The sequence below is a fragment of the Falco rusticolus genome, chromosome 11 (assembly GCF_015220075.1).
Source record: "Falco rusticolus isolate bFalRus1 chromosome 11, bFalRus1.pri, whole genome shotgun sequence".
Classification (NCBI taxonomy): Eukaryota; Metazoa; Chordata; class Aves; order Falconiformes; family Falconidae; genus Falco; species Falco rusticolus.
This window is the reverse complement of record NC_051197.1, coordinates 32,890,850-32,962,938: the sequence shown is the minus strand read 5'-3', so window position 1 is coordinate 32,962,938 and position 72,089 is coordinate 32,890,850.

The following is a 72,089-nucleotide window of genomic DNA, read 5'->3' as shown; positions in this document are numbered from 1 at the left end:
TTCTGTTCCTTTAAATTTCATTTGGGTTCAAATAATTACAGTGTTATATTAAACATTTAACCTCCTTACTGTACAAAACCATCAATAATATTTTTGTGGAAATAAAATTTTCAATGAATGACCATATACTGTCAAACAATATGCATAAGTAATACCTCCAGTTTATTCTTAACCAAAAAAACCCTGTTGTGCCATGCTAGTTTTTCATTACTTCTGTCCTGGCAGTAATAACTAACTAACTAAATAACTAAATAAATAAGAAAAAGAATTTTAAAAGATCTTCCACTTGAAAAGATGTATTAGTTGGGTCTTGCATGTTATACCAAGCCTTTTTAAGAGCATTATACTTTTTAATTAGATAGAATATTCAAACTGAGACAGGAAGCAAAGAGAAAAGGAGAAAATTATGATAAACAGAGCAATGGTCAGAACAAAAAACTAACACAGACTGAACAAAGTTTATACCAGAAATTAAGAGTTTATGATTTTTGAAGAAGTGGTTTTGAAATGGTTTCTCAATAACATATCTCACTGAATTTATTCATGAAATTGTACAATGCTGTTATGTACATGGTAAGCAATTTTTATAATAATTCAGTTATATTGATGCAAAAAATAATAATAGCAAGTAGCTATCAAGGTATGATATTTGTAATATATTATGATTGTGATATTAGCATATAGAGTATGTACTAAATTCTTGCTGACCATTACATTTGTAGATTGAACTGTTCAATATGTATGTGTCACTAGTTTGTGTTAATTACAAATTGGTTTTGTTATTACAAAGAGACATCTGGAAGGACGTTGTTAAAAAAACATAGGATTGTTGCAGGGGACACTAAGAGTACAAGCATGACATAATAGCAGAGGACTTGAAAGTGCAGGTACAGGAAGATACTAAAGCCTCGAAGTATGAAAACAAATAATAGATCATAATTTTCTGGTCCTTACAGTAGCGCAAATGTGACAGCTGGATAGAACCAGCTTTACAGCATAACCTGGCAGTGTATAAAGGCATGTTTACAATCTCTTGTAGCTGCCAAGATCAATAACACAGGCAGAAAGAACTTCAGATGGTACACAGAACTGCAATGAAACTAGTTGTGCATGTCTTGAGGGCACCTGACTTCAAAACTAGGTACAGAGAACTTATCACTCTGGTACCTTGTGTTGCTCCGTAAGTATTACTTTATGATGTTCAAATTGAAATACATCTTCACTCACTGTATTTGACCTTATGTTCTAGTATTATTTTTAGTCTCTTATTCTGCTGTTGAGGATTGGCTCTAATCTGAATGTATTATCTGTGACTACATCAAAATATTCAATTCATTTAATCAAGAAGGCTTTTTGAGTCTTACAAAAATCCAGAAGAAATATTGTCTCTATATTCAGTGTTCATTCTCAGTGCTTCCTTCACTAAAACTGGCCTGGACCTTGCCAACATATATTTCACATTCTAGTCCGTTTTGGAGAGCCAGCACTTGCTATGAAAATTATCACAGAAAGATAAACAACAACAACAACAAAAAAGCTAACAAAATTATTTTCAAACTATGAACTATCTATCTTGCAATGGGTATCATGGCAGGAGAAACTACAGAGTTGACAAAGCTTCAGAAAATTACTGCCACAGATTTTAGTGCTGGAAAGCGCCATGAGGATCATATAACATATATAATTACATACTGCCACGGATTCTTGCAGCAAATCTATTACATCTCAAACAGATAATAATGTTCAATCAGTCAAAAAACTGGGAGATCAACATAACCTTGTCACCTGTTCAAATACCCTTAGACTTTGTGTTCATTCCCCCGTAGAAGTTTTCATCCAGTTCCTCCAGTGAAGTTGATGACTAATGTTAGTTTCTAGATATTCAGTTCAAATATTTTTTCCCATCTGAAATCCCTTCCCCAAGCCAGTAACTGATCAAATAGTTTCTAAGACTACTTTGGATAAAGAAAATAAGTCTATATGGTTTGTTTCAGCTTCCAATTTTTAATTTTCTTACAAGATGGGGAAATAGTCTTTAAAAATGTTGGCCATGTAGCATAACGAGTAATCAGTTTAATAATTTACAGATTGGATAACAGTTATCTGAATAATACTTCACCAAATAAAATTTCCCAAATCATAAGTATAATAAAAAAGATTAGGAGTGGGTTTGTAATGTTATTTAAACAAGATAGACTAGCTAACGTTATTTCTAAGATGACTGTTTTCATCATCTGTGCCTAGGCATTTAAGTACATGGGTAAATATTATTAATGTTAGGGTCTATGTTAAACATTAAAGTTGTATGGAAACGTCTCTTTCACACACTTCACAGAGTGCTTACTGGGCAAGAGATGTAAATTAATCTCACTCTTCAGCTCATTTTCCATTTGTTCAAAACTTGCAGAATCTTACTACTACAGGTGAGACAATATTGATCTTCTCCTTCTTGTAAACTTTAATTTATGTCCTCATACCCACAGAAATAAATTTGATTTTAAAGCCACTCAGAACATAAACACATTGTGCTTATTGCAATAAAATACTCATTTGCATAAATAAAAATAATTCCTATATCCTGGCTTATTATCCAATGTTTTCATCTGTAATCTGTTCCTGCTGTCCGAGGCTAAAATGATTTTTTATGCAGACTAGAGTGGTTTAAGTTATAATTGAATTAGAATTTGTAAATTAAGGGTTTGTATTAGAAGGAAAGGATAAAAAGCAATATTAATTCTTTTTTTAAAGCCACAAAAAGTTTAAATGGTGTGCAGTAACTAAAACAATTGTTAGTGGTGGCTGTTGACTTACAGGAAAATTGCAACAAAATTTTATCTAAATAGCATGCAAACTGTCAATGCCTTCTGGATCCTGAGAGTTTTGATTCCAAACACTGCATAATGTCAAAATTCCTCTCTCATTGACTTATCAATTGACATTATTTGCACCATTAAAAAAGAAAAAACAAAAACAAAAACAAAAAAACAATGTGGGTATAACTTGTTATTCAAATATTTTTTCTCTTTATTCTATTTATATTGAAAAAAAATCTCCTTGTTATAACAAATGCTTCCACAAAAAATGTCTTTGCAGTCCTATAGTTCCTAAGTGTTGTGTTTCACACTGTTTTCCTAAAAATGGGTTTAGACTTACGCTTCTCTTAAATGGTGCAGTCTGCATTTCTGAACTGTAACCCAACACCAAGTCTTGAAGTTGACATGCTATGAACGGTCATCATGATTCCAGCTTTTTGCAGTGGGATTGTCTTGTCCCTCGTGCTTGAAACTACTACAGAATCAGGGGAATGGTACAGTAAGAATTTCAATCAGTCATGCTTAGGTCATTATCTAAATTCTAGGTATATGACTAAAAAGACTCAAATCTGGTCAAATGCCAGCTGGCCTTCAATTTTCAGTTTATGCTTGTTCTTAGCCCTCTGAATGAGCTCACACAGAAGTCTTCTTTCCAGACTTTTAACAGAAAATGAAACCAAATCAGAAGTCATAAAATCCAGAACTCTATCCAAAATTTGACAGGTTGAAAAGTTGTGTCAAAGGGAATCTTAAAGAATAAATTTCCAACTATGCTGCTGATATCAATTGGGTTACAGGTTAACACACCCACAACTAATGTTCAGATTTCTATTTACATCTTGAAAAGAAGTGGCTTTTCAGATAATGTACTAGGCTTTTTACCAACTATTCTAACACACCAGTCGAGTGTGACTACCAACCCTGTTTCAAATAGTCTCCCTTGAACAGCTGTTAAAAGTATTGATGCAATCAGAATGCGTTTTGTATTTCTGGAAAAAAAGAAAACCACATGACCATGTGAACTAGTTGATCTACTGATCAACATTAGAGAACGAGATACGTTCAAATTTTATTGATGCCTTTGGGGAGGAGAAGACAACAGACTTGCACAAAACTTCTGCATTTCTAAATTTTTTTATATCTGTATTTCTAAGGTGAAGCCATCTTTCTACATGGAAAACATTTAACTAACTCACCATCTCAATTATCAATCACCATACCAGTTATGGAAACATACACAAACTAGATCTCTGAAGACGTCACATCAAAATTTCAAATCAAGCCACTGTACTCATTTTTGCCAAAAGATAATTGCAAAGTTCTACAGGCATTAAGTTTTGAAATAGAAAGACTATCGTCTTTACATCCTTCAGGGTCCTGTCAAAAGCTCCAGGCTCAATCCAGCTCTATGGATTGCATAATCATAGTTTCAAGTTTCAATAGTTTCAGAATTATGCTCTTGGAGCTTTAATATACTGCAAAGCTGTGTTACAGTTAAGACAGGATTACCTTAAAAACAGGTGCCCTAAACAGAAAAATAGATTTGGTTGCTGTCTTGTTTTCTTAGCCTAAAGCAAACTTTGCCTCATATCAGGAGTCAAAGAGAAATGGAACAACTCAATTATTTGAGGAAATACTAATTTTAAAAGTTCACCTCCTACTGTGTAGTTATGAAAGTATGAAAGAAATTGTCAGTGTAGATGTAGGACCACTTAAAGGATTTAGGAGTCATCTTATTCCTACCATACAGATCGTCTGGTTTTGAAAGCAGCCAAGGTCTCAGCTGTGTGAAGATGAGCTGCCATATAGTCTGTGCTAAGAACATACCCTAAGAGTGCAGATGTGTAGCTATAACTGAAAGAGCAATGAACTCTTTCTATTTCAACCTTTAGCCTCAAGGAAAAAAAAAAGTCAAGAGGAATCAGAGGTGCCTCCCCAATATCTGTAAAGATAAATAACGTCTTTATGCCTCTTTCAAGAGCCCAAGTCCATACTACTTCTTCCTCTTAAAGTAAGACACTTCACAGATCTGATGGCACAGCCGTAAAGATGTAAGCCGAATTGAAGCTTTCTTTCTACCCCTCACAACGACTAACCTTTTCCCTCAGATCTCTGAAGGTGAGATGAAAGATCCCTAAAGATCAGAATTCCAGCGAGAGAGTGTGACCCACTCTGTTAAGGGCTTTAACCGTTGAACTCCATCCTTGAACTCCATCAAAACACCAATAAGCCAACTGGGCACAGTAAAGCAGCGGGAAGGATAAAAAAACCTCCACCCAAACTTCATAGCGATTGCCCTGCTGTATTGTGCATAAGCTGGAGGTAATTGCTCAGCTTTTTTAGCAGCATAGTTTACAGTACATTTGAAGTAGTTCGGCTGTGATATAACAAAAAGACATGTAGCAATGTTATGTCAGAGGAGAGGGATTGCTGTAGCCGGTGACACTGCAGGGCTAGTAAAGCAACCAGCCTGAGCAGGACTCCTCTTGCTCCTTCAGTGGTCCAGCAACGAGCTGCACACCTTCCACCTGAAAACCAGAGACCTGCAGAATGGCCTCTAAATGTCCACATTAATTTGCCTATCGTTGATCATCAGCTTTGCAGTTTAGGTGCTGCACAACGCTCTTGGGATGAAAAAGAGTGCTCAGAGTAACTTATAGCAGAAGGATATCATTATTATCCTGCCTTATGATATATAAGATGATAATTTTATTTGGTATTTAATCTGGAATATTGATAATATTTTTTAAAATATTTTTTTCCAACTTCTGACATGATTCCTAGTAATACCAGTGGAGATCTACTTTGTGACCTGAAAATGCCTGTACTTCTGGCATGTTATAAGCAGACTATTTACAATTAATGTGTTATTTCTTAGCATTGTGGATAAGGTAAATTATAATACCATAGTCTAATGCTTGATAAAATAGCAAAAATCAAATATACTCTTCTACAATCTGTACAATTCCAATACATATTTTACTGGAGGGTGAGTGTACTTCTTTGGGGTGAAAACCATATGTTATTTGCAATCGCATAGCACCCAGAACAGAACTTGTTTGTGATGTAAGCATTTGGGCGTTATCATGCCACAAACAAGCATCATTATTGAAATGGTTGTTTTTAAAATACCAGTATAATTTTTGTTTTTAATATTTTAATGTTATCCACTAATGCTCTAACAGTCTTATTACTAACAGTCTGTGCACAAGAGAAAAATTAAGGTAATATTATATACAAAGAAAACCTTAGTCCCTGGGAGAGATGTATACAAAAACGGTCAAAAAACTATGTGGCAAAAAGTGTGCTAATCGGCCTAGAAAAGAGGATCCTGATATGCAGTCTTTATAGACTACTTTCAGGCTACTATATCTTCATGATCACTAATTTCTACAAGATATCTGGATTTTTTTTTATTCACATTAACAATGTCTTCCAAATAATTTCAATCAACAGATTATTTTTTTTCTAAATAAGGTAAATGCGATGATATAGAGCATATATGCCCAAAAAATTAAGGCTAGCCAGTACAAAACTCCAAAATATTCAATGGATGTAAAGATTTTTTAAGTTTTATCCTGATTCGGTTTATATATTTTTATAACAGACATTATGAAACCTGACTGCATGGTAATACCTATCTACTTATCTGAATACAAAATAAAAGTTAAAGCTACATCTTCAGAATAAAATACAGTTTCATTTTTACACACAACCAACCATGTAGAAAGGAATTTACGTTCTGACTTCATTGCTAGACTAATTCCCATGCAGATGAAAGCATAACACTTGGGAACTTCAGATAACAGGATTTTCGGCTATGAAATGAAGTTTGCCATTGATTTTATACAAAGATGAGCTCTTCAATGGTCACGACTAGTAAGAAACCAAACATTAAAGAGATACATCAACTGCAATATATATTTTCCCTGAACAATGTTTTTTACTCATGACTTCTGTAATAAATGCTGCTCAGGATCTTCATCTTTGACTAAGTTTAATTGTGAAATCCATGATTCAGTCAACTGAAATCAGCTGAAAATGTTTTTCAAAATAAAAATGCAAACCAGTAGGGATCCTGAAACTACTTGAATGGAAGAAAATAAGTCCGTTTTTAAAGATTATTAATGAAGAATAGGATATCTCAAAACATAAACATGGAATTCACTATTGTCACTGTGATTTTTTTATTTATTAATTGTTCCTTTGTACCCTGACACCACAAGAAGCTTCACTTAGGACTATAGTCCATTCTATACAATGCAGCAATGCATGCCTAAGTAACATATATTAGTGAAAAAATTCTTCTGCCTAAATTCAATGTAGGCAAAGTACTTCTTTTCAAAAGGCAAACTTGAAAATAGGTAAAAATATTTCTTCCACCAACGTCCATTTGTCCAGCACATATCAGAAATGTAAGAACTTGACACTTGAGGCAAATTACTCACATAGCTGACATGCAGAGAGTAAAAACCCATTTAATTTTTGAGCATTGCTTCTTTAAATGTAAAAAAAAAAAAAAAAAAAAAAAAAAAAAAAAAGTTATGCTGGCCACTTTTAGAGAAAGCTTCCAAACTGTGTTTGTATTTTATTTTTAATAATGAGTTAGAGAATAAGTGACCTGCCTACTTATGTTCGGGCTTATGGAGACTATTCACCAAAATCTCACCAGTGATAACTGGTTTTTCTTGGATTATACTCATACAAAAACTTGTACAATTTACTCTTGTGCTTCTTTTTTACAACATTAAATAGAAACTGGCTTGATATTATACTGATGCAGAAGCAAAAGTGAGTTCTGCATATTCTTGGAACAGAATGCATATACCTTCTATTTGAAAAATCTAGCTTGAATTGAGTAGTGCATTCAGAATTTCCCATTAAAACAAACTCCTATGTAAAGAATTTAGCATAAACTAGTTACTCTAAGGAGCTTTGTAAAATTATTGGGGCTTTGCAGCCTACGGTCCCATGACAAAAGGGCTTGGAAGTCAACCTTGTTCCAAGGAAGTCAGAGAACAGACTCTTACAAATGTCAAGCGGATGTTTTACTACAAATTAATCTGATTTTGTAACACAGTAAACCACTTATCTTATACAGGACAAAATAAAAAAAAGAAAAAAAGAAAGAAAATGCACTGCTTTTGTAGTGTTGAGGCAAATTTCAGTTCTGTAGGCCTAGATGGTTATTCTATCTTTGGTGATGCCTTAGTGTTTAAAACAAAGGAAGGCTTAAAATACGTTTATAAATAAACTTTTCACTATGACACTCAATGCAAATCACATGCGCATTTAGCTATTTGCTGAATATACACAGTTCCCATGTTCTTTACTCCAGAACTGAAAGCAAAAAAACCCAAACAAAATAAAAAAGCTGCCATAATAATGTTTAATATGACATATCTTTGTCAAGATTTGTGTTGGAGAGGAAGAAGTGCTTTTTGATAAGAAAACAATCCTCAACAACATATTTTTAAATATTTACATATTTTTCTATATTTAATAAATATATAGTTTCTTTTTGCATGAAAGACCATTCTGACTTGAAGGAGCAATACAGTTTTTAATAAGCACAGTCTTAAGATGAATCATGAAAGATCAAATAAGAACCCAGATACCTGCAGTCATTCTGTCCTCGTTTCAGCTGGGACAGGGTTAATTTTCCTCTTAGTAGCTGGTGCAGTGCTGTGTTTGGGATTTGCTGTGAGAGCACTCTTGACAGGACTGATGGTTTTGGTTGTTGCCGGGTCGTGTTTATACCAAGTCAAGGACTTTTCAGTTCCTCTGGCCCTGCCAGCGAGGGGGCTGGGGGGGCACAAGGAGCTGGGAGAAGACACAGCCAGGAGAGCTCACCCAAACTGACCAAAGGAATATTACATACCATATGACATCAGGCTGAGTATATATTAAGCTGAGGGGAAGAAGAAGGAGGGGGACATGTTCAGAGTGATGGCGTTTGTCTTCCCAGGTAACTGTTGTGCTTTCCTGGAGATGGCTGAACACCTGCCTGTCGATGGGAAGCAGTGAATGAATTCCTTGTTTTCCTTTGTTTGCATGTGTGGCTTTTGCTTTACCTGTTAAACTGTCTTTATCTCAACCCATGAGTTTTGTAACTTTTATTCTTCTGATCTTCTTCCCCATCCCAGCGTGGGGCAGCGAGTGAACAGCTGCGTGGTGCTTGGCTGCTGGCCAGGATTAAACCACAACACATACACGTAAGATCCACCCTTTTTTTTTATCTCCTTTTAGCCTCTGAAGGTAAATGACACAAAACCTCAGCTAATTTCACCACTGTCAAAACTGCCATGGAAAGGAAATTCCCCATATGGCACAACAGTTTTGCATGATTCTCCTTCAAATGCCTCCTATAGGAAGGACTGAAGAGCCTGCTTATATCAATAAAGCAGTAGAAACTAAAAGCAAACCCTCAGCTTTTCAGGAGAACACAGGAAGGAGATCACCAACACCATTTTCTTTTCCTTTCTTGCATGTGTAAGAACCAGAAAGACTGTGTGTTCGACAGAGTCATCACACTTGTACTCCTACACAAGAGAGGAGCCATGGTTCCTACACAATTTCCATGCTATTGCAGAGCTTCATTTTGCTGAAGCAAAACATATAGTACAATATGAATTATTTTTGATATGAATGCAAGATGAAAGTTTGTTTAAAAGTGTAAATAAAATCAAGGACTCAAAATAAATAAATAAATTTAAAAAAACCACACAGAAAAAGAAAAAGGAAAAAAAAAAAAAACAAACAAGAAAACAGAGCAGGAAAAGAGTATTGCACTGTTTGTCAATTCTTCTGATGAAATTCTGTGCAACATGTTTTACATAGCCAATAGGGAAAGAAAATAATTATGCTGAGGAGCCATACACTTTTGAAGCCTCAAAAGCAACAGACAGAGTTGTAGTCTAATCACTAGCACATTAAGTAATATTACTAAACTTGAGAGATGATTCAAATTCTATTTATTAACTCAAAGGCATCTCTACTATTCAGTTCTAATGCTGTCAACGTGCACAGAACATTGAAGAACATTCTACAAAATTATCCCAATCTACATAAACAATACTTCTCCAGACAACCCGAAAAATATTTCTTCAGAGTAGTTTTTTAGAATTTAGAATTTAGTTAGAAACCTGTAATTTAGAATTACAGGTTTTATAAATGCAAACATTTGGAGCTTTGGATTGTTACCAATAAGCTAGAGAAAAAGTCAATACTTTTATTTCTGATTATTCTGTTTATTTCTTCACTCCTAAAAAGAAAAAAAAAAAGTCACATCTACTTTTTAAATACTTTTTCAGTGTTTTTCTCAGCCAGAAAAGTCAAGGGAAATTAATGGCTGCACCTTAGAAACTCTGATAGGAAAATATCACTATTGCATTTATTCTACATGAACTGTCAAAAGTCATGTAAAATGATGGTGATCATTACCATTTGCAATATTATTAATTTTTCAAATTATTGATTTAATAAATGTTCATACTGCATTTGGAACATTTTACAAATGTCTAAAAAAGACTCCACAGAAGCTTCTACTTTGCCATCTGAACTGCAGCGCTACCTTTCAAACCTAAGCAGTCAATGCAATGGTTTGCCAAAGTCAACATCAGCAAGGTTATTTCCAAATTAATCATTAATCAATGCAAACTTGACTTGCTCATTTTTTAGTTTTCCAAATAAAAAAACTTTTTTTAAGCAGATCTAATTTCAAGGATTAAAATTACACATTTCTTAAGCTTTTTCTCATGGGTCAAATATGCATAATGAATTGAATGTTTCTTCCAAGACAAAAAGAAAAATGCTCCAAGGCAGACAGAATTTGAACAAAGCATCAATCTGCTGCCGCAGTCAACCAAGCCTGGCAAGAACTTGTCATTAATTTTAAAAGGAACTTCAGCACATAGACTGACAGGGTGAAACTTCCGTTTATATTCTCTTGGTGGTTTTTGGCTGAAACTTTGTGCATTTTCCTCCAGGCTTTTGTTTTCCTTTTAATCAGGAACCACTACACTATTCTCAAGCATGCTAACAATACTTTCAAACAACTAGTATGCTTGTCCTTAAATTTCTTCATCCATTAGTTTTTGGGGTTTTTCTTGTTTAATTAATTAGAACACCTACAGCTGATAACTGTAAGTATTTTGAAGAAACAGGAGTTCAGACAAAGAAAAGAAAGCATTGAAAGGATATTGATATTGCTACTGTTGAAAACTTCACTGTTCCAAAGTCAACAGCTCCAAACCAGCTATGTACAAAATAGTTCAATATCTTAAAGCTGACTAAGAAAATAGTTTCCTGGGCAGTTTAAATAACCCTAAGAAGAATGTAATAAGACTTTAAGTTTTAATATAAAAAGCAGAAAAAGCAGAAAAATAAGGCTCTTTATAAACTCTGAAGCTAAACTTTTTTATTATGAAGACTAAGCATCACCTTTAAGAGATTTATTTTGTTCCTTCACACCTTCTCCCATGAAAAGGATTAAACATTATTCATTCCATAGGTATAAAAAAAAAAATCTGTCATCTACACTACTTTTTATGTTCTTCTCAACACATCCATTATGTTTCAAATAAACATTTTTTCCCCAGCTCCTGGAGTTCTTAAATAACTTCTTCAAACACTCAGGAAAAGTGTTGGCAGAGCTGTGAATGATGTTCAGCTGAATTGTATGTGTCACAAAGAAACACCTCACCTACAGGCACACATTTCCTCTGAGACAATATGTTAAAGCAATGTTCTACTCTTTCCAAGGACAGTGGTCTTACCCAGGTATGGCAAGCATGATCACACCACCGTGCCCTTACAAAATAAAATTTCACACCTTAGCAGTTTTCCAGGTATTTCAGCAAAAGTACTATTTTAATTAGCACACACTGGGATTCATTTAGCAAACACTATTTTATAGGTGCTTTTAATCAGTTGGACTCATCTAATGTTTATATCACCTTAAGTATCTAGTACTCATTTTTTAACAGATTATATTAGATATATATTATGTTATTTTCTCCTGCAAGGATCTGCTCAGACATTATGAACAGATAATTATGAGTGAGATCTTGGCTTATATGCATTTGGATGCACTGATTTAAGAGATATTGTCCTATTCCCATCTGTGACCTCTCTGCATACCTTTGCAGATTTTACCTGCTGGACCTCCTACGTTCTTCCATGGCTTCTGTTACTACATTTTAGCAACACGTACACCTAGACCCTGTTGCCATTCAAAAGAAATTAGGAATAGAAAAATTCTTCTGTGCTCCATTAAATGCGGAAGTTGTAAAAAGAAAAAGCAAAACAGTTTCCTACTCTATTAATTAATAAGTTAAAAGAGACACTGATGTCTTACATCTCAGCCCATGTAACCGTAAATAACCACAATGATTTCATCTACCTTTTATCAGAAAGAGAAAACAGAATAGGCAAAACTAGCCTTTACACACTGGACAAAGGTTCCCAAATTGTTTTAAAAACTGCTGCTCCAGTGCTGGCCTGGCAGTCACTGAACAAGTTTGATCTCAAAAATGAAATTGTAAGAGGAAAAGCAAAATCAAAACCAAAAGCACCAAACAGTCCAGAACAACAACAACGACCAGATAAACTTGCTATGTTGCTTTTAAGAACACAGAAGAGGAAGTTTCAGCCAGGGAAATGCATTGGAAATGAGGAATTTGCATGAAGTTCACTGAAAAACCAAACCTTCAAGCTAAAACACTGCTAACACAGTCTGTGAAAACATAGCCTTCAAAGTCCAAAGAGTGATGATTACTTACCCAACAGTCTCACTGCCAGGGGAACTGTATGGCACACCAGCCAAACATCCAAATGCTGGGATTATGTTCTTTCAGTCTTTTAAAACAGACTCATTGAAAACAAACACAATCTGAAGTACTAAGGCATCTCCAAAAGTACTTACTACTGTGAAAAAATCAGCAGGAAAAGGAAAGCAAACTGAAGACCATCATGCAGAAAAACCACTAATTCACACCTTTCCATAGCATTAAAGATAGTACACTTTTTGAAATGCTAAGAGAGTTTTTTGTTTTCAATCCACAGAGTTAAGAGGCTAAAACACTGAACCAAGCAATGGTCCCAGATGGAGGTGTGCTTGCTGGATAATTGTGGTTTCAAGTGGGCAGGCTGTCTCCAAAGCAGGCAATTTAACATATTCACTGTGGCCACCATGCTTTAAAATTCATAACAGTAACAAGCTGTCCTCATTTTTTTATGCGTGTGTGTGTTTTGAAATATAAGCCATGTGATGTGCAAGAAGGAGTGACAGATCAGCATCATTTTCATCAAGTGACTGAGCTGTTCCCAAGTTACTCAGACCAATGCAGCAGTTGATGCAGGGGCTTGTTTCATGCATGAAGCAGAGGCAGCCTACGCAAAGGGTCATTAATATTTGCTTGCCTTGCATGGAGACACAAGCACACTAAAATAGGGTAGCTAGCCATGTTACAAAACGCATTTTGCAACATCTTTTGCACGAGTGTAACATTCTTCGGTCTTCTGTGATGCAGCTAAGCATAAATACATACATTTACATAAATACATGTAACCACAAAGGGGTCATCAGAAACCTGTGCTACAGTTGCACAGAGAGGGTAAGGGAAAACACTTGGGAAAAGTAAAATCAGCAAAACAAGAATAGGGAACTGAGAAGCAGGAGGGACATGGAACCAGATCATCCTACAGAATAAGGAAGAAAGGAGCCCAGTGAAACCAGAAAGATTCCTGGTCTCCAAAATAATCTAAACTATGTCAAGGGCAGGTGAGATCATATCTTTTTCTTTGGGGAGAAGACCATAAAACATCAATGGTAGGAAAGGAAAGCCAGGGAGGAAAGACAACTTCTATTTCAAGTTCCAGCTTTCTAGCTGGCCCTGCCACAACCATCCTTGCAATATCTTCTGCTGGGCCAGCTTAGATTCACCAAACTGATGTTCTGCTGATTTCTTGTCATTTGTCCAGCTCATGGGCCTGTGTTTCATGTGTTTTACCAGTTTTTTGATATTGACCAGTGTAGTCTATGCACAAAACATACCTGAACCAGTTACAAAAGACTCTTCACATAACTTGTTCTGTATGGACTTTATCCTTACATCAACGTTGTAACTCATATCACAATTATAACTTAGGTTGTGCCATGTTATCCACCAGAAGAGATGCATCCTCACAGTACCCTCCCTCTCGCGTATGACAGAAGAAACATAACTGAAAAGACATTTTCTTTTGGCTTGTTATTCAGACAGGGCGTGCTGCACACTGGGGTCCCCTTCCACTAACTGCTCCTTTTGAAAAATCAGCAAGCACAGAATACGACAAAATGCTCCAACAACTTATAAAAACTCCAGTAAGACATTTAATAATGCTCTCTCTCAGGCAAGATGACTGATACCTATGTTCAGAGAAACCACTTACCATGTAACAACAAAGTTTCATTAAATGAGTCCCAAGACTCTGAGCCAGAAAATAGAGAAAGTGAACTGGCCTCAGGCAATCAGCACTCCCAAAATTTACCTTTGCATTAACCACAGGGAAATCAGTCCTGTATTTTTAGGAATGCTTATATATTACATTTGGATTAAACAAAGCAGTCCTGACAGCATAAGCCAAATAATATTTATTTGCCAGTGTAATCAGGATAATTAGAAATAAATGATTCACACTAGTAAACTCAGACTGTTATCAGTAAGATTAATTTGTTTGCAGAGACATTCCTAGATGACCCCAAGATGCTGTACTGTATCTGTACTACACTTCTGAGATTTATGAATTGAGTGAGCTACAAAGAACATTCCAAATGCTTTCAGAATCATTGGAACAGGAAAAGACAACAAAAAGTAAACCTCAATATTTAATAGTAAATCTGTTCCCTACAGTCCAATGCTAACTCTGGGAACTTTACTCAGATCTGTAAATTGCAGAAGCATTTCTTGAATCTCACTGTAATTTTCCATTTAGCAATCTACCCCTGAAATGTTATTAGCATTCCCAAAAAGCCTACATAGCAGAAACATGCTAAAATATGCATTTGTCAGCAGATGCAATAATAGTAAATGTATTGCCCAGAGGAGGCAGCTTTTGTAGATTATATACATTTTTTGTACAGTGACTTCTGAATGCTTTAGTAATTACTTATTTGCTTTATGAGACATAGATGACCACTGCAACTATTAACTGACTGTTTGCCACCACTTTTTTTGTTCCTCTTTCAAGACCTGAAGTGTTTGCTCTTGGCTAATCAGCTAATACTTGTTCAAACTGACTTCTGCTTTAAATCACTTCCAGGAGTAAGAATTCACGGCAGAAAGGGTTTGCTGATTTATTTTTTAACAATATATAAGAAACAAGCTATTAGAGAAATAATGCTATTGATTTTCTTTTGTACAGGATTCTCACTGGGTTTCATTGTCCTTCTTGCCCCTCTTTGCTCCTCTTGCTGGCATGCTATTTCTACACTAAAGAACATGCAATTGTTGTGAGTGTGGTCAGCACGTGTTTAGATCACTGCTGTATGTGGAGAATTAAACTACCCAGTGAATCCTGAAAAGCTGCACAATCTTTAATTCCAGTCCCACTGAAATAAATTAATACAATTTTAATATTTGAGTATTATTAATACAAGCTTCTCACAGGTATTAATGGTTTTCCCAGCATATTATAAGGTGACACAGAAGTAAAGCTATGAAATACTCCATGTTGATTTACAAAATTTGACAATATTTTTTAAAAGAATGAATTTTAGCTCCCCACAGGAGGTGTCCGTCAGACAGGTGTCCCTTGCTAGTTTTTCTCCTATCTCTCAATGTCAACAAGATTATAAGAGCAGACCAACAAATAAAGCCAGAGCACTCATCACCTGCTTTCTGCATGTACATCAGCAGGAGAGGTGGTGTTTATTGTAGTGCAATAGTGGAGAGTTGCATGATTCATACAATTAAAAACCTGAATTTCACCACATTTTATGTAATCATTTGTTCAGCCTGCACTAGTTGTGCTGCACAAACAGCCAACAAAAATTCTCTTTTTCTCTTGTATTTCTAGTGGGAAAAAGCCTGGTTTAAACACTGAAGATATTTTTTTAAAGTACTGAATGTTCTAATTGTCCAGACCTTTTGTGAGATTTTTTCTTCTTTTTGTTTAAATGTGAACTAAGACTTTTAGAAAGCTGTTCTGCTTGATTTTTAAAACAACTGATATATTTACAACACCTACGGAAGATTTTTTTCTGCAAATATCTGATCATATATTTTTTTACTGTAACTAACAAGAACTATGCCAGAGGACTATTCACTCAACATCGAAACATACCTTTTCTGGTTTTATGGTGACACATTTGAGTTTTAGGCATACCTAATGCACTGAAATCCTGCTACAAGTGACTGTCTTCCACTGACTAAGAAAGTTAGGGAGGCCTAACCCAAATCATAAATCTTCTTTGTCCTTGGGCCTTCCCTATTTCCTTGAAGCTATTTTTATTCTTATTTTGTTCTCCTGAGGTAGGTCCAATTTCATCAATCTGACACTGATAACTTTTTATAAAGTACAATAATGTATTATATATATATACACACACATATAAATACAATTTATTTTATTATATAAATATGTATGTGTCCATAGACTTATATGTATGCTTTATACATATATATGTGTATATGTATACTTTATTCTAAGACATATTGGTTTATATCTGTGATATAAATATACTTTTGTGTATGCATATCCAGGTGCTGTTTTGAGAAAGGAGTTATCTGCTTGTTTGTGGAGTTTTTTTGTAGCCAATTGTCCTCCCAGAGTCTGGTAATTCCAAGTATTCATGTAGGTAAAAAGTAACCAAAACTAAAAACATCCCCAAACAAGTGAAAAAGCTAGAGCTCATTCAGCCTGGGGTCTGCATTCCAGTAAGTCTTAAATATTCTGCTATTTATAAATTCAGAAGGTAAAATGTATGAGCAACAGATTCAGTCCCTTTAGACTAATTTAAGGTCCGTTTCCTACAAGCGAGTAATATGTATCATCATGGCTGCCTTTCCATCTAACAATATTTCTGCAACATACTGAACAAGATCTACTTCAGAGAACATGGAAAGAGTAAGCAACTGATCACAATTCTGGGTGACTTACTCTTCTTCCCCCCAAAAAGCCCTCCTTTAATCATTAATGAGTTCCTTTAAAACTTATACATAGTATCTAACAGGCAATATCTAGTAAGGAAAGAATATTTGTAACTCTCCTAACAGAATGAAAATACATTGTTGGAAAGTTTTCGTTATACATCAGTCCTGCTGTATTATTAAATTATCTTTTTTTTTTTTGGGGGGGGGGGGGGGCTTTAATTCATTTGCTCTAGGTGGCAATTATCAAGATGAAATCATAGGTATTATTTTTTAATCTAATCAGATATGGTCTAGTTTACTTCCAGATGTGTCCTATTTGCTAAGAGAAGAAAACTCTAATATTTCACAGTTTCTCTAGTATCGGTTTGTCATAATTTGATTAATTGCCTCTTCATCTTCTTCTTGCTTTCTAATGTAATAAATCAGACTAATAAAATTATTGTCACTTTCTTCATAACAGACAGAAGACAGTTTTTCTTTACTGTCAGCAGTTGGCAGAGTTTTAAAATACGAAGGTTTTTTTTTAAAAAAACATATGAACAAGCAAAAAATACAAACTACAAAAGTGACAGCTTCTTTTCAGAGCTAAATAGATAGGGCTTATATTAATCATGCACCAAATTTCATCTCCTTCCTATCTTCTGCCCTACCTAAATGCAGAAGTTTTGAATCAAATTTATCATTGTAAATAACCAGAACAAGGGGAAAAGAAGAGGACATTTTTGCAAAAGCAGTAATTCATGAGGCAAACTTTGATTTTGCTCTATTTGTCTTGTCTGAAACTCTTTTAAATTGCTTGGTCTAGAGCAGGTGTTTCATTTTGTTCGCTATTTAGCATTAGTCTGGAACAGTCCATAGTGTTTCTACTGTGTAGAAAGCATGGAATGCCAGTATTTTTTTCCCCAGAATCAATGGCCATATTTCCTCGCCAGATGACTCGTCCTCTGATGTGCTTTTGTCTTTTATAATATTCCATGTGTAGTTTACTCTGAGAATCATTTCTTCCCTCATTTCGTAACCTCAAACTATCCAAGCAATTAATCTGGTTAATTTAAGTTTGGAAGAACATGCTTGGTTAGGTAGAGCTTTTGACTTTACTGATGTGCAAATGACTTTTCAAAAGAGCAAGTACAACTAATTAAGAATCTTATTTGCTGCCAATATACATAAATAAACTAAATCACAAAATTATGTAATAACTGGGAATATACTGCTTCTGTTAATGTCATGATTTACTTCCCCAAAAATGAGAGGAGTACTAGGAAATAAGGGAGAGAAACCTCATCTGGAATATTTTGTTGTTTATAGATTTGTTTTGAAGACGACAAAATAAGATTGGAAAAGGTTGTACAAATGACAAGAAAAATAATTTAGAGGTTTATGCAAGTGTAGTTATACTTTGCTTAAATCTCACATAAAACAAAAACGAGAGACTTTCAATTAGCTATAAAATGTCATCAAATAATAATAATAATAAAAAAAAAGACTGATGCAATATTCCTGATGAAAGAGTTCAGAGACTGAAGTGAAATCGGAAGATTTTTCATGGAATTGAAAGAAACTTTACGTACAGAAAGCAAGTAACATAGGAATTAACCACTATCAGTATTACCAGGTTTTTTGGGGGGTGGTAGGAAATTGCTATCTAATCTTTCCAGAAGTAGGATCTGCAAACAGCAGTCTTCAGATTAATCATTAGACAGCTGCTTACAACTTCACATCATCAAATCAAACGTTCTTTAAGTCTTTGATGAGGTATAGTTTGCCTACAAATGTCTACATTGCTTTTTCATTCAACTTAATTACAATGCTATATTTGATTATGTCCCTCCTCCGTATATAGTACTTGCACTGTTATTTCAGAGTTTTGAACATAGCATTAAGAAAACGGTCAAACTTGCCAAGCTATTAGACTACAAGACTTTTATTCTCCTGTTAATCTGATGGAAGGTGAGCCTAGACCAGGCTGTCCAGTAGTAAGTGCTATAGAAAGGGATAAATGCAGGCAAATACAATTGATCCAATACATAACTGCAGCATTACGGGGTTTCTTCTGTTGTGCTTTGGGGCATAGGGACACCAGAAAGGTGAATTTACTCCCTTCTGTTTATCGTGGTACCACGTAAGTTTACATCTCAGTCCAGCACTGTAAAGCAAAAGGCAGATCAACAGTTTCTTGAACCCTTGCCCTCACTGGATAGATTTTCTGTTGTGACTCTAACGAACACTGGTGAAGAATTAGCAGTCAATGAAAGTAATAAGAAAGATATTAGCAGTCTCCCTCTTTTCTTCTTAGAAATGGAACAGAAAGTTTACAAGTCTGTTTTGAAAAATCTAGGTAACTCAATGGCAAAACCATATTTCTGAAACAAGCAGCATTACGCATATTTGAACCACTGCAGTGCCATTCTGTGCACACCACAAAGTGTACTTCTCTAAGAAATGTGTATCTGCCACACCAAAGCAAGCATGTGTATGACAGTGGTACTACTGATTATAAAACAATTCCAGGGAAATAAGATGCTTCTATTAAGAAAAAAAAAGAAAAAAGTAATAATTCATACAAGTTATCTTGAGTCCCAATACCTCTAGTCTAAGTCAAAGAAAGGGTGACCTAGACACGAAATGATGGCCTAGTCATGAAATCATGAAATGAGACTCAGGTGATCTAATTAACACTCCCACTTCCAGAAAAGAGCAGAATACCACGTTGTAGTCGTGGATGGTCCTTGGATTCTACATGAAGTAGATATTATAACTGTTTGCTTGCTGTTTAAACTATACATGCACAACAGAATCCATGCTACACGTACCTCAGCAAAAAACATAGGGCATTTGACAAGACAAGGGTGAGGCCGATTGTAGAACATTATGAGAACCAGCAGTGAAAGCATTTTTGCTATGAAATTTATTTTTTATATATCTTGTCTCTACACTTCATTAGCTAGTTAGACTAGCAGACTCTTGTTTCTCCTAAGTTTCAAACATCACTTTAAGTCATGCCTTGGTGGTCTTACTAGCAAGTTACCAACCAATACCTCTGTGAATAACATTAGAAAGTTACTTCAGCACACATTAGTACACACACACACACACAAAAAAAAATAATCAGGATGTTATACTCCTTTGAAAAGATCAGGCAGGTAACAATTTTAAGCACATCAATGAAAAACAGTAGGAAACAGCTGTGTCATTTTCAGGCCTTTCAAATGTCAACCAGCCTCGTCACTTCAGTCAGAATGTTTCTCTTTTAATAGTCTGTACTTCAGAAGTGTGATGTGTTCACCAAGGCAATTACAGATCACTGTGATGGGAATGTTCAAAAGAATGACAGATCAGGCCAATTTTAAGCTCTAAAAGAAAACTTTACTGTATTCATTCATTTACAACAAACCATGCTAACAGTTAATTGTTACACATTATTAACGTAATCACTACAAGTGCAAAACCATTAGCTTTCAACACTCATATTCTAAACTAGCTGTGAGTAAACAATATTGTGGAGCCAATGCTGCATAGTCGGTGACGATTTTACAAACAATTTTAAGAAGGGGGGAAAAAAGCAGGAAATTAACCCCAAGAAAAACAAGTGATGCAAAAGAAAACAATTGTTCACCACCAACTGATTCCTAACTGACTCCTAGCCAGTCCCTGAGCAATGGCAAACCCCATGAGTTTTTTCCCCCCAAGTTTTATGAGCACAACATCATACGGTAGGGATATCCCTTGGGTCAGCTGGGGTCAGCTCTCTCAGCTGTGTCCCCTCCCAAGTCCTTGTGGACCCGCAGCCTACTCACTGGAGGGATGTGAGAAGCAGAAAATGCTGAGTAAGCAATGCTCAGCAACAACTAAAACAGAAAAAACTAAAACATTAAAAAAAAGCATAGCCCCACACAAACCACCATGAAGAAATTTAACTCTGTCCCAGCTAAAACCATTACATGGCTATAAGCATCTTTTAGTTATGGGGTTAGGACAGACATGCTGGAGATCTATCTGACAAGAGAAGTGGGAACCACAGTAGCTCATCTTCCTTCCCCAGTCTTCCTTGCTTGTGGTTGATGTTCTTTTGACACTTCCTCCTGCACCCCCATCTCCACTCCACTCCCAAAAAGGAAGATCTCATCTTCTCCTGATACTTTTAAATAGTTTTTTTCTTGCAGATCATCTTTTAGGGTATTCAGCAGGATTCTGTCTATTTGTAAACTCTTGCGCTTATCTTTTCCTTAGCAAAATGCATATACACAGTCTCTGGCTACATCATGACAGTATTACCAATTCTACCAGTGTTGTACACTGTAGCTGCTGACTGCACTATTAATTACAACCTGATTAATACACTTTAAGGTGCTACTCTGCTTTGGCAGCAGTGTGATGCTTGTTGTGATAGATGTGCACCACCGCCTGTTCCAAGCTGTTTGGAAACAGTCCTGTTTCAGGGTGATCTGTGCTACTGATGCAGGCACATTTTCTGTTCCTTTTGAATATCATGTTATGTCTATTGAATTCTCCTCACAACTTCATCTCAATATGATAATATATCAGCAGCAAAAATTCTAATAAATCTTCCTCTGTATTAGTGTGATTAATGAGCAGAGTTCACTCGAGAAAAATGTGCCAGAATTTCTACAGTACGGTACTACAGATGTATCAGGAGAGTAAAGGTTCTCTTTGACATTGTTTTTCTTGTTTCTCTTTGAAAAAAAGTAAGTTTAAAAAAAATGTATTGCATATTTTTGCTTATTTCCTGACCATCTGTGATTTTTTTTTTTCTTTGTGACACAGAACTGTTCTCAGTGCTGCAATGCTGTTGTAATTGCTAAAACTGCTGTTGTAGTTATTGGGTGGACATATCTCCTATTGAAGCAAATGGCTACCACGCTCTCATGAGGAATTTTGGATCAAGCAAGGCAGTAGCTGGTTGTCTGCTTTCATCAAATTAAGTCAGGGAGCAGTGAAGGCAGCTGCTACCTAAAGGACAGGGTGTCAGGTGGGATAACATGTCTGGCAAAGTGGGGTCCTTGCCACAGGTCTGGGACAGGATCAGGTCTACTGATAGTAACCAGTCAGACCCACCCCTGTGAACACCAGTCAAATTTGGGTCAACAGGGACTTTGCCAGGCCTGGGAATGACTGTGGCTGAACTGGAGACTCCTACAACATATCTTGGGTAGGCACCCCACCGGCATGGAGTGGATGGAAGACCCAGATGAGGTTCATGAGGGTTGTTAAAGCCTACAAAGGCATCAGGGCCTTGATGCTGATGAATTATTATTTCCTATTGAGCATACAGTTTGTTTGAAAGAACATAACATGTCTATAGCATTCTGGAACCACTGTTCTCCCCCATTTCAGAAGAGTGTTATGGTTTCACGTATTTAAGATGGAATTTTTAGTGTGAAATTTCTTACACAAAGTACAGAGAAATGGCAAATATAGATATATAAAATGATAATATACACAAGCTTCTGTTTTACAATTCAAGCTGTAGAAATGTGGGGCTTTTCCCCTCCTTTATTCCAATACACACACTAGTTTCTCAAAAAAGCTCCCAAACCCTGAATTAATTTTTTGATCTTCTTACTAAGCTGGGGCATGAAAACATTAAGTAGGACTGCTTTCTAAATCCAAGAAATAGGAAACAATTTCTTGCACCATTAGGGATGATATTTCAAAGATATACAATCAAATCATCACAAAGACTACATGCAAATCTGGTTGTTCACTGTAAAAAAAAAGTAAAGAAAATTCAACTGTTTACCCTGTTTAAAAGCCTAACTAGGTATTTCTTCAGTTAACATTTAGAAAGCCCCCAAAAGAAAAACTTAGACTAAACCATCCAATGTAATAAGATCTCTTCAGCCTCTCATTTTATAATCTCCAGTTTTGCTAGCACACGGATATTTTACCAGTACTGGTCAACAGTCTGGTCTTGGGTGTAGGGTTAGGATCAGGAAAAGAATGGACATTTCTGGTCATTTTCGCTTCACTCTATTTCTACAAGAACAACAGTTTAGATAAATAGTCATACAGCATATAGTTGTCAGCAACATAGGCAACTGTTTGCAACACATGCTATGAAATTCAGTTGTGTTAGTGACTTAAAAAAAACCCACAAAAGTGTTTCACATGAATGAACACTTTTACCTGTACACTGATCTAGCTACTCCAGGTCCATATTAAGGCCTTGGACGTGATATTACATTAGCTAAACTAAGAGAGAGAGAAATGAAATAACCTGCTGAAGGTTGCACAGTGTCTGTGACAGAGTACAAAGCGCAGAAAGTGTCAGTGAGAAATAAATGTCTGATTACATATTAAATTTGTGGTCTATGAAATACAGGTGATAAACAGAAAACACTATCCATTTGTTTTCTTACGGTCCGTGTTGTTGTGGCTGGAAGCAACAATAGATGATACAATGACTCCTCTAGCAAATTCAGGTTTAACCTATGAAAGTCAGAAAATTCTACACGTCTGAAGTCAGCATTTCATAATGTTTGAGTACAGAAAGAGAAGATGTACAGACTGATTGATCCTAGTTAAGCCTGGTTGAGATAAAACATGGATGATATTAATATCCAGCTGAAATAGTTCTCTGCCTCCTCCCCTTCCTTCTTCCAGTCTCAGGCTTCACTCACTCTCATCGCTTTTGAATCATGTCCATGACACTTCCTTCTGCTTAGTAAGGCGGATAAAAAGCCCGTCTGCATGCAGCATGACTGGTAAACAAATTTCCTTGTGCTTAAAGAAATGTTTGAAAGGGAGTGATTATTTTAGCATATAACAAACAAAGGTAGAAACACTGTGATACCTTTCTCCTCTTTAGAAGGAATTTCTAATTGCTAAGGGTCTTCAGTACTTTAATTTAGCTTGTATTTCCCAGCTACATGATTTGATGCTATAAACAAAGAGCAAGAACAGCACTGGTTTTTGGATAAGTATTGATAAACTTGTGTCCTGTTTCATGACATTCACCCATGCAAATGTGTGCAAATCTCTTCCAGCTGAGAAGTCTAATAGCTTAATTGAAGGCCAGATCTAAGGCCTAGGATGGGTTCACTTTTCCTGGGCTTAACCATTTTCAAACCTGCTATTTCTTCCCGCTTCAAAGATCTCCTTTAATGAGACTATTTTTTTTTTTTTTAATTCCTGCATTCTCTAATAGTCATTGATATGACTAACAGTTATATTAAGGCCAGCAAGCAATTTCCCAGTGCTTACAGCCACTCCCTTCACCTGAATTTTCCTCCAGGTTTTTTTCTCCAACTCTTTAGAAAGCATATGGTACAATGGTCCCTGATGATAGAAAGAAAGAAGCTTCTTGCTGCTCAGCAGTTCTAGACTTCTCACTGTTCCCACTGTATGGGACTTCTGTGGGCAGTCAGGTAGATGCACTTGCCATTTTCCTTCAAGGATATCTGCTTTACTTTGTTTCTTAAGGAACATCCCCCAGAGAGAGGATTTTGTATACTTGCTCCCAGCTCTCCTGCTAGTATGGCAATCTTTTAGCTTGCTCTGCAGTCTGGTTGAGCAGACTTTCTTCCCTCTACAGATGGAACTATTTTCTAGGTCTACTAAAGAAAGGCTAAAAAAAATTATCATAATTAACGTAGCTTTATAGAAGCCAGGACCAAGCCTGTTTGTAATGTGTTAGCACAAGCACAAATGTTAGCAGCGTAGGTAAGTGGCAGACTGAACATCATTGCTGTAACTAAGCATGCTTCTCTACAATTCTGTATAGCTTAACAAATTACAACTAAATATAGTTGAACTATGTTCAATTGTAGTTGAATGCTGAGCAGTTGTGTTATTTTGACTACTTTGAACACCTGTTGATATAGACTTGGAAATCAATGAAACATTTATGGACAACTTTTGTAACAGATGATATATGTGCAGTGCACCTTTGCTGTTGATGCATGTCATGCCACAGCTCTTCCAAAGCTTGGAAAATTACTGTAAAAGATCTTGACAAATGGAAGACTTAACCAAGTAGTGACAAGTTAATTCTGTGTTGTGGTTTACCCCTGGTCAGCAACTAAGTCCCTCACAGCCATTCAGTCCCTCCCACCATGGTGGGGTGGGGGAGAGAATCAGAAAGGTAAAAGTGAGCAAAATTGTAGGTTGAGATAAAGACATTTTAGTAGGTAAAGCAAAAGACATGCACAAGCAAAGGAAAACAAGGGATTCATTCCCCACTTCCCATGGCAGGCAGGTGTTCAGCCATCCCCAGGGAAGCAGCGCTCCAGCACAGGTAATGGTTACTTGGGAAGACAAAAGCCATCACTCTGAACGTCCTCCAGTTCCTTCTTCCCCTACCTTTATATGCTGAGCATGGCATCATATGATATGCAATATCCCTTTCGTCAGCTGGAGTCAGCTGTCCCAGCTGTGTCCCCTCCCAACTCCTTGTGCACCCCCAGCCTTCTCACTGGTGGTGTGGGGTAAGGGTCAGAAAAGGTCTTGACACTGTGTGAGCCCTGCTCAGCAATAATGAAAACATCCCTGTGGTATCAACACTTTTTTCAGCAAAAATCTAAAACTTAGCCCCATATTAGCTACTGTGAAGAAAATTAACTCTGTCCCAGTCAAAACCAGCACTCTGCTTATCCATTTTTTAATTTTCAATATTTTAGTGAGACCTAGTATTTCATACACCTATAGAGAGGAATACATTCCATGGTTTTAACAGTTCATAAGTAAGGACTTGAATACCTCCTTAGTCATAGAATCATTTAGGTTGGAAAGGGCCCTTAAGATCACTTCAAGTTCAGCTGTAAACCTAACCCTGCCAAGTCCATCACTAAGCCATGTTCCTAAGACCCATATCTACACATTACCTCCAGAGATGGTCACTCAGCCAGTTCCCTGGACAGCCTCTTCCAATGCTTGACAACCCTTTCAGTGAATAAATTTTTTTTCAATATCCAACCTAAACCTCCCCTGGTGCAACTTGAGGTGGTTTCCTCTCATCCTATCACTTGCTGCTTGGATGATGAAATCAACCCCCATCTGCCTACAATTTCCTTTCAGGCAGTTGTAGAAAGCAATCAGGTCTCCCCTCAGCCTCCTTTTCTTCGGGCTAAACAACCCCAATTCCCTCAGCTGCCCTTCATAAGCCTTGTGCTCCTGACCCTTCACCAGCTTCATTGCCCTTTGGACATGCTCCAGCAATTCAATGTATTTCTTGCACCTCATATAATTGGCCTCAGCCCATTGATCCAGCCTGTCCAGATCAATCACCTGCTTTAATGTAAATAAATATTGCATAATTTATTGAACGGATGAGCAAGTCTGTATGTAAGTAGATATGGAACACCAGGCACCCTTCTCTCCCCTGCCCCTAGCGTAATTATGGCCTTCCCTGCTTTGGGAAGTATCTAACTAGTTAATACCAGTCCATGGGATCTGATGGGATGCACCTACAAGTGTTAAGGGAGCTGGCTGCTACCAGTGTGAGCTACTCTTGATTACCTTTGACAGGTCATGGGGATCAGGGAAGGGATCAGGGATCTGAGGACTGGTACAAACCAGATGTCGCTCCTGTCTTCAATTAGGGCAGGAAGTATGACCCAGGGAGCTGCGGGCTGGTCAATCTCACCTAACTCCCTAGGAAACTGAGGGAGAAAAAAATTACAGAAACTATTTCCAAACAGAAGGGAGTAGTCAGAATGGATTTATGAATGGGAATTCATTCTTAGACAATCCAATAGCATTCTATGATGAGATGACTAGGTTGTGGATGGGGGGAGAGCATGCTCCACTAAAGGCTGCAGGCCAACTGGCCTGTAAGCAGCTCTGAAGGGAAGGACTTGGGGGTCCTGTTGGACACCAGATTAAACACGAGCCAGAGATGTTCCCTTGCAACAGGGAAGGACCGTTGTATCTGACCTGCATTAGGAAGAGTTGCCAGCAGGTTGAGGGAGGTGACCTTTCCCCTATACTCGGCACTGGTGGGACACATCTAAGAGTGCCGTATCTAGGCTTGTGCTCCTCATGCGTGACAGGAGCATATTTGAGTGAGTCCAGTGAGGAGTTTCAAAGATGATTAAATGACTGGAGCATCTTTAAAAGAGGAGAGGCAGAGGAAGCTGCAGCTGTCTTATCCACATGTATAAATATTTGGTAGCAGGAAGTAAAGAAGAAATAATCAGCTTTTTCTCTCACTGGTATCCAGTGAAAAAGCAATGAATGCAAACAGAAATAAGGAAATTCCACTTAAACAAATGTTTTTAGCTACAAGATTTCTCAAACACTAGAACAGGTTGTCCCAAGAGGTTGTGGAATCTCCACCCCTGGAGATAATCAAAATCATGGACATGGTCCTGGGCAACTTGCTCTAGCTGATCTGTTTGAGCAGAAGGTTTGGGCTAAAGAATCTCAAGAGATGCCTTCCAAAATCAACCATGATTATATGGTGCTAAGAACCCTAATTAATGTTCAACACATGAAACATTAAATTAAAACTATTCCCAACTGCTCAGCACCATAGTAACTGATGCTATATGTTAGCACTCTAGTGCCTGACACTACAATAACTGTGTTTAGTGCAGAAGGATGCAGAGTCCAAGTTACAGGCTGAAATCTGATTGTCGCCCACATATAACGCAGCAGTAACTAGAACTAGTCACATCTTCAACAATAATAGCACTTGAAACATTTTATCCATTTTTCTTAAAAAGGTCTATTAGAATTGCTGCAAGCTTTTGCTCTAGTAGGTAATATTTCTACTCCAATCAGCAGAGATCTGGGAAACAAAATATAGGAATAATGTAGTTTATTCCTGAAATAGTCACAATATCACCATATTTCTAACTTGACAGAAACTACACTTTCTATTTTATAGACTGTTTCAATTTTTTTTGAAAAAAGTTTCTTCAATTTAGGAGAAATGTTTGTGGCAAAGGGGTTCTCAGGAGCTACATTTTTGAAATAGTGATGAGAAATCTCCGACATTTTGACTCAAACAGTTCTAAAAACTCCCTTTTCCTAAAGGTAACCAGGAGTGGGGAAAGGATGGTTCAATGAAAATGTCAGAGGCTGTGTTCTCCTGGAGGCCTGTCTGAATGCTGACAAAGTCCTTTTCCAATTTCTTTTAAAATGGATTTGGGAAACGTTTATTAGTTCTTCCTGAAGTGCTTGTAATTACTTCTTTGCTGTTCAGTGTATGCCTGCAGGCTGTTTTGCACACACTGTCTTGTCATTCTTTGCAATGTGCTTTGACAACAGATATTAGTCTCGGATATAAAAAAGTTTAGATGTACTTTGTGATCCTGACCCATGCAAAGTTGCTACAGTTGATTTTAAGAATTCCTTCAAATCAAATTTTAAAAATAGTAACTGACGTTCAGTGTTAACATGGCTTTACTTTGTTTATAATTATAGTTTTACTTATACCATACTACACAGGGCTTAAGGACTAGGTTCTGGTAGCCTTAAATGATATGGAATAGCATTTTAGGCAAAATCTCACTCTCACTTTAGTAGTGCTGGCTGTTTTTCATAGACTTTTTTTCATTTTATCTATCCTGACTCTGAGTTTAATCAGGAGAGTACTTTTGAAGTAAATCTTCACCATCCCCACTTAGCAATTCAGTTCATGTTTTGTAGGTTTGGGAGCACAAACATCTGATCCTTTTCAGAAAAAATCTAAACCAGATAGTGCTCTCCAGGAGTGTATCTACAGCACTCCAGGCACTAACAGGCATTCAATCTATGGTATAAGATTAGAGCCAGTCGAAACAAAAATTCTCAGAAATCTGAGTGCTTATTATTAATCTGCACTGCTTTGCTGTACAGATCTGTTCCCGTCTTACTGTACTATTTGATAAGATAGAAGTAACCATACATCGAAACTGGGTATTTCCATGTTATATCACACTAGCCTGTAATAAAACTACATCTGAAGGTTTATGGGGGAGAAACCCCATCTGGCATTCAGAGATTTTATGAAAATTTTTTTCCAATATCAATGTTAAAGTAACAGTTACAGGCCAAATTTCAGAAGTAATGTCCATGATTGTATTCACTTCACTGATAGTTTTGGGGTGTTCCATTTCTTTCCATGCCTATAGAAAACTGTTCAGACAAACTCTTCAGGAAGATAGCTCTTTTTGTTGAAATTAATCAGTTTCATTCAAAATATTCATTCATTTTAGAATTCTCTTTCAGATTTTGATCTGTACCATGAACATAATGAAGAGCTGCACAAACAGTTCCATTATAATCAGTTTTCTGAGAAATAAGACATTGCAATAAATTTTCAAGTTCTGTGCTCCGTTGATTTTTTTTCAGCAAATAAAAACTGTTTTCTAGAGAACAATCACTACATTATAACAACTATTTAGAACTGTCATTCAAATGTTTACCACATATTATCTTTGTGAAATGGCACAGGTAATTGCAGAGGAGACAAAGTAGCTATCTTTGCTTCAGATATCTACTGCCCAGTATCCTAACAGTGTAACCTAGTGCAGCCTTCAGCTTTAAGCAAAAGTTAATTTACTTTGTGAATTTACTTTGTGATTCCTTTTATTGTTATTCCTAATATAAAGATAGATACTTCTTATGGATATTTAGGATTAATTTATTAGTTTGGGAAGCTAATAAACTTTGGGATATTTATTCCCCTTGTAACTGTATTAAGTAACTACAAATTTCATTCCAGAACATAAAATCAGCATGAACCAAATGCAAACCTTAGAAGAAACAGGAGTTTTCTGAAGTCAAAACTGCTTGAAAATGACTATGTTATTATTTGGATGAGCTTAAATAAAAACCAAAATGTTTAAAATATTAGTGCAAGGAGTGCAAAAATTTGCATAGTCAAAAAATACAGCTTCAGTTTTTCTTGACCACTTTGGGAAAAATCAAACATTGCTGAAAGTTATAAAATTTTGTAGTATTTTCATTTTCTATTCCACAATAACTTTGAGTTATTTTCTGAAATGAGACTTGAAAGCACAGCACTGATAATGTTTTAGAAATTACGCTTTCCCAGAATTATTAAAATGGAAACAAAAGCAAAAACTATTCCAGCAGAGATCAGTTTTTACATTTTTAAAATGTATTTCTATCCAGAGTTAATTGTTCATGATCAGGAATGGAATGAAATACTCCAATTTTTCTGCTTTTTTACTAAGTTTCTCATTTTGTCTATCTCTAGCCTTTGGTCTGTTCTCATCTAATTACTAAGGCAGTCTGGCAAGACAGCAACTACAGAAAATGCAGGTTATCAACAGATTACTTTAGTTGTGAGACTGTTGAGTATATATGATAAGAAAATAAAATAAATTAAAAAAAGAGACCTCCAAAAAACACATTTATTGCCTTCTATCAAGGCAACCCCAGAAAAACGCTGGAAGTACAACTTACAAACGTGACAAGACCAGCTGTTTCCTTGTTTGGCATTTTGTTTGTAACTTATTTTTGTAGATCTCAGTCTAAGTACTTTTGTGATGAAATGTTATTCTTTTTCATAAAACAGTTCTTCTAATAGGGCAATTTCACTCAGCCATAAGACCCACCTAAAATCATCCATAAAAACTTTGAAAGATTTCAGTGATTAGGAATTTATCTGTTTACTTGACTGCAATGTCCTAAAAATCATTAAGCCACTACTTATTCCCTGGGGAATGGTCTTGTAATATAGCAGTTTGAATTTTGGGCTATTTTAAAAATATGTCTATTATTTTAAATACCTTTTGAGACTACAGAAATGCGCTAGTTTAAGTATATCTCCGATATCAGCATCTAATATTACCTAGTAATAATTAAAGAAAACATTCTCTAGGAAGAACAGGTCAAATGTACAGATTATTGTTGGATAGCCCTTAGGTTATTTTTGAAAATTTTGGAAATTGGAAGATTTTTATACAGAAAAATCTATTGTTTTCCGTATATCAAAAAACATTAAAAGGAAGTGGGTTAGGTCATCTAATTTCACTGTCTTTATTCTGCATCTGGACTATTTTTTCTAATTTTATCTAATAAAGCTCCATATCATTAACATTTTCCAAACTAATTTTTATTCCTTTCTAACTGTAACATAAGAGACAGATTATAAACAGGTTGGTATATCATAATCACTACATCATTTTAGCGGAGTCATGGCAAATTACATGAATTTAGTCTCCTATAAGAATATATTTCTATCAAACAGCAATTGTCTGCAAGAGGAATAATATCAGAAAATAGTTCCTAATTGCAGTATTGGTAGAAGGCACAATGTAGACTTCTATTTTATCCAATTCACCATCCTTTTTCTCTGCTAAAAAACCATATTTGTTCAGATCAACCATCTATCTAGCTCAATCCTCTGCCTCTCAGATTCAGAACAAGAGCTCTGACTTTGCAGGATTTTGGTGCGCTTGCTGTTATCAAGTATTTACCAGGAGATGCTGGGAAAAACTTCCTGAAGACATGAAAGTAACTAAGTTAGCAGCAGGACAAAGAGGGAAAAAGGACCTTTGTGGTCTATTTTTCATTTCAAATAGCTCTGGAAAATCATGTTCATTAACTATTAAAGTAAAAAAACCTCGTGTTTTATTTGAAAAACATGAAAATTACAGTTATCGAGAAATTCGAACTGAGAGATACCAGTTTAAAAATTCTGGACAACTGAACTGAATCAGTTGACCAATCATTCCAGTGTTTTCTAATTTGAATTTGCCATGAATTTTGATCATGGCAATTCATTACCCATGTTTTCATGTTTTCCAATTTCCCGACACATTTATCTGGATTTTTTAATTAGCCAGCTGATAATGTCACAAATTGAGTATACAGGTAACTAGAAAAAGAGGGAAAACAAATCAGTTATAGTCCTTTAAGAACTGTCATCATATTTTTTTCTAAAGATTACAAAATACTTAAAAGATTATGGCTAGATTGTGCCAGTCCTTATATAAAAGATCTTTTTTTGGCAGGAGCCACCCAGTAAGGTCTGTTAAAAATGCCCATTCCTCAGCTTAGAACGGCTATAGGAAGTTTCCTGGTGCAAGAGGCAAGCATATGCTTTATCTAGGAATTGTGCATTGTCATTCACAGAGAAGAGAATTTTTACAGGAATTCCTGCAGTAAGCATAATATGGACCGCTTCCTAACACTTATTCTTTTGCATTTAGTTAGATTTTTGGCCTATAATAGATATCTCAGGGAAAAAAAATATCCATGATTTAAGAAAAAATAACATTATATGCAAAGTGACAGTTAAAAATCAATAGAAAGTCCTTAATGTAAGGAAAAGAAAATTATACTGGAAAAAAGATGACATTCTTTGATTAGAGAGGCCATTTCAAATAATACAGCATGCAGTTATTTTTAATGAAGTTTAAAAGCATAAATGAGACAGCATTATGGAGAATAAAAAATTAGCACTAGACTAAGTCATGTATTTTCCTTAACTTTTGGAATAAAACTCTTTCAAATGTCAGTAGCATCATTACCATTTAAAATATAGGTCAGCTTTTCCACTGATGGTAGATGAGAACCTAACTCATTCCCATCAGTTTTAAAATTAACAATGTATTTCAAATTCTCAGTTTTCTATTTTTAAAGAAAACTACCAAATTAATTTTATTTTAAAATATTACAGGAAGCTTAAAATTTAATTACATGGGCTAAAATATTAAAATATAAAATAATCTATTCCAAATGAACTTTTAACACTCATTACATCAATTCTTGCCTTTGTACAATAATTAAAATAGAGCTTATTAAAAAAAAACAGTTGCGGCTTCACCTCAGATAGTTTAGAATCTGAGGGTGGGTTTGGTGGTTTTTTTCTCCTATTTATTTTATAGAAAAACTAGAATTGTTATTTCCAGGACATTTAAAGGATGTTTCCTTTTTCATCTGTCAGCTTTTGGCAGAATGAAATGCCTAGTTTAAGTGGCCCCTCATCCCGCAACAGCCTGGCATCACATGCAGCTTTTTTAGAACAACCTATACCACCAATTAGCTTGTCTTCAACACAGAATTTCAGTGACAAACCTCTAGCCCACTTACTGGAGGATTTTGTGATTATTCCTTTACAATCACAAACAATTTTAACTTTGTCTCCCTATATTAAAGACCTGTTTCAGCTGCAATTTTTCCTTCGGCACTGTGTTCAAATGTAATTTTCCTTTGCTTGTTTCCTCTCCATAAAAAAGGATACAACACCTCCTTTCTTCTGCTCTTGCCCTTTACTATTGCTCCAAAGAGGAAACTGAATATGAAAATCTGAACGATGCCAACGTATGGAAAAACCCTGATCCTTTCTCCAGTCTCTACATGACTATACATATCTGAAAGATATAACGTATAAATACAAATCGGACATTGCAAAAGTAAATGTACTTGTAGCACTCAAGCATGTTGTATTTTCTAAGTTATTCTCCATTTAGTTAGACACTACCATACTACACAGAGGAAATCACACAGTGGGTCTACAGATGCTCTAAAGCAAATGCAACTAGTCCCATGAAACCCTAAAACCTACACACTAATTAGTGCCATAGGTGCAAATTATTTTCATTGGAATTGGGAAAAGTACTTGAATTCAGACTTCTTTCATTTCAGCTGAACTGGAAAGCCATTCAGAACTGAGGGAAATAATCATCGATAGCTTCCTCTGTTGCTAACACTTCCATTTTCTTTTTTTGCAATAAATTATGAGTATTTATTAATAACAATAATAAAAAAACCCACAACAACAACCAAAAGCTCTTTTTTCAGATCTTCTCATTTCAGGCAATGTCTATTATACCACACACTTTTTTTCTCATTGCCTCTTGTTTCTGATTCATTATCTATAATTTCAATTTGGATCCTGAGAGGCGTGAGAGGCATACATTGAAAGGATTCAGCCTGGAACTGCAGTGTTATAGGACATAAAAGGGAAGAGATGCTGAAACTGGCAACAGTTCTTTAGTTCAGAGAATCAGCTCTGCAATTTCTTTTGCCACTTCTGACTGAATGTGATTTTTGTTCCGGCAGTTTGGGTGGTCCTCATGACAGTAATTCAAGCTGGCTTTTTTCCCAACTTCCACCATTAATTTAAATGCTAATGATATAAACTTTTTCCTGAAATAACAACATACTGTCTTTCAGTTGCAAAGGACAGTATTCTCTCACATAATTTAGGGATTTTTGTCAGGGAGCAGCAAGAACTGAAATGTGAGCCCAGGGTAATGAGAAGGCCAGCAAGTTAGCATCCCCACTGACCAGGGTGCTGTCCCATCCAACCTAAGTGAGATGAGCAGAGAGGTCTGGGGACAGCAATGAGGCCCAGCCAATACTCTTGGGATTAGCACATAATTCTCTGAGAAGTCAAGCTTTGAAATCAAGCCAGCAAGGTAGGGCCAGAAGTCACAAGTTGCCAGACCTGGCACAGCATATCTAAAATACTGCTTGGATATTGAGCGAGGACAAGGACCTAAGCTTAGACAGCTTCCAAACCAATAGGTGGATGGTGCACAGATGAAAGCCTCCTAAGAAGCTTTTCACAGCTCTTTCTCACAACTTAAGTGTTTTCACAAAACGTGCTAAGAGGTGACACAGATGCAGACTGAACAGCTATCCCTAGAAGCAGAGGGGAGGTTGCAGGGAAGGATAACAAAGATGGTTGTATAGGCTGGTCAAGGCAATTACGATGTACTCAGGTTCCTGATGTTTTAAATAACAAAAGCTTATGTCTACTTTAGGCTAGTTCTTTGGACTGCAGTAACCCAGGAACGTGTGAAATTTCTCTGGATCTGCAAATGCTAAGGAGTTCTAAAGCAGACAACCAGGACTGTTCTTGAGGGAATCTCCTCCAGGATTCTATGTCAGCTGTAAGCAATGACATAATTCAGTGTTTTGTTTCTTTAACTCTGAGAACATTAATAAATACAGTTGTAGAAAAATTGAGGTTGGGAGAATACCTGGAGTTTTTACACTAACCTACGGCTACAAGCAGAGGTAACTTCAAAGCTAGGTTAAGGTTTTTAGGGCTTCTCCAACTGACTTTTCAAAGTCACCAAAAACGGTAAATACATCTGTCTTAGCAACCTGTCACAGTGCTTAGCAATGCTCCTTATGTCCAATAAAAATTCCTTTATTGCAACTTGTGTCTTGCGTGAGTTAATCCTCATTGTGAGCCACCATCTACATGTCCTCAACTCCTGGTCTTCATGTTTTGTCTTATCTTATTAGCTCTTTTCCAGACTCTCTCTCTGTCCTTTTCTTTTTTTTTGATTGTATAAATTGAGATTGTTCAACAGATGGAGAAAAAAAAAAGAATCTTCAAGCACATAAAGTTTCTACAAAAAGGAGAGAAACAGTTTATTCTTAATATAGCAGTAATGATGACCTAGGATAAATTCCTGGGCTGTATGGAGCTCTTCCTACTGAAGTTTAGTTAAAATTGGATCAATGTTCCTTATAGAAGGTACAGTCAATCTTGGAGAAAAAATGGATTGCGTCTTACAGTCAATTCTAACCTGGTATCTGCTTCCAAAGTTTCATTTCATTCATTACTTTCCAAAATGACATTTTGAATGCCTTTAACATGACAGTTCATCCAATGACAGATCCCAAACAAACAGAAAACTGCATTTGTTTGAAGAATATTACAGTATTGATGCTTCTATTGGAAAGGAAATTTCTGTATCCACTTAGAAATATTTCTGAATAAAAGTCCAGTGATACATTACCTAGAGCTAAGGGTCTTGCAAAAACTTTGGATTTTCACCCTGTCTCCACTCAGAAACATACTTTTTACCTAATAGCCAATCACTTAATATTAAGCCAGATGAACATCTTGAATTGCAAATGTTTTCTACCTTTCAGCTTAGAGAGTCAAAATCTGTTTCTCAGCACTAGCAAGTCAAACATCCAGGATAAATCAGTGTAATTATCTCAAGTGTCTCTGGCAGTACTGGCAGTATCCAAGTTGCAAATACAGGATGTAAGACAAAAGAGCAACCACCCTCTGAACTCATTTAAAATGGTGAAGCCTGTGCGTTGCTGTATTTATCCAGAGTCTGGAACATTATTTCATTATTTTCAAAATGAGCAGAAGGAAGCTTTTTTTTTTTTCTTCTTGAGTAATTTTGTTTGCTTATTACACCCTTTCTTCAGATGGAATAGGATTTACAGAATTAAATTACTAATTTGACAGCTCTTATCAGATGTTTTTACAGCCATAATAAAGCATTACCTGAGTTTACAGTGTGTGTTTTCTTATTTCATTCTGTGCAAACATTATCCACAACAACACTTATTTTAATTTGTTATTTTCTCAGTTTTAGAGTTCAGGTGTGGAGACAGCAAGAGGGCTGCATGGTCTTCATTACCTTCACCCTATCAGCAGAAACATATTGCTCATCAGAGGACAGGGAATTTGCTGGCTGGCTGTCACTTTGAATCCAAGTTTCATACATAATCAAGTTTTAAAACTAAATTACTAATTGTCAAGTGTTTAAAGCATAATGAGATCCAGACCCTTTTGATTCTGAAAGTCAAATTTATTTCTTCCTCTAATCTTCATCCTACTTTAAGCTAAATTAACTGGTTTAGTTGACTAAGCAAAATTCAGAACTACACTGCTTTTTAAATTCCATTGTGGACAACTTTCTAAATCTGAATGAAAGCTTTTTTTTAATATATATATGATACACATGGAAGTAGATTTGAGCCATCTGTCCCTGTGTTTTAGAGTTTGACATCTGTGTTATGAAAATGGATTCTACCTTAACTGTAAAGAGCCTGAAATGGAAGGAAGGCTGAGAGAAAGTGTTCAATACAAATCGGAGACTTTTATATAGTAGGACAGCAAGGAAAGCTGCCAGATGTTCAGGTTTACTTGGGACAGGCCATAAAATTAGCAGGTGCTAGGAACAGGATGAAAATCCAAGAAAAAAGAAATTAATTCTCAACAATTTTACTCCCAGAGGCACTGCAATTAAACAAAAGGTTGAACTACCATCAATTGAAGCAAAAGCAGAGTTGTAACTCATTCAGCTTATTTAACAATAACTTGCTGTGGAAACAAAAAGCTAGGGGAAAATACTCAAGTAGAGTACTTGCAGAGGGATGCTTAGCTTTAGAAGTCCAGCTATAACTCTGCCAAAATTTGAGGTTATTTTCCACCAGTCTCTTTTTGAAGGGTTCTACCAATCCTTTCCAGAGAACTTCAATCCAAGGCTTTGTTTCCTAAGAATCAGTATTTAACATATGGAATAATTCTGTCCCAAGAGGTATGTTCTAAACAGCCTCCTTACAGAGACATACACAGCAGTCACCATGAATCCTTCTCTCAAGTTACAAAGCCAAAAGGCTTTTCATTTTTAAATACCTTAGGTATCAAGGAAAACAAGCATTTTCTAAAATAATTAATCTCTTGGGCCATAGGTTATTATTCAGGATCAGATAGCTCTGCTTCCAAATGGAGACAATCATCTCCCTAGTATATGTCTGCCTGGAATAGATCTGGCTGACGTAGAGCTAATTTTCATCATAGCAGCTCGTATGGTGCCGTGTTTTAGATTTCTGACCAAAACAATGCTGACAACACACTGTTTCAGACATTGCTGGACAGTGTTTGCACAGTGTCAAAGCCTTCTCTGTTTCTTGTTCTGCCCCACCAGTGACTAGACTGGGCCATGCACAAGAGGTTGGGAAGGGACACAGCTGGGAAGATGACCCAAAAAACCCAAGGAGATACTCCATGCCACATAATATCATAGTCAGAAATAGTATGGAGAGGAGGGGATTTAGGGAATTTAGCCATGCTTTTACTCAGGAACTGGCTGGGTATCAGTCCACCTGTAGAAAGTGGTCAGTGATTACCTTTGCGTCACTTGTGGGTTTTTTGTTTCTCTCTTCTTTTACTTCTTAACTTATTAAACAATTTTTATCTCAACTCACACATTTGCTTGCTTTTACTCTTCTTTTCTTCTTCCCTCATGCCACTGGGGGTAGGGAGGGGAAGTACGTGAGTGGCTGTGTGGTGCCTGCCATGGTCAACCCACAACACTGCTCCATGTCTAAGTAAAATAACTGTCATCAGACACAAAACAGAGGTGAAGAGTTGTCCTGTCTCACAGGCCTTTTAGACCAGCACCACCTGTCAGCCCTATGGAAAAAAACCCACAAGTATTTGAATTTGTTATAAACATAGATAGTCTTCCAATGTTCATTATTGATTATAAATCCTTTTCCATAGCTAAATCTATAAGAATGTGATGCATTTCTTGAAAGAATTCTTGCAACAAATAACCCGGAACTGCCTGACATAGTCATGATAGACCTTCTCCTAAATTTCCCGTAGTACAAGCAAGGTTGTCATATACAATTGACTTATTCCTTCTTCCCATCTGTGACTGAGTGATTTGGGTTAGCCAAAGAAATGCTTGTCTGCATGCTGGTGTTGCCATTTTGCTGCATCAGCTATACAGAATGCATTGCATGAATTTCTAGTAGCTTGTTACACTCAAAAATCTCATTGTAGGCAAGAGAAACACATCATATATGCAAAAGCAAGAATTTTTATTACGATTAACAGCTTAAGAGCCTAATCAAAGATTTATTATTAATTCAATTTAAATTATTCTAATTTTTACAGTTCATATCTTGTAACGGTAAAGGTATACAGAAACTGGTATCTCCTCCTTTTTCTGACATTACGCTTGCCTTTCCCCGGTCCTACCAGCTCATGTGTTCAGTTAATTCAAATCGGGCAGGGGAGTACAGAGAGTCATCAGCATCCCAAGCCTTTCACTAGGAGGCAGATGAAGATGAAGTTACTAACTCCTTTCTCCTCACTAAAGTGAGAAGAATTTTTGGGTTTTGCATATCATATTTTTATGATTGCTAACGCGCTAAACCTTGATTTTTCTTATCGGTCTGCAAGTGCACATTACTTCTGAATTTAAGATATATGTGTCAGACCTTAAAATGCACTGATAGGCCTTAGCAGCCCTGACGTAGCTTTACGTGGGGCAGCGACTGGCACCCTCTGCTTACTGCCCAAGAACCCCATGTAAGCTCAGACCTTCAGTCCCTGCCTGGGTCACGTATGTTGTAGTGTTCCTGTCTGCGGCCTTGACTCCTCAGTGGACCGTACACCTATGGTGCAGGTAGCTTGTCTCTTGGGTGGCCCCCTGAAATGCGTATTGTAGCTAGCCTCCAGCCCTGTCTCTAGCCTCATCTCCTGCAGCTCCTGGCTGGACACTGCACCGGGTTTGTCAATGGACTTGGTCACCAGCACTCATGTCTGACCTCCATGTTCAGGCCCTGTGATCCTGAGCAGTAAGGGCACTGTGGATACTGGGTCATCCTCAGCTCTCGGCTTATCCTCCCTTCTGGACCCTCCCTACTCCTGCTGCCACCTGATAATACAATGTATTTATATATACCAAAACCTATTTTTCCTTTTCTAAAAATTATTTTGAATAAAATATTAATGCCCCTAAGTGCACTTCTGTGGCTGCCTCGTCTTCCTACATTAGAGCTTCGGGGTTGAACAGAACAGAACTGAAGCATGAAACACTTGACTGAACAGTCACATGAAATTCAGCTATATTGAACACAGAAGTTGCTCACTGCATAGAAAAAGCAGTTGGGTCTCATTAAATACAGATAATTTATCTGTCCGTCTTAAAGTTCTGCATGCCACCAGAAGCACAGATCCTGATAAAGTACCTAAATAGCTGACCAGTCAGCTGCACATACAACTCCAGTTTCCAGTATCCTTTAACCACAAAGCAGGACAAAAAATCCCAAAGAAAGAAAAGGCAGCAAGGATGTAAATATTTAGTTTATGAACAACCAAAGTAATACCTAAGAAATAACCTGCCAGAAATAATTAGGTGTTGTTTTTAATAACAAGGAATAAGGATAACAGGTGAATTTGTCTTACCTGTTAGAATAGGGTCCATTGCAAACCCATCAATGGATTTAGCCAGACAATGAGATGTTCTGTAGAGTCTCCTGTGCTCTGCTCTGCCTTGTATAAGCACATTTTAGTAATTGTTTCCACTGCCCTTTGTACCCACTAAACGAATGATGAATAGTTATTAGAAGTATGGCTCACTAGGATTATTTATGTGACATATTTCACAAAATACTTGTTTAATTAAAAATCAGCAATGCAATTATGAACATCATAAAGGAAATAACAAAAGCAATATTAAACAGTCAATTAGGTGTTTTTTTTCTCTTAGAATGAAGTCAAGGTACTCCATGTGCATACATAAAATCCTTCACTGAAGGTATTTCACTCACTTTGTTGAAATTAGCAAAAAACCTAATTGGAACATGTGAGAAAACCAGCTTTCACTGAACATAACTTCTGGGAATTAAGAATATTTAACTCAAATGAACAAAGACAGTCTTCTACTCTCTTAACTTCTCACAATTCCACAGAAAAGCCTACTGTTCCCAGGAAAGCAACCTGCCCTCACCCATCTGCATTTTGGCCTCCTGCAGGAAGAGCTGCCCTGCACGAGAGGTCCCGGAGCTGCAGCAGCCTGCTGTACCCACTGTCTGGCTGGGCCATGCCACCTCACAGCCACCTGCTCTGCCAGACATGGAAGCCCTGTCCCCATCCTGGTGACACAACCAGTTTCCTGCCTCCTTTTGCCCCCCGGAGGATGCCCTTTCTGCCACTGTCATAACCCACATGTTCTCAGGCTGTCCTGTGATTTTATGGCAGCTCTGGCTTCATCTTCTTGTTCAACCTAGAAGCACATCACAACAGAAAGCTGCCTCCACAGCCCATCAGGGGCTGCCATCTTCCTTCAGCCACCATTTTGTGGTCCTAGTTTGAGGCAGCCGCCATCTCATTACTGGGGCTGCCATTTCCCAACAGTGTAATACCCCATGTGATCTCAGAGCACCCATTGATTGGCCCAGAAAGCACCTCCCTTCCCTAAAAGCGGCCATTTTGCCCACAGAGGCCACAGCTTTGTTACTATCGTACTGTACATGATCTTAACCTCTATGAAAGCTGTCTTTCAGCACTCTCTTTTTGCTGTGTGTGATTGCTGTGCATTAAAAGAGGTGAATTTAACTGTCCTTCAGTACCTACAATATCCAGTCGCATTTCACTATATCTGTAACTAGCTTAGTCAAAAATCAGGTAACCAACAATATGGACACAAAGGACGGTACTAGCCACTGAACAAAGGTTGGGGTTATGACTTTCTTCACAGGCCTGTTAAGATAGGGAAAGGATTAATGGTTTTAAACTAAAAGAGGGTAGATTTAGACAAATTATAATGAAGAAGTTTTTTACAGTGAGGGTGTTGAAAGAGTGGCATAAGTTGTCCAGAGAGGTGGTAGATGCCTCATCCCCGAAAATATTTGAGGTCAGGTTGGACGGGGCTGTGAGGAACCTGATCTAGTAGATGTCCCTGCTCATTGCAGGGATATAGAACTAGATTGCCTTTAAAGGTCCTTTCCAACCCAAACTATTCTATGATTCTATGCCACCTCCCACTTTTTATAGAGTTCTGTAGTTTGTCTAAGTGTATGTTTTGTAAACAGAGTATACAGAATATCCTGAAAGGGAAAGGCAGGGAGTTCTCAGCATATTTCTTTATCGCTTTACCCACATCACTATAACTTTTATTCAAAGCATCATGTAACTTCTCTCTAATTTGCATTTCTTCTCTTATACCTGCCCTTTCCATTTAGCATAGAATATAAGCTATGATGTGGCTTTTGAAGTGTTAGGAAAAATTAAACTTTTGACTTTCCACATTTATTTCTTTACAGTGAAATCGCTCATCATCTATCCTTATGAGCTAAAAGAATAGTTCTGAAATAGGTTCTCCTATCATCAATATTTTTCAGATTAACTGCTCTCTAAAATGCAAATCAAGAAGTAGTAAAAATGTATTTCAAAATTAAAAGATTCAGATAAATGTAACATAATTAGTAAAGCAATAATTTTAATATTTAGTTGTGCTTTCTGACTGCAAAACAACTCAACTCATTAGGTGGTTTGAGCTCACCAGCTCCCCTACTTCCAGTTATTATGAGTATTATACCTGCAGTTTTTATGTAATTACATATTTTAATTCCAATTACATTATACTCTGGGTTTCTTGTCCCATCATAATGATACTGGAACCTAAATATTATAAACAACAACAACCCCCTCCTATTTTTCTTATCAAGTTAAACATTCATCATAAAGACATACCTGTTCAAGTATTTATTCGAAGCTGATAAGCTGCATAAATTTTTGAAGAGCCATTTTCTGCACCAGTTAACAACGACACTGTCAATGCAACAGTTATATTCCTTACACAAAAATATACTCTAATCATTAGAGCAAAGAACTGATTTCCACAGTTAAAAATGCAAATAAGAATCTACAGATCTGTATGCACCAAAGCTGCTCTCAGAACTGAACTTTGCAGCACTATGTATATTTGAAGTCACATTTTCATGCTGCTGCAAGCACTGACAGTGCAAATGCACCAGGCTAAGCCCCACAGCAGGCAGCAGTAGTCAGTACACTGCATTGGCAGTCGCTACCACTGGGCTGCAAGCTACTGCAATCCAAGTCACAAGGGTTCTTGTTAGGAGGAAGAAATTAAAGCTGTTGAAAAAATGTTGTTAGCTGAAGATAGGCTAGGTCAGGTAAAGACAGTGTCTTCTCATTCAGTAGTTTCTCTTTGTTTCCCGCTAACAGGGCTGTGGATTAAAGCCAGTACAAATAACTGGTGATGCTTTAAGGGGAAGCTGCAACTAAATATGCATATATATATCAGCTACAGATCACTGTGATGGGAGTATTTAGATTCACCAGGTCAGTCTTAAACTTTAAAAAAAAGCAAATCAAAACAAAACAAATTATTAAATTCATTCATTAGCAACACAGTTTGTTTTAATGCCTAGTTCTTAATGATCATCCCTACAAACACCAGAATGTAATTTTTGACATTCCCATTCTTAGTTGCATGTTTACAGTACCATTAATGTGGTATAATTAACACTGATGCCTGTGGTCTTCATTGAGTCCAGTTGTGACCATGAAGGTGATCAAAGAAGTCAGAAAATAAATGGGTTGTCTTTGTGCTTCATCCCTCCTTGCTTATGCTTGATTTTCTATGCTGCTTGTTCTTCCCACAGCGGGGCATCTTGCCTGCTGTGAATACTGTTTGTCTTGGGTTTTGTTGTGTTAGTCATCATTCTCACACATTTGGCATGATAGTCTGCCACACCTGATACTTATTCCTTATCTTGCAACTTTTTGTCATTCAGATGCAACTGCACCTTTCTTTTGTTTGCGCTTTTGGAGTCAAATTGCTCACATACTTTTGTAAAACATTTATGCATTGTGCCTGACTATGCCATCACAGTATTGTAAAATACTCACAAGCTGTTATACTATTTTAATAAGCTTATGTCTGTGTTGGAGGCAAGCTAACACTGCTTAATTCTTATTAGTGTACTTAGAGTTTACAGGTGCTGCAGACTTCTGCTTTAACTACAGAATTTGGTGGAGAAACTGCAGCAGAAGACTTGGCAACTGAGATGTTTCTGCAGGTTTGTAGGTCTGAATTGTGGGCAAATCATGCACCTGCTTTGCTGGGCTTGGTTCAGTAAAAAGATACAGGCTGAATTTTCAGAGGACATTGGGTCATTAAAAGAAATTAGGTAGAATTTCTCATCCATTGTGCCTGGGAAGTGCTGAAGGTGGTTCCTCTTCGTTTTTAAAAATATTTTCTAGAAAGCCCTACGTGAGTAATCAAAGCATGGCTTACATCTGTTTAAGTCTCTTACACTAACATTTACTACATATGAGGGTAAAAGAAGATTCAGACCTTGTTCACAAAAGAAGATGCAGAAGTACTTTTCCTTTCTCCATCTTCATGTGCAGGATTAATGCAAAAACCGACCATCCTGTATCCATGTAGTAATTAGTGAATCTGATACTTGCACCTGGAGCTTTGAGAAGGTCACCTTACTTGTCATGCCATTGGTAGATTACATTACCTGCCATCACTGCTAGCATATTGGGCATGTCTCTCCTAGCACTCTGGAATCACCAGGCAAAATACCCCTGACACTCCAGTTTTGCTGTTACACCTATCACTAATGAAAGGAGCATACTTAACTCATTAAGAATTGCAGGCTTCCAAAGCAGATTCGCTTTCTGTTTTCATCTGTGTTCGCCTATGGCACAAGAAGGAAGGAAGGGGAAGAAAGCAAAGAAAAGGCTGCCAGAATGACACAATTTAGATATGTTGATACGGTACTCTGAGTCTTAAAACATAATAACACTTCGTAGAATTTTAATTAACAACAGGAAAAAAAAAAAAGATGAGTTTTTGCATATCTTTACTTTATCAAAAGGCTTTTAATTGGTGGAAAGTCACTGGGGTCCAGAAAAAATAGGAACAGCTCTGCTAACAGCTTGCTTTTTCTTTGGCACTTCCAGTGTTGAAAAGCAATAGCTGTGTGAGTCATCAAAGCTTATAGAATCAGTTTCTCTGCTGTGATTATGAGATATTAGATATTGGATGGTGCCTGAAAATTGGAAGGAAGAAATGTTGTACATTGTTAAATTTGGATGAAATACACCCATTGGGTAACATTTGCAGAACAATGGTTCTGTTGGAAAAAAAGCATATACCAAAACTAGTATTTTCAGTGTCAGCTCAAATATTTTGGCTTTTTAAAATCTTGTGCAATGTTGCTAAATACAAAAATACTCAACTATTACTATGATTCGTGCTGGAGTGTCTTTGATACAGCTATTTAACTGAGTTACGCTCCGCGATAGGCAAACTTGGTTAAAATGTGGAAGAGAACTCACAGAGAGGTTTTTTTTGTTTTCATTACTGCAATTGTATTTGAACAGTTAATAGAAGAAATTTCATAAAATCTTCATTGTTTGGCTTTGAACCAGAGTCTGTTCTTTGATTCCTGTATTCAGTAGACCCATATCCAGTACAGTGGTTTGAGCGACTAAGGGTTTCAAAAAATCATTTTAACATCAGAGTACAGATACAGAGATTTTATAGGTACAGAGTACCAGTGAGTGGCGTTCTATAGCACTGCAAAAGGGCCAAGAGGACTTCTTTCCAATTAAAAAACAAAAAAATAATCTTTCCTGTAGGACAGATTCTAATATTATATTCCAGGCAGTGGTACCCTTCTTTTGCATAAACATTCAACTCAAACTAACATTGTGTTGCAAGAATACACTGACTCATCTTTGTGAAAAGAGGGGGATTTGGCACAAATTATTATGGATGGATAAAATAAGGAATAGACCTTAAACTATCTTAGGTTCAGAATGAAGTAAAAAACATTTAGAAGGTGAAAGATAAAACACAGAGCAAGTGAGAAGCTCAGAAAAGCCTGACCAAAGGGTGGGAGAGCTGTTACTGGAGCTCACTCCAGCAGTGTTGTTGAACAGGCCAGGGTTAGTTTTAGAGCTTAGGTAAGGGTTAGTTTTGAGAGCAAGGAAAATCTAGAGCTCAAGCCACACCAGGAGGCAGATGTAAGCTACATTAACAAAACCTCCCCCAGGAAATCTTTCATCTAGGCTGAGGCTGGGTTCTTTGGTAAAGGCTTAGGCAAGCATTGGTGTGAGGGTTAGGGATAGGTTTATGGATCAGCTTGAGGGCAAAAAAGACCCTTGAGCTTCAGTTGAAGCAGGATTGGAAGAGGATGACAAGGGTTCTGGCAAACTGCAAAAAGAATATTCCCCTGAGAATTTACTCATCTGGTCAATGACCTGGGTGCCCTGTCTAAAGCTCAGCTGAGCGTTCAGGCAGGGTCAAGAGAAAGGAAAAACCCTGAACTCCAGTAGCAATGTCACTTCTGGAGTGAAACTGGCAAGATCCCTTCCATTCCTTCTTCCGAAATAGGTAATAATAACAAAATTTTGAATGACAAGATAATTCTTTTCAAATAAATTGATTCTCTTCTCTAATTCAAATTACTATCCACGATGATCTAAGGCAGTAAGACTCTCTTCTGAAATAAGCTGTGTGTCCCTTTGCCATATTTAATGAAAATCTGAGGCACAAGGAACAATCAATACTCCTGACAGATTGACTAACTGCATTTTTGACAAAGGATCCAGTGCATACTATTGGATAGAAGAGTAATGTAGTTGTGAGAGAGACAGTAGAGTTCTGCGCTCTTAATGTATTCCTCCAGACATGCATCTGCTACGCATCATGGAGCCTTTCAATATTTGGAAGCAATAAATTAATTTAATTTTTTTTAAAGAATGTACAGAAAGCTTAAGCAGGAATTCAAGACATGAGATCTGTACAGTACATGCAAAAAATTGTCATCTAAGTGCCTCTCACCAGCTGCCACAAAGCTTGCCTCTATCTTTTGTAGCCAATGGATATAGCTACCTGTGCTACCCCAACTGAAATGAGGGAAAACATTTCCTCTGAAAACCCACTTTCTCCCTTTCCAATAAATGATGTATTTGAGATATTGCTTTGTTAATAACTACGTCTTCTACATTTGTAATAAAATATCACAACTATTTGGTAACTGAAGGTAATTTGTTTTGTAATTTATTTAGTTTCCCTTGTAATGCATAGTGTATACTCGTCTCTACAATTAATCAAACCCATAAATACAACCTATTACACAAATATCTACATAGTAAGAGTAAGTCTTACTCTTAATGTATAAAAAATAAGGGAGGCAAAAATATAAAAAGATTAGCTGACTTGCTTCAGCACATGTAACTAGTAAAGGCTGTGGTGGGAAACTAACTGATGAATCTTAAATTACTCTTATTCATTAGGCTACATTGCTATTTTCCATAAAGATAATTACTTACTTGGGGTTTTTTTCCAAAGCAAGATCAATGACAAGAGTTCAGTGATGGACATCAAAAATATTAACAAGTAAGCAACAATTAGAAAGTCCAGATCATTTTTTATCCCTCTTAGTTTAATTCAGAAGTCAAAGAACTGTTGTTAGACAGTTCAGGAGAAAACAACTTTTGATCAAGCAATCCTAAATGAAGAGTCCTTGCAGTACCCATAGATGTCCAGACAGTCCTTGCTAAGCTTTAAATATCTTTTTCCCTACTTTGAACCTGAGACATGAGAGCTATCCAGATTTCTACTCATTTTAAAAAGGTTATTTTGTCAAGAGGCTGAGGCAACTTGCAGCAAGTACTTCTTTCCTAATATTTTGGCATAAGTGTTTTGGCTTGAAACTCTACCCTACATATTGGTTATGAATGTCCATTGAAAGAAAACGACTGTCAGAAGAAGCTGTTTATAAAAGTGCTGCAAACTGGATTGAGTTATGGAACAATGTTCCAACTTTTTCCATTATATCATCACTGGCATACTCAAAAATCAGCTTCTCCAGGGAAAATAGACTGTATGATATCAGGTCATGATGAATTAGAGTAACAACTTGTGTTTCTCAAATCAGAATTTGTATTTTGACACCATTTTAAATGCAGCAAATAAAATTTTGTTTCATACTGTTAAAAATGTTTCCATAAATGATTTAGTTCCAAAATATATTTCACACAACCAAAACAAACCAACCAAAGTAAATTAATATAACAAAAAGTATCCATATTTGTCATGGAAAACAAAAACTTTTTGTCATTCCTTCATGATGTTTGAGCTGCCAATCTTATATTACACTGTTGCTACTTAGTGTACGCCTTCACTGATTTAAATACTTGCAGTCACTTAAGAAGGAGTTATCTGGAAAAGCAAACCTTGTTCTTTAGCATTTCATTCATGTGTTGCTCACTCACCTGTGAATAGAACTTCTGATATATGTCTTACAACATTAAAAATAACTTATTAACCATTATACAAATACAGTGAAATTATGGGAGTCAATGTATTTTTGAACAGGCTCTTAAGGCCATTTTATTTTTAATTTGCAGCTTGAAGAGTTATGGTGTTTATTATGTCTTTGACATATGCAAACTAGAAAGCAATTGCAAAACAGTATCTAGAGCTGAGGGTTTCCTTTAGCTATGTGTAATTATTACAGAAGATTCTACTACTGCAACTAAGAACAATGCTAAAGTTTTCTCTCTGAAGTCTGCTGAATAACATGTAGAAGTGGGTTATGTAAATCAGTTAAGTAACTACTGGCATGTCTTTGGAGGGCCATTAGTGAAAACCCACTTTAATTCTATTTTACAGTTTCACTGACTTGGGAAGATTTCTTCCTTTCTGTCCACATACTTTAGCAACAGAGGGGAGTATTTGTGATATAGTTCATCCCTTTATGCAGAAACCACTAACTGGTAAAATACTCAGGGGGACCTCAGATCTCTGATTAATAGCTAGAAGCTGCAAATTTTGTCCATATTAAAATGGATTGTAGCATCCGGTAGACCTATATAGAATTATATAAGCAAGCTCAATTATGTAGTTAAATGTCTTCTGTCCGAAAATGTGCCAGCTCTAGGCTGGGCTGCACTGTTATTCCTATCTGAAGTATCACCTCTGATCTAGGTCTTCCTTATTGTGGCTTATTTGACCCTAACAGAATCAAAACCTGTAGATCAAAGAAAGGAGAAAAACTCTGGCATTTGAATGGCAATAAGTAAATTTAAGCACTTTATGGGAGATATGCTGGCTAATAAAGTGGTTCAATAGTCTACTACTTTACCCAAAGCTCCATATTACTGGAGCTGATTATTTGTTTGTACTGACTGTCAGGTGAGTTTATCATTTCCATAACTAAGAGGTTAGAACTTAGTGTGCAAGTGTCCCTTGCAGGGGAGTGTACTGCTAGTGTAAATACTGGTTGAAGAACATTTGAAATAATCTCTGGTATATCTCTGCTGTACAGCAGTAACAGTGCTCTGGATGTGACCTAAGTCAAACAAGCTTCTCAGATGGTGTCAGATAGGGTAGCAGAGCTTGGGAGGTATGCTGTGGGGGACAAAAATCAGTAGTGTTCAGCTTTTGTTCCTTACCTGGAGTTCCTAGCATTTCATTTTTCCCCATCTAATAAAGAGAAAAGAAGTTTCTAAGGGTTGATCCTGGAAACTCTGTTGTATATGCATCTTAACTTTATGGTAATGAGTTAAAAACAAAATAGTGAAAATTTAAAACTGAAGCAGGTGCTTTAAAGTGGTCTGTAAGACATCAGCCCTTTAGAATATCTTCCCATACTTGAGAGGCCTGCACTCTGCCTGATAATTTATCCAAGCAATTGCTATCATGTACTTTCATAATTTAAATGTATGTGAATTAGTTTATTGCAATTGAAAGTTTTTGTTTTGCTTCTAAAACTTATTCTTGAACATCCAAAAACTAAATGGAGGGGGAGATAAAAGACTTTTTTCCATACTTGTGGTTGCAGAATTGATATTTCCTTCTGCTAAAAAAACCAAAACCAAACCCAAATCCAAACAAAACAAAAAAATCAAATAAAGCCCAACCACACTATTTTGAAGTACTTTTTCCCTTCCCTTTTAAAAATCAAGTGCAGGGCTAGGTTGATGTGCTCAATGCTTTTCTAATGAAGCATCAGAAGCTGTCCTCTCTCTTCCAAGTAGATAGAGCAGGTGATTGCCTAGGGCAGAAAAGTGTTTACTGAATTTTACTTGTATGAATGACTGAGGGATCTTGCACATTTTCTAGCCTGCCTGTGGAAATGCCTACTTCTGACCATAGTGAAATAAATTTCCTTTTTAATTTAACATGTTCCAACAGAACTATTATTTTAAAATTTGTGGTAAATTTAGTCCTAAACTGGAATAATGCATAGTCTTAAACACCATTTACTCAGCACAGTATTAGATGTGTATGTGAGAGGTTCAAATGACAACATTGTGATAAAGCTATGCTGCACAAAACGAAATTAACTGTTTTTAGAAACAGACTGACCAAATGTTAAAGCAACACAGTTGCGTGGCAGAACAGTTAGAGCCATCTAGTATATGCAATATAGAAACACATTTTCTTTTTTTCATATAACCGTAGCTATATGCCAATATTTTAGTAAGCAATCTCCCTTTCAAAGAAATCCTTTTAAATAGTGTGCCTTTTCGATTATCCAATTAAAATGAGAGAATATAAATATGGAAGAAATAATATTTTTCTGTTTAAAATATTATTTTACCCTATGTAGTGAATATTCACATACATTTATGGATATATAAATAAAAGTACATACAGCTATATATAGATCACATGTGTGCATTTAGATATCAATACAGTGAGATCGTAAAGGACATGTTTTTCTCCATTTCCTTCACGTTACATCAAAATTATTCACCTGCAAAATTACTTCTAGAGTGAAGATGGTGATGCACCATGAAATTAATTTTCTATTCTGTAGAAGGCTGCTTATAATATTTTTTTTTCTTTATAACATGCTAATCAGATCTCAAATCTGTTACATTACAAAGAATCTCAGGGCCCATTAGAGAAGATAACTCAGCAACAGCCAGAAGTATCAGTAGAATATTTAAGTGCTTTTTTTTTTGTTTTTTGTTTGCCAGACAGTATTATTATGGAAATTATGGTAAAGCTGATAGTTTTAGAAAACATCATCCAGGCTGAGTATATCTATGTTATAATCGTAGCAATCTATCACATCAAAAAAGACTTCTGAGTGGTGTTACAGGTTGCTGAGTCTGGCAGTTAATGATAGGTACCAGGCCACTGAGGGCCCCTGTCCTCAGTTTAGTTGGGTGCATGCTCCCAATAGGCTTACGCATATATATACAGTATATATGTATACGCGACCAGGCCCACAGATCCGTTCAGGCAGAAAATGATGCCTTTACCAGCATCCACCCAAACACACAGCACTCAGATAAACACAGCCAGCACAGATGGCCCAATCCAGTTCTTGCTCTTGAGCTGATCAGAGTTTTAATCTGCCAGTGAAAATATTGTATATGTGTGTATGAGCATGTTTGCATGTGTGTATGGTCACTAGGGGACCCCCCAAACGCTTGTCTAAGATCCCCTGTTCTCACTGCGTCTACAGCCCCCGGTGTTCACGGTCCTTCCCACGCCAGTTGCTGGCTGTCAGACTTCTGCGTGTTGGCTGCTGCAGTTTGAGGTTGCTAGCATGCACCAGTACCCACACCCACTCGGAGAGTGCACCCACACGGATGGCAGAGGTAGGATTTAGTGAGAATATAGCATAGTCTGCAGTCACCAAGGTGCAGGGCTTAGTAGGAGAAGCATACTAACCTGCACCCTGCCCACACACAGCTGGTCCTTATTAACCCCTTATCTTTCTCTTTTTACACCTTTGTTCCTGCCAAACCACACTTCCTCCCCTTTGGTCCTTCTCGTGAACATCCCATTTTAAGTGGCTCACACCTCCACAACACCACATTGAGTTTTACATGCCCCCCCAAATGGTCTTCCCTTGCACCTCATAAATCCCATACCCTGTAGGTCACACCCTACTTCAGATTCCAGGTGCTCAGGTGGAGAGTTTATCTCCTGTCTCACCTGGGAGGAATCCTTCTCCTTGGATGTGCTAATCCACCCATGCCCTGGAAGCAGATCAGTCAGGGAGCACTGGTTTCCATTGGTTACCTTCCCAGCATTCGTGCACTGGTCCCCGTTCCTCTGATCTTTGTGGGTTTTGTGTGTAGAGAGATACCGATCTTGAATCACAAACCCCAACCAGTGGCCCTTCACTTAAGCAGTACTGGTCTTTCTCTGTTATCCTGATAGCCTTTCAAAGCAATTTCTGCCATCTTCACTTAGCACTTAGCAGCTGTTAACTTCAAATAGCATGTAAATAGCTTGACATGTCTCTTAGTCATGGACAAAATTACAGCCCAGGTCAGAAGAGGATTTGAAGAGAATTCCAGCAGTCCAAATGGGAGAATAAAACAATGTTTTGTCACCGAGCTAGCATCAAAGATGAAACACTGGAAATGAAATTAAATTGGCATTATACGTTGTGAGACTGATCCTGTCATCTATAAAGAAATATAGAAGCTTTTAAATCAATAGAAATTAGGGGAGAATAATGGTGTGTCTAAAACATGGAAAAAGTATAGTATTTTCTTTCAAAACCTACAATGATGAAAAGATATAACAACCCCCTTCACAAAAATAACTTGAAAAAACTAATGTATGGCACACAATGATATTCTTTATTTAATAGTCAGGTTTCTAACACGTTAATTTAATTTTTTTGAATTTTGTGAATAATAGAAATAGTTAACTTAGACAAGAGCATTTTTATAACTCCAAAGAACTATTTTTGTCTCAAGTTAGAACTCTATTAAATTAGAACTCTGTGATAAATTAGCACAGGAGATTATTTTTTAAATGGATCTCTAATTAGACTTCATTAACGGCAATGTTATCTCTTGCAAATTCCTTTCCTTCATTAAGGAGATGTTTCCTACTTTTTATATGAAATATTCAAATTAATTATTTTTAAATGAATACAACTTTAAAATAATAGAGCCTGAAGATGGATGGTATTTTCAAAGACAAAATAAGAATTGGGAATGCGCTGCACTTTCATTAACAAATGACCTGACTATTTTGTCTTTTGCAATCGTCTCTTTATCTCATTTAGTATCAAGTAAATAGTGCTTAATTTAGTAAAATATATTTCTAGGTATGCCTTGATTTTGCAGGGTCTAATACGGACAGAGGCTATGATGTAGCCTGTATGGTAAAGGTTTGACAGAGTCTCTCTTTTTGAAACCTCTGCTAACCAGCTGTAAGACCCTTACATTTTTGTCTAATTTGGACAAAGGATTCAAAATTTAGCAGTATTTCTGGGGATGCACAGAAAGTCAGGCATATGTGCCCAGACAGCCGCTGATTCTTTGAGTCTTGTTTCCTATATGGAAACAAGCTAAAAACCAAGTTAACTTAACTTGTAACAGATTTTGTAACAAACGCTGTGACAATGCTACTAGCTCATCCAGGGCAACAAGATTCTACCTTTGTTGCCAGATGGATGTTTTTTGCTTCTGCTCTGTGAAGCATAGCCAAAACCTGTGTAGGTCTACAAAATCTCCCCCATCTTGCTCATTAAGTGATGACACTGAAGATCAATGAGCAATTGCACATTCTTGAAGAAATCAAAGACTTGCAATAAAATTCTGTTGTTTTGTTTTGGGTTTCCTTTTGTTTTTTTTAATAGAAGAGGTGGGATGGGGTTGGGGAGGGGAGGTGAAGAAAAAGAGGAATACATGTTCTGTTTCCTGGTAATAATTCCCATGGAGATTTGAGTAAAATAGAATATATGGTTCCCTTAAAAAAGCATCTTCTTCAATTTCTTTTTCAGTGTGTAAAATGTGACAAGATTTTGTATAATCTATCAAAATAAGCTCTGCAAAATGCTATTATTAAGCGAAGGGAAAAAAGGTAGAGAGACAGAAGGATTTGATTCTAGAGTATACAGTGGACATAAATGCATAAGGTCTGAATATTCTATATATTGATAACCTTCTGAATATTCTTGTTTGTACAGAAGCATGTTCTGTGTCTACTAACATAAAAAGAGTGCCATTCAACCGTAGATTTTGGGAAAGTTTATTTTTAAAAGAAGAACTTACAGATAAAAGATTAAAATTCTCTTGATTTTAACTTCAGCCATTCTTACATTTTGGTGTTGTTTTTTGGGGTTTTTTTTCTTTCTTTTCTTTTGTCCCATTGAATTTGTTTTCTGATTACCTATTTATTTTGATAAGATAAATTAAAGTCCATTTTCCTTTTGGGTTTCTATGGCCTCTTTTTCATGTTGTTTTATCCAATATAGAACCTAAATATGCTGGTGTTAAGTACTAGCACTTCAGGAAAAAAACCAAAACATTACAACAGGATAATAAAAATCCAGGGATAACTAGAATTCCAACCACAATTAGGCAGGACTAGCTCATTTGTCTATCAAAACCATACTTTTTTTCTTTCAGTGAACTGATTTTGGAGAATCTGAATTATTTTGTTTTCTGCAGCTCCAGTTCATGTAGACTCTTGGGAAACAGTGATGGAACTATGAGACCAAAAACAAATGGAAGGAAGACTGAAAATACCTGGGAAAAGATTAGTCTTTAAACCACCTAGAAAACAGTTGTCCTTCAGTGCTCCACAGACCCCAGAAACTGTTTTCAGAATATCCAGTTTATCCTATTTTACCCATAAGCAGTTTATAATTTTTCTTTCATGTGGATTTGATTTATTGAAGAGTTGGTCAAATCTATTTGTAGGTAGTGCTGGTGACTCTCAGTTTGGGAAGAGTAGCCTATTTTTCAGTGAAATATTTGGTTACGGCCATTATTTACCTCAAAGTGTTATTATTTATGGAACCTTCACAGATTATAATACCGGGAACCATTCCAACCTTCTGAGCTAGAATTACAGTATAAATAGCATTCAGAAGTTCTATAGTTTCTTGTGTGAGATAACATACACTAATTGGTAAAAATCTAAAAAAGGCTAGGCACATTCCTCATTTGCTGCAATAGTATAGGATAGAGGTGAGACTTTATTAATATCAGAATTATAATCTAGTAGTAATACCATCCATTGTTTTTTGTAATGAAACGTTAGTAAGCTTGCCTTTTTGTTTACTTACTCAGGGATTTGTACACATGGCTTTTAATCTTCAAATACAAGATTTATTCAGATGACTTTTTAAAAAATGGATTTGTTATGTTTTGTTTACAAAAAGGAAGAAATAAACTTGAGAGTAAGGCATGGAAGAAAAATACTTTTCTAGAAAGTAAAGATCAAGCTACTGGCATCAGAGGGAGATTTAGATACCAGTTACCTTGAACAGGGTTTAAAGATGAGCCAAGAAACAGCATTTCATTTTTTTTGGCTGAACAAGGGGAACAAACTATACACATCAGCATAAAATTAAGCCTTAAATCGCAAGATAAGTAATTCCCTATGTTGGCTCAGGCATCTGATTCAGATCAGACAGGAAAAGAATTAAATTCAGTTCTCCTGCTGTCTGACTAAGAACTCCTTATTCACTGCTGTAAGATAGTCATAAAGATGGCCACATTGGATCAAAATCAAAATTACATCTCTTCCTGGATGTAAGACTTAAAAAAAAAGACTAAAAGACTAAAACTGATGCCTGAGGAAGCTATAAGATAAGGGTGAGTACCAAGTGATGTTCTACTGGTGGCCCCCTCAGATTCCTGAGCCAAAAGAGGACCACGTAAAGTTATGTGAAAGGGGAGTGCCTGCTCCTTTAAGTGCATCATGTCAGGAACCTTTTTCAATGCAAAAAGTCACAGTAAGAAAATGAAGAAGCCATAAACAAGAACATGCCAAGGACACAAACATAAGACATATGATAAGGGAGGCATAACAAAATTTGGTCAGTCACACGAATTGATGAGGATATGAGGGTGTGAGAATGTTCATTCCAGTGAAATGATCTGATTAGAGATATTGTCAATTGGTAAACTAGGAGGAAAAGGAGGAAACAGAAACAAATTATACAGAGATGTAGACTCAACAAAACAAGCACGGAGGCAATGACAAAACCCAAACTTCCTCAGTCACACTGATGGCTTATCATGAAACTACAGGTGATTGTGTCAGTGTCCTCTGGGTGGGTGGGTGTATCATACATAGTCAGCTTCTTTACAGGTCAAACCTGCAAACCGGCAAGTGTTCCTCAGCCTGTCACCACACCATTCATTCTCTATTCCAGTTTCTTTACGAATATGCTGAAAATTACAGGTGCAAGCAGTTATCACCTTGCATTGTGAAAACTGACCTTCTGTTTCTTTCCAACTGTTTTTAATGGATCTTACCTTCTTATCCATATTCTTGATGATTGACATTGTAAGAGTTTCAGAAGTCTTTAATGAGAGACCTTGCTTGCAGCAAACCCTTGAAAGTCCAGATAGACTGTAACAGTTCAGTCTCCTTCAGCCAGACCTTTTTGATTTATTCATTAATATCATCCAACCATTTCAGTTCCACAAACTCATGGTAATCCCACATTTTCTGTGACAAGTCAGAAAACTATGAAAAGGTTTGACTGTCACTACAATAATCTCAGGACCATAAAAAAATCTTGTCTTTCTGTTTATTCTGTATGAAACACTGACTTTATCCTTTATTTTATTGACAGGGTTTGGTTATTTCCTCTTCCTTCATCTCCTCCAAATTAAGTGACGTTACTTCAAAAAGCATTATAATTCTGCCTAATATGACCACCTTATCTCTTAATAGGACCCTTCTCTAAGGTGTTCAGGATAAGAATTTCTTATCAGATGGTTGTGCTTCTCTAAGCTACTCTTAAATTCTGGGAGGTAGTTATAAAAAACCTAGATTAGTCTCAGATTATGTTTTTTTCTTTATCGGACAGCTATGAGGTTGTATCTGACATGGTGTTAGAGTTCCCAATAGCTGACCACAAAAGATCAGTACACTCCCTTGTAGAGGTATTCCTCCTTTGGTACATCTGTGGCTTTTTAAAATTTAGCATCATTTCTCAAAGAAAAAAGTATATGAATGTATCTGTGAAAATGTGTAATGATACACAGCTGAGTGGTCAAAGATGCAAATACAGAAAAAGAACAAATACAGAATTGTACTCGAAAATTGTGCTTCTTTTTTGCACTTTCAGACTTATGAAGGACTTCTTGCAGACTTTACAGGGTAAAATTTTCTTGTACAATGAAACAAATACTGTACATGAAAGATGACAGATGATTTGCCACTGATTTTTTTTTTTTTTTCAGTTGATACTTGAAAACAATTGAGTACCATCACAAAGCACTTCTGTTTCTTAAAAATTATCACTTAGGCTGTTCACAGAAAATGCTGGGTTTTAAATTTTCTCTTTTTTAATAAACTGTTTTTAACACATTTATATATTAGCACATTTTAGCTAAAGGGCCCTAAAGTTCTTAAACAACTCCTGCTTAGAAGACCTGTCTCTAGTGGACTATTTAAAAATAAAAGTGCTAAATGTCATTGAAGCTGTGGTATATACAAAAAGAGCTTATATTGTTCTACAAAATATTAGATTGATTTTTTATTTCATAAATTAATTTTTTGATAGACACATAAAGTCTGCTAGAAAAAACATGGATTGTAGAGGAAAAAACATTTTTTTCTCACATAGAATAATGCAAAAAAATGCAGATATACATTATTTTCTTTAGGACATTATAATATCAGAAGAAAATAAATGTCTCTAGAAGCTTAAGGTGGAGTTTTGAAATTTTCTACTTTGGGCTTTTTCATTTGACTTGGAACATCATTCGTAATGAATTGTTAATGTATGATATCTTTTGTCAAAATTCAGAGAGTAAAAATGAGTACCTTGGGAAATAACTTGTTTTAACACACTGTGGGCAAAAAGGGGACAGAAAGGCCATAGAAACTGAGTTTCTGTCTCATTGTAGATAGTCTTCAAAATAAGGATGCTAGCTGTCAAGATTCAAAACTGCTGAACTCTAGGCTGTCACTTCCAAAGGTGTCCCAGAAGACAGGACTTAAATCTCAAGTGATTCTGACACCCGTAGGAGCATACAGGTATGAACACAGTATTTGCAGCAAACCCTTGCACTGAAGTTGCTGGCTGTGCTGTGATACAATTCCCACTGCAGAGCTGTCCTCCACGAACAGCACCCTACCATCACAGTGAACTGCACCAAGCACTCTGAGAAAAATCATGCAAGATTTTCTGCTGTGAAACATAGGGTTGCTTCATACAACACTCATGTCTCAGCTGCTACTAGAGACATAAAGCATGAATTAGTTAAAGCCTTACACATTAAAGGCACAGCCGCACTCCTGCACAACATGTTAATATAGATGGTGTTTCCTGACAATACCCGCCTTTTCAGTAGACTGGTGATGGCTTACTACAGAAAAGATGAAACGTGAGAAATAGAGAGAATTAATTTCCCAGAAAGGAGCAGAAGTGTTTTCACTCCATGCCAGGCAAGGAGAACTACAGCCACACTATCATTAATAATGTTCTTCTCAATCATTTTGTCTTTCTCATAGTAAGATCACAGCCTCTGTCTGTGCATGAGCAACCACAGAGACCTTTCCCTCCCTTCCCACGCAGGATCTATCCAAGATTGCATACATTCAGTGTTCTGCCCAGATCTTCCTCTTTGCATTGTCTTGAAAAGCTGCATAGGCTTGCAAAGGCATAGGCTCGCTCTATGCTGGGATCTTACAAATCATCTTTGTCTTGCCCAATATATATTTTCTCTCACCACTTCTTCAAGTGCAGGATGGTGGTTCATCATGAGAGTGTGAGAGAAAATGGACAGAAATTGAAAACCCTTTTTCTCTGTTGGGACAGTCAAGCACATTGCCCAGGGAGGTCATGTCATCCCCATCCCTGGAAGTTTTCAAGACCTGAGTTACTTGGTCTGATCCTAGAGCTGATCTACTCGGCACAGGAGGCTGTGCTACAGAGCTCCTGAGTTCTCTTTCAGTCTGAATTATACTGTGATCCTAATCATTTGATAGTTACATTTTTTCAAGATGATTTTCATGTTTATCACATTAATATAATGCAATATAGGACTGCTTTGAGTTGTTTTGTTTTGTTTTGTTGTTGTTGTTTTTTTTTAAATGTGAACATTGTATCGTATGCCAAACTGGTTAAGAATATAAGGATTTCTGATTATAGATGCTTCCTAAAAGCACTGTGTAGGTTCTGGAAAATTGCAAGAGCTTGTACTGTTTCTCCACATTCAAATCTAGTAATATAATTTTAAATTGAAAATTCAATTGACAGCTTCATTTTTTGAGAAAAAAGGGTTAGCTTTTCCCTGTTTACAATTCAGCCACATGTTAGACAAAAACCTTCAGTAAACACCTTGTCTTTCCCTCAATATATTTCCATCTAATTTTCAGGTTGAAAAAGACTTCTGCCAGTTCTTTGACACTGTTCATACTGCTGAAAAGCAGAAAGTTCCACACAATCCCGTGTTCTGACCAATAAAATTCTGTGTAAATGTTATTATTATCAGAAGGAAGGCCAAAAGGTTTGATTCACTAAACCATATAATCTGAAGCAACCTTAGTCATTCTGGAGGAGAGAACTTTGAAAGTCTGGAACTGTGAAGTGGCCTTCATATGTTCAACCCTGATATTCATAGTCTTGCAGCTCACTGCAGTATTAGCTTTATGCTTTTAGCACATATGACATTCTGCCACCTTTACCAACATAATCAATGCAGCTGTGCCTGGGGAATATCACAGTTCCAAATGAGCTGGCAGAACCCGGCCCCAGAAAAATTAAATGTTAGACAATGAATTCATGAAGGCGTTAGAAAAACAGAGGTTATCTTACATATGCCTTGAGTGAACAATCTTCTGAGCAGCTTCAAAGTAACTTTAAAGTAATAGCACTCAGCTCTTCTCCACCGCTCTCAGAAGCACAGAATTTCCACAATAAAGATAATGCAGTCTCCAGCTATGTTATCCAGCTACTTGCTGAAGCAGCATTTCACCAAACAGAGCCATAACTCATAGCCATTCCCTTCTCTCCTCCATCTTTAGGCTATACATTCCCTGCTGCAAATCAGTTCCCTCTGTAGATTTTCATGCTGCTGAGACACTATGGTTTCCCTTCAATCCAGAAGTTGATGCTACATGGTGAGTCTTTGTGTCTGCTGTGACACTCAGACACTGTTGTTGTGGAAGAAGTCAATAACACATACTAGAAAAAATGCTGCTTAATCAGCATGGCTGCTTTTGACTCTGAGCGAGGTAGTTTCATGAACAGATGTAAACGGTCATGCAGTTCCATTCATATGTTAAGCACTTTGCTGATTTATTTGGTCTGCTACAAGCTGCTGAAGTGTTCATACTGTGGATGCTCTAATAGGGGCAATACCACTGTGGGGCTTGGAAAGGCTGTAGAAAGCAGGCATAATTACCTTGGGAGGTTTCTGCAAGCATCACCAGTCCTTTTTTCTTCAAGATTCATGCAATTTTTATTGTGAAAAATCTAGCCCTTTGCAGACAATACTTTCATAGACTTCAGTATTAGTCCAAATGTAACAGGTAAAAAATTATTTGTCCACAATAAAAACCTTTTCTGTTTCACTGAAGTCATTGAATGAAGTGAGCAGATATTGCCTTCTGTATTTATTATCTTTGTCAGATCAATTCCATGGGTAGGCTAATTATGGAAGCTTAAAGCCTCGTTGCTATTGACTTTTCTTTTTGTGTCAGATTTGCTTATGTCTTCTTACATTTGAGATATTTCAGAATATACTGAAAATCTGCAAACTTACAGAAATGTGGAGAAAATTTTCTCTTTCTTTCATCATGTGACATATAAGAATAAGAAAAGACAACAAAAACTTTATATGAGAGAACACAAATGAGTAGAGTTAGTGTTGACCCATCTGTATTGCAAACTACGCAGTGTGTTTGTTTATAAAATCATGTTAGATGGCTTTACTGCGTTAAAAATAGTGTTTTCTCGTTTTCAGTGAGAGTGAACCAGATGAAATGGGTTAGCTCCAAATGCTGGGAAAGAAACGTAGGTGTTGAAACTGATACCTGGAAAAGAAGTAACTTCTGAAAACATTACAGGTTACATAAAATTTGAATAATTCCAGATACTAAATTTCTAAAAGGGAGAATATATTTTTTTCTTTTTTTGTATTGATTATCTTCTATTCAAGGAGGAAGGAATATAATTTTTTTTATTTCTTCTCCAGGTATAAGAAGGAAGAAATGGAAGACAATACTATATATATTGCCATTATATAATGCTGGGTTGGAGTTTTCAGGAATAATAAGACATAAAAATTTTAGCACACATTATAAAATATTTAAAGGAGTCATTCTTTAATGCCTAGTTTTATTATTATAATAAACAGAAACAATTCCAAAGAATAATTTTATGTGGATAAACCAATCATATTAATTACTCTTTTATTCATTATTTGAAGCCCTGACAAAAGCTAACGTTACTGACTCTGATATCTCTAAGTAATCATATACTTACTGTGACAAGTATTCATTGTGATAATATGGAGTCTTTTTTATAAAAGAGGTGTGTTGTTATTTGATCAGCTGCTGGACTGAGCAGTGCTGTACTACAAAACCCATTTGCTGTACAAGGGCTCTTGTGGTTATTTTGAGAAATTCTGTGTTGGCTGAATGGAAAAAAACAAGAAGAAAAACTCCCCAAAAAACACCCAAAAAAACCCCACCACAACCACCACCACAAAAAAAAAATAAAATAAATCAACAAACCCAAAAAACTAAACAACCAAACAAAACCAACCTGGGAAACTAAGGAGACTTTAATATCTCCCTTTCTTTCTTCAATGAACAAAAGTAAACCAATGATAGTGCTGTATTCATGTCTCTGAAATGCAGTCCACTAATAAACATGAGATTAATGTGTATTCTGAGTAGACTGTTTCATCTGCAAAATTTAATTTTCTGTTCTCTAGAGACTAGAATTCATTCTAAAAAGAACTGGGAAGGGTCAAACAGTTGTCTTTTCATCATTATCTTACTTCCAATCCAATTAATACTCTATACAAATGCTTCATTTATCTTCAGATCCATCTAGCATAACACATTAGATATTTAGAACACTTTTGATAATGTATAGGAGTTTAAGGAATATTAATAGAAATCTTTCAGTAGCATTCACAGTAAGAGAAGTGCTTTCTGCCTTCTCTCTTCCAGCTCCTCTCAGCTGTTCCAGTCCCAGCTTCTCTAAAACCACAGAAAACAAAACACCATACAGAAAAATAAAGTACAGTCATACAAAACACATGTAGAAAGTATTCGGTTCTGAAATCATGAGGAGCAGGAAGTAAGTTGGCAAGTTTCCACAGTATATTCCTTGATTTACTTATTTTGTACAACTTGTTCTTTAAAGCTTCATATAGATGAGTTCTTCCTTGTTTCAGCCTTGTGACTGGTCTTATGGCATGAACAGTAAACTATTTTTTTTGACAGTTTGAAGAATAAATGGAGTCCCTGTGTCATAATCTGAGTACTTTGTGGGTTTTAAACAAATCTGTAACCTCAGATATATTAAAACAGAACTAATAACTCCTTTCAGATATTATACCATGTCTCTCACATTCTAGGTGCACGGATTGCCATACAAGAGTCACACCTTACGACTATATTTTCATGCATTGTGAATGAGGCAGTAACTACACTTGTAATATTATGTCTTTTTTCTTCCCCTCCCCTCCTCAGGCCATCAATATAATTCAAAGATCTTTGTTCCTTGTGGTGGTTTAAGTGCATTGATTTTCACGCAGCAGTGTTGTGGACTGTACACTAATCTTAGAACAATATCTGCATTTTCCCCCCACCCATTGTTCAGCAACCAAGACAGAGAAAAGCTTTAACTATGAAGCTTCCACACAGCCTTAGCTGGATTTACAAGGATATAAATGGTCTGTGCTCTGACATCACATTTCACAACAAAGAGGAGGACCTGGGCAGTGAACTATGGGCACAAAAACTTATATTTCCCTTTGTAGATTCATATTAGAGAATTGATTTTAAGACATCACAGGCAAATTGCATGCTAGCAGAAATGTCTTCAACTGTCCAATCCTTTTTCAGGTGAATTCTATCTATTATCTAAGATTAAAAATAAAAATAATAATAATAAAAAAAAAGCTGCGTACTGTCATGCTTTCTTGAAACATAGGAGGTTTATGCATGAATATGTAGAAAAGAGAGAAGAAAAACATTGAAAGACCCCCCCACACCCACAGAGACAAAAAGAGAGTGAACTCATCAGCCTCTGACAAAGTTAATCTTATTTTTAGGACCAAAGCTTGTTCTGGTTTTACTGGACACCTTTTCTTTCTCCTTGGGTTGTTCTGGTTCCACCAGACGTATTACTTGGTGTTAACAATGCTACAAAATGCTTACACACTGTCACCAGTTACACTGTTTTAGCGTGCTTATGTTTAGTTACTAACCAAGCAAATATTAATTGTGCCTTGCTTAGGGCCTTTCTGCTTTATGGATGTAACAGGCCTCTTCATTGGCTACATACGGTTCCTCATAATTTCCTAAAGCACACAAATGTGGGGTTTTCTCAGCTTTCTAAACAAACAAGGAAGCCATAATCAGCTTTTTCTTTGCTAAAAGGTGAGAAGTAGTATGTCCCCTACTGTGTAGGGACACAACAGTAAGATCACAGGCATATTTCTTTTTAGTCACAGTGCAATCCTTATTTGCTGCAGTGTTTTTACAGTTCATAATAATACGAACCCTTTCAAGGCTAATCAGAAAGGCATATTAATTCTAATCTGTCACAAAAGTTAGCCACACTTAAACCTAATTATGTGATCATTTCCACACTATATATAGTCCTAATTTTAAAATATGACACCTGCAGACTCACACACCGGGTACATCTTTGGGATTTGTTGGGGATTTTGTCAATAAGGAAGGAAAATACATAACAGTAGTCCCTTGATTCAGAATACTTCCTAAAATATGCCTATTTTGAATTTTAAAGGTACATATAAAGTACGTATATGTATAGAGGGTTATATTTTAACCCTTAGTACGTAGATGGAACACCCCCCCCAACTATTTATGCATTAAAATAAAGTATAAATTGCAGAAATTCAGACTATAATTGTTAACATGAAAATTTCACTGCTTTCCACCAGATATCTTGATCTGTTTCAGATGCTTCATACAATTCAAGGAGAAACTTTTAAACAGGCACAAGCAAAGAAAGATAGGTACAAAAATGAGTCCTTGGTGGCATTTCAAGGCCCAGAACTCCTGTCATCCTCCCAGCATATCCCATGGCTGCAGGGGATTTCCTGAAATCTCAGTTTCCTGAGCATCATAATTCTTTCTTATCTTCTTTCCCTGCCATCCTTGTAGTGCACATGAAACCTCAGCAGAAGGGTGGATCTCTGGAGGCAAGCCCACAATTACATGTTTCTGCAGACTGACCCTTACAATTTCATATCTTTCCTGCATTGTCCGGGATGGTAACTAAGCCCAGAAGGAAATCTCTAAAGTGTTTCTTGTTCTGCAAGGTCAGTCCTGACATCATCACAGCTCATTTGAGTCAGCCTTCCCAACTGTATCATGCTGTCCTCTGTACCACGCTTCTTACTCCTGAAGTATCAGAGTGTGAAAGTTCATTTGCCCTTTTCTAAAACTGGTAAACTGAAAAATGAATGTGGCCTTTCTGGAAGATATATGCCAGGGAACTTGGGAGTAAAAGCTCTAATGTTTCTTCACTTGGGCTGGGTAGTTTGTTTTGTAATCTTGCAATATATCAGCTTTCATAACATGCCATATATAAATATCTACATTAGGAGCTGTTCTGGTTCCTGCTGGCATTTTGTCAGATTTAAAAATTTTGGAATATGTTGTTACATTCTGAACATTTACATTTGGACTAGTCAACATTTTCCAATAGAAAAATATTTAACCAAACTATGTTGTGTTGAAGGACTGAGTCAGAAGATTTGTAGCCATAATAACATGACAGGCAAAAGAAAATCAAAATATCAATAACTTCCAATTTGCTGATTGACACATTTAAAAAGAAAAACTTCACAAATGGTAAATCTCAGAAAAAGAATATGTTTTCAGTACTTTGTCATATTAAGAAGCAGCTGCTTTTTGTTTTATTACGCTATAGCAACCTGTTTGCCAAAATCCAGAGATATTAGGAAAAATCCCATCCAATTTTAGGAGTATTATAAGCCTCTGTTTTATATTTCTTTACATCCTTTTTATACTTTACATCCTTCCTTTATAAAGACATGCTCTAGGTACTTTCTAAGCAGTAATGTTTCCAAGAACCAAAAATATTCCAAGGCCTGGTCTTGCCTTGCGTTCTTTTCCCTTTGTATTATGCAGAGACCTCCTCTGTTTCAATTTACTTCTATTGTCTTTTGTGTCTCCCATCACATGCCTCTGTGATGTGAAGAGCTTGGCTCCATCTTCTCCATCCCCTGCCTGCAGGCAGGGTGGCTGCTGTGAGTCCCTCCGAAGCCTTCCCTGTCCCAGACCAACCAAGCTCTGTTCCCACAGCCCCACCTCCCAGGGCAAGTGCTCCAGCCCCAACCTCACCCCAGTTTGTTGATGAGGTACCTAAATATGATCTAATAAGTGCTAGCCAGCCCAGAGCAGGGCTTTGCATTTGTTCCTATTGAACTTCACCAGGTTCCTGTGGTCCCATTGCTCCAGCTTGCACAGATCCCCTTGGGAAGAAGCCCTGCCCTTGAACTACTAACTGTCCTGCACAATTTTGTATCATCACCTACAAACTCCATGAGGGCGCATTTTCTGACCTTTTCAGCCGTACTTGAGGCATAGTCCTCTAACTTGACATTAGAAATTGATAGAATTTGCCAATGACAGAGGGAAACTTTGATGTTTCAGGTATTGTAATTGGTGTGCACAGAGCGGGAAATCCAGGCCTCTACCTGGTCTGTATCTTTCTTATGGCCATCTTATGGGAGGACAAAAAGGATAATATTTAGTGACCCATTTTGTCCTCATTAACTACATGAAAGATACAGTGGGTTGTGTAAGGATCAAAAATATAATTCTTAGCTGCTGTTACTTCTCTGTAAAATCACGAAATACATATTTTAAGCTAGCCCTTGTTATTCTTACAACAAAGGTTTATTATGGAGATGCAACTACTGGGTTGTCCCGTTAAACAGAATGAACAATTATAAATTAAATTGCAGAAGTTAGGAAAGCAAATGAATAATTTACAAGCTTTCATCTCCTATGAATTATGGTAGTCCATTTTGTCATCCAGTGTTTCACTTAGCAACTGTGGCCAAGAAAATCTGCATCTTAATCCCCAATTCCAAGAAAAATGACAACCTCTTTCTGTAGAAGATCAAGGCTGTACTGCATATTCCAAATCTTTTTGTGGCCTGTGTTTCAGTGACTCACAAATAACAAAGTTTTCAGGTTGTTTTATATATATATTTACTACTGATAACAAATAGGTTATCCAGAAATTACTTATTTAAGGATGCAAGCAGTAAACCACTGATTTTTCTTTGTGGAAGTGAAAAAAATGGGCACTACTTTTAAAAAAGTAAAGCATCAAGTTCTCATACTCACAGTTTCTTATAGTTTGGCAGTTTTTCCAGTACTTGTCTGTATTAATCACAACACAAGGGAAATGTACCGTGTGTATTTTAAGAAGGTGGTTTTTTTTTTACTTTTGTTCTCTATTTCCATGAAATATACAACACATAAAATGTGGTTTAGTTCATGTTCTCTGACAGTAATCCATTGTCAACAAATACTTTAAGTAGTTTCATTAATTTATGCTATCCATTCACTCTGAAGTGCATAGGAGTAATTGTTGACTAGATACAATCCAGTGATCCCTAAAACAAGCAGTATTTACAAAGTTGGGAAGAGTTGATGTGATTGATACAATATGTATGGTGTCTATAAAAAGCAAACAATAGAGGCAACTAAAAAGATTCCTGTATATTTTAATAGCATATTAGAAAATATTTTGTAATTTGTGAAATGGAGTTTGAAAAATACCACAAGCCAAGAGCAAGCTGCAGCATCTCTTTCATGAGGAAAGGCTGAGAGAGCTGGGCCTGTTCAGCCTGGAGGAGAGAAGTCTGAGAGGGGATCTCATCAATGACTACAGATATCTTCAGGGTGAGTGTCAAGAGGATGGGGCCAGGCTCGTTTCAGTAGTGCCCAGCAACAGGACAAGGGACAAGGTCCAATGGGCACAAACTGAAACACAGGCAGTTCCATCTGAATAGGAGGAGAAACTTCTTTGCCTTGAGGGTCTCAGAGCCCCAGCACAGGCAGCCCAGAGAGGCTGTGGAGTCTCCTGCTCTGGAGACATTCAAACCCCACCGGGATGTGATCCTGTGCAACCTGCTCCAGGTGACCCTGCTTTAGCAGGGGTTGGACTGGATGGTCTCCAGAGGTGCCTTCCAACCCCGCCTGTTCTGTGATTCTGTGTGAATTTCAAAAGAACATCAACTGTGGAAAAAGAACCTCTGAGAAGTCCTGTCCAGGAGGTGGAGTGGTGCTGGCTAAGATCTTCCTTCAGACCATTCCATCCAAAGGTTTAGATTAGATCTCAAAAAGCACATTGGAAAGTTGAATAAAGTCATACTTGCCTCTTTTGTAATTTTATTTGCAGCTCTACAGAAATGTTCTTGATTCTTTTCCTTTGACAAAAGATAACACAATTAATATTTTACTATGATTTTGTCTGATGTTGACAGTGACAGATATATTGATTTTCTGAAGATATTACTGTAAATTAATATAGACAATGAAAGGTATCCATGGGACCTCAAACCCAACATGAAATCAGAAAGTGACTTTCTAGAATGTATTTCAGATTTCTGAAGCAAGCAAATGCCCTCAGAAGCTGCAAGAGTGTCGTTTAAAATAAACATTTCTGAATGCTGGATTCTAAAAAGCAATATCCTCTGGCAAAAGACAGGTGACAAGTTTTATTAAAACAGCAAATGTGTTAAGATAAGGATGGGGTGGATGGAAAGCAGTGATATGAATTCAGTATGGATTCTCCAGGTTTTACTATTCCTTTTCAGTGATACAGTTTGTAATATGCCTCTGTCTGCCCTTTCCAGGGGAGGGACATCCCTGTTAATGGCATCTTTAGATGTAAATGTTTTGTTTCAGTAGTATCCAAATTAGGTGTGCACTCCATTATGTACTCTTTGGCTGGCTGCAGAGGCAGGGATAAAATGACTGGTCTGTTGGTGAAGTCATCTTTTAAAATCACATACTTAATATACTCGTAATAATATATATTAATCCAAAATGTCTTCCTAAGATGTGTCTCCTTCCAATGCAAACCCAGTGATTACAACAAATTCTAAGGAATATTACAATAAATTATAAAGTAAGAATACAATTTTAAAGCTCAGCATTGCAGAGTATGTTTTCTTTGTGTTAATATAATCTCAAAAAGTCAGTACTAATGTGCTTTGCTAATACATTGTTAATAACTTTGAAGACCTTGTCTATGTGGTTTTTATCAAAATTAATGAATGAATGTAGGATACACCATGTTCCACCCACAGACCACCTGTAGTATGTCTGTAAACCTATGTGTTTTATGGAGTCATATTTTATTTATTATCTTTTGTCCAGTTTTTATAAACATCACAGAAAATACATCAACTACTGGATGCTATTTCATGAGCCCATTCAACTTCACGTTCTCATCCACTGCTGCCATGTGGTGGCAGATTTGATTGAAAATCTGAAAAAATCAATGCCCTTTCAGAGTGGCAAATGAAAGGTAGCTGGGATGCTCAAAAATACTCCAAAGAAAATCTGACATCCTTTTGAAAGTGGTGTGGTGATACATATATGAAGTTAATTACATCTCAGACTTTGTTGGATTGAGGTCTAGAGATAAAAAGCTATTTGGTAGATTTTCATTACTTATCATAATATCTTTGCTGAAAAAATAATAAAAGCTCATTATGAAGTACATTCTGTAATATTAAAATCTAAATTGTAGAAAACACAAGAAATTAAAAAATGTAACGAATATAGCACATTGTGCATTTAACGATTAAATTACATTCAAATCAGTTTTTAAAATGACTCAGTAACAGAGCACATTGTTGTATTTAAATTTTGGGATAAATGTTGCTGTAAAGGCCATTGTATCAACCATATAATTATCTATAGACTGGACAAGTAGTGAAAATAATCAAAGGTTAGTATTTTGTATTGCATATGTATATAGTAGAATAAAAAAATATAGTATTCTACAAAGAGGTAGAATAATAGCTTGATAAGGTTAGTCATCATTTTTTACAATTACTTTTAAGAACTTTCATTTAGGTCCGCAACCATTTATGAAACAACTAATTGTTGCTTGAGAAGTCAGGTTAAAAAAACAATTGCTTGCAGTTAAGGACTAATTTGTTATAATTGCTAAGGGCAGTCACATCTGGAGCAGACAAGATGCAAAGATGCTGTTCTTCCCTGTTCCTATGTCTAGCCAGCACCGAGCCTGAGCACGTGTGCCCCCTGTGCATTACAAGGGACGCTGTATGCATAAAACCCAGATAAACAAACCATAACAAATTCCCAAGTTAATTCATCCTCTAAGAAGTTAGGTGACAAAGACATCAGTGACTATTTGTGTACCATTTATTAGTATTAAATAAGTTATTCATATAAACTATTTGACTTTTTGATGGAAGTTAATTCTATAAAGCTTGAATACTCAATTTAAAGTATGCCCCCAATACCTTCATAAGATGAGCCTCCTTATGGTTTTGTAAGGGTCTTATTTGATGTAATAGCATACTTTATAAAACACAAATGTATGTCCTCTGGCAATGTTTCCTTTAACCTAAAAATATTTTAACGTAGTATTATTTTGCAAAGATAAAGAGAGAAAGAAAAAAAAAAAAAAGAGAATTTTTAAAAGGAGAGATGCTGAGAAAGATAACGAAAATAACTGGCTAGTATGAGGTTTGATTTGCCATCAACCAGTTGAAAGAAGTGACTGACTTGATCAAAATTTTAAGCCCCACCATTAAATTCAGATTTGCACTGAAGACGACCAAGGTAGTAACTACATTCTAAAATCATAACTTGTGAGCCGGTTCAATATACTCCGTAACAGCATAAATTAGATGGAACAGAAAGGCTGTGTTACACAAGTTATGTAAATTATGAGACAAGAAGAAAACGGAATGTTCTCTGTGAAGGAAAACTATGTACTGATAAATAGGTGCTTAAAGAACAGAAACCGTAGAATAATAGGTTCTGAAGAAATCTTTTATTTAACACTGTTTCAGACATAAAGTTCCAATTTAAGCAAAACACTCAGTTTTGGTGGACTAAAAGTGATTATTTTAAGAGTCTAGAACCTAAAGGCTTGGTGAAAATACATTCAGGGAAGTGGATGGGGGACAGGAGGTGAGACACCTCAGCACTACCACCCCCACCCCACCTCCCAACCCCTCAAAAGCAACAAACCTGATAATAGGGTTTATAATAGAATGGATGTTTATAGATTACCAGTCCAGGTGTTATATTAGAGGATACATGTTCTCTTGTGAAATGTTACAGACATTTCATCCTTATCCATGTTATGTCTTAGTGTTCTCATTTTACATTTTACTGATACATGCTGCTGGATAAATATCAACCACAGTATGTTAGTCTAGAGCAAATACATAATCTAATCCTGCATGTTTAAGAAAAAAATATGTAGAAACTACAAATGTAAAATCTTGCTGTATATAATTACCAATGATATATTCAAACTATTAAAATCCAGCAATAGAGGTTAATCAGTTAATCATGCAATTGAGAGTTGCATATTTCTCTTTTTATGATGAGAAAAGCTCTTGTATTTTGTGAAGTAGAAAGGATTAAGAATAAAAATAAATTGTTCCTGTTGGGAAATCTTGAAGGAGATGAAAATCGTTTCTTGGTTTCTTTGCACTTTACTAGCATATCCTGGAAGGAAAAGAAAAGGGAAAAAAAAAAAAAAAAAAAAAAAAAAAGTAATCTTAAAATATTGTGGTTTCCTTACTGGTTTTATATTCATGTTTTCTAAATAAGTGGTCACAATAGTAATAAAAGTGTGAAATTATTTTACTTAGAGCCATATATATTAACTTTTTAAAAACCTCCATGACCTGTGTATGTGAACATCTACATATTAACATCTATACTTAAAGTGTATAGCACTTTTTGCACAAACTTTACTGCAGTAGAATAAACAGAGCACTAGGAATTAAACCCAAATGTAGCTTCCTCTAAATGTCAATGAGATCACTGAAGTCTTGGCTGCATAGCTTGAACAATGCTAAAGAAGATATATTTCTCTAGAAACACACATACCCCAGACATTTTGCCTAAATGGAGAAATCCATCTTGTAAGTGGCATCAGTACAGGCACTGGTGTCCCAGAATATTCTTTGAGTTGCAAATAGACCAAATGTCACAGCTTAGTCAATCAGTCTCCTAAAAAGTTTATTTATTTATAATAGTATTACATACTGGAAAGGCATAAGAAGTGCACAGATTAGCAGCATCCCAAGCACAGCTACATTTCATTTAAAGTTTATCTTTGCCATTTTGAAGGTATCATTTCTAAAGGAAGATTTTCTTGCACATGCCAGTCAGCACTTTGCTCAGACATGATTTCATGCCTGCATTGACAGTGTCCAAGTGATTAAGTTTTTACTAATTTGAGGGATGTATTGATGGATATTATTACAAAATGAGCAAACAAAATTTCCTTAGCATGGATCAGATTTATTCCCATTCTAAAACCAAATGAACTCACCAAGATACTTTAATTTTGCACGCCCAGCCCTTGGAAACACCATATGGACTTGTACTCAAATCAGTGGATTTGCATCATTAATTCTAAGCAGTTCCTTCCCTGACTTCAGTGATAAATTCAGATATAGAATCTGTGTGTTGCAAATAATTTCTGTAAGGTCTGCTTTTGAGATATTTTCTGATCTTCTAGTTGTAAGCATGTTGATAGACCTTAGATGGTTGATCATCTTTTGATAATATAGACAACTATAAGTCTAGGAACAAGTCTTGGGAATGTGAATAGTTTTGTAGCTTCTCCAAGAAAGAGATAATTCATTATAATACCCGCTGCTGTCTTCAGGTCATGCAAACCCTCCTGTCAGGATGCTGCAGGGAAAAATAACATTTCACTAGCTGTCTTTAAATCATGTTTTCAGAACAGCAGCATAACTCAAATTTACAGTATCAAGTAACTTTCATCCATAAAAATTCCAATGTGCTACATAAAGAAATTATCTCACCTCCAATACAGAATATGGAATCCTTTAAAGGTATGCCCAACATCAAACACCGACAGAAAGTGAAGAAAATGAACATATCTTTTTCAAAGGACTCAGGACGTTCTAAGTAAGCTGAATATAATTGCTTGAAATGGAATATGGCTGTAATCTAAGCTTACACTGCTTGAAAAAAATTATCACATAGTCTTTAATGATGGAAGATAGCCAAAACCTAAACCAGCATCCTTTCGTATCAATCAGGCATATTGGTTATGTTGTGACTAAGAAAGGACTGTACAATACTTTCTGCTCTATTTTTTTAATGTACTCTGGAATATTACCTTCATAACTGTAGTGTCTGAGTCCTTTTTGACAGTTCCTTTAAACAGAATCACCAGCATGTAGTTGTCTGATTTGTTC